The 72089-nt window shown below is 40.6% G+C and overlaps 1 protein-coding gene across 1 annotated transcript; it reads right to left on the bottom strand.

Moving 5' to 3' along the window:
* Nucleotides 1–27686: 27686 nt before the first annotated feature.
* Nucleotides 27687–55360, bottom strand: slc2a15a (solute carrier family 2 member 15a). Its single transcript, XM_069658880.1, has 12 exons — nt 55316–55360; nt 47614–47712; nt 44958–45118; nt 43728–43852; nt 41463–41608; nt 41246–41378; nt 40692–40879; nt 32850–32960; nt 32204–32305; nt 31646–31721; nt 29494–29621; nt 27687–27926 (listed from the first exon to the last, which is right to left on the bottom strand). The coding sequence occupies exons 1-12, from the start codon at nt 55358–55360 to the stop codon at nt 27687–27689; spliced, it is 1554 nt and encodes a 517-aa protein (XP_069514981.1).
* Between the last annotated feature and the right edge of the window lie 16729 nt (nt 55361–72089).

Raw genomic sequence — 72089 nt, 5'->3', positions numbered from 1 at the left:
CATCTCTTTACCTGAGGAGCGGTCCACACTGGGTAGGGGGAGAAAGGGGGCGAGGAGGAGCCTGGGCTGCCCGCGCTGCCACCAAAAGTCTGTGAAGAAAAACACTAAAATACAAAGTCACCGCGTCTGATAATGATGATACACACATCTGAGTGCTTGTTATTTGTTGATGAAACCTGATGACACCCCCCCCCCCCCCGACCCTCCTGCTCATCCCTCCTCTCCTCTCATGTCCATTTATTCTCCGTTCTTCCAGTTTTGGGGACGCACTGAGTGAAGCAGGAGCTCAGCTTTGTGTATTGACAGAGCAAAGTGTGAGACATATTAAAAGGATTACAGGCGATTAGCGTTTTTAAAACACCCCCTCCCTTCATTTGATAAAGACGGTGTCTTCTCGTCTTAAAGGGTGAACTCATCTGCAGCGACAAACAGGCTTTCACAGACTTCTTCATTCATTTCTATGAACTTCTGCAAAGCAGAGCTGCTGCAGAGGACAGACTGAAACATGAAGTCATTAAGAAGAACACGGCGCGTTCACACCTCACAGCCCGGCGAAGGACATTAATTAGTCCCATGCATATTTTGATATAAGTGATGCTTCACATTAATTATCTGCAAACCGCACCCTGTTATTATTACATCTCACTCGATCGACCATTATCAGTTAGACTTTATTGATTGATCTGGCCATTAATTAGACAGCTCAGTATCGGCCACGACAGGCACACAGAAACTCAGCGCAGTCTGATGAGTAAACATAACTCAAAGTGTCATTACATTAGCTGGAATGGCTTGAAATGGCCCATTGAGATGTCTGTTTGTAGTGTAAAAGTCGGTCATTCTGCAGACCGCTCAAGGACCGGGAGGGTGCACGTGAGAAGATCCAGAGCAAAACAAAACGTTGAGTTTTTATTCGAGTTTTATGAAGACTTTAGGGCTGAGAAATTATGAGTATATGATTTAAAACATATTGAAACCATATCCCCTCTGTTAAACTGACACCTCAAACAGCCCACTGCCTCCCTGCACACAGGGGATGGTTTCACTGTCATACAGAGTTTAACCACCAGTGGGCGCTCCAGAGGAAGTGTTCAGGTTTAACCTGAGTCAGTTGCCCCCAGTGTCCTTGATGGTGTAATAATGTGAGAGTATTAAAGTGTGGATCTGTGTGTATCTCAGAGTGGAGGCTCTTCATCTGTTATCTGCTCCACTGACAGGCTCCATGTTGTCACATGGTTTGTTTTTTCATTCCCTCCCTCCCATTAGCATCTACTGCATGTGTGTGATGATACAAGGTTAACTATAAGCCCACAAATGATAAGAGTGGTGTTTGATTAAACACTGTAATGAAAGCTGTGTGTGTGTGTGTGTGTGTGTGTGTGTGTGTGTGTGTGTGTGATGAGCGGCAGGTAGCTGCCACTTTGTACCCTGGCTCAGGGCCTGGCTGCCCTCCCCTTAACCCCAGGAGCTCTGCATCCATCAGCAGCCCTGCGGGGGGCAAACACCCTTCCCCCTCTGCCCCTGCTCTCCCTCTGTCTTCTCTGTACCTCCACTCATGACCAGAGCTCCACTGGTGTGGGGTACAAAGAAAATCATATCTAACATTAATGCTTAAAAACAGCATTTGTTAAGTTTCTCCAGAATTCTCTTCTTGACTGGCACCACGACGTCAGTAAGAACAACGTAGAGCATCAATGCACTCTAAAACTTTCTGCCTCCGCCACAATAATAATGGACGTGAGTGGATTTTAGTTTGTATTGCTCATATTTGTAAAGTGACATTTATAAAAGCAGCAGCATTATCTCTTTCAAGAATCCCCGTCTGTAACCCCCGGGAACTATTTCCACTGGGACAATTTTTTTAACTCAAATTCAATTAAGTAGTTCATGTTGAAGATTCATGTTGCGTTCTATTAAATATCATCCTCCTATCTCCCTATTACTTCCCCTCCTTCAGTTCACTTCCTCTCTCTCGCTCCATTCTTCCTGCTCTGCATTCCAATGTGCAGCCATCTGCCACCTCCTGCCCTCCCTCTGCTCTACCTTCTCCCTCCATCGTTTCCCTCTCACCTCCCTTCAGCTCTTTAAACTGATTTGGAATTGAATTAAAATGATCTAGTCTGTATGATGTGTCATTCCATCATGTCTTTAATCAAACACTTTCTACCTGTTGGCCAAATGGCCTCACATGAGAAGCTCCTTCTGGCTGCATCACATTGCCCACGACATATCTCCCCAACAGCTCTGTATCTCTGCAGCCTCAATGCATATATATATATATATATATAGAGCACACACTCTCAGGCGGTCTTTCCTTGGAAGCATTTAATCCTTCTGAAGGTCAAAAGAACATAGTTTTGCACACCTTGCACTAAAATTGACTCTAGTTGTCAAGAAACAAGTGATGTATAATGCGACAAAATCTGACTCAAGGACCGTGTTGCAGACAATGAGTGATTAAAGGACAAACTGGGCAATATGTCAGTGATGTGTACATTTCTGTAGGTGACTTTGTGTCATTAATAATAATAAGTTGCTGTCTGCTCACTCTGTGGTCCTCCAGTCACTTTCTCAGTCTCTCAGACATGAGGTGTGTGTGCCTTCAACTGTTTATCCATCTGGATAGAGAGAGAGAGAGCGAGAGAGAGAGAGAGAGAGAGAGAGAGAGAGAGAGAGAGCATCAATGAACTTACAGACATTTCCAGTCTCAAATCCATACTAGTGTCTTTGATTGCCCTTCTGGGTTTGACCAGATATACCCTCCTTCACGGAACACGTGCTTGTAATACCCATTCCATATGAGCACTTAACCCAGTGCAGGTTCCTCAGCAGCCCATTCTCCTCGGCTCTGATAGCTGGATCTGTTCCACGCTGACACTGTCAGAGTCGTGTTTGGGGGTGATGCTTTTTCAGAGCTTTCCTATCGTGTGTTCAGCTCTCAGCCTTTTCCCTTCATCTGTAGTAAGTAATAGTCGTGATAAGGTTGCAGGATGTGATGTGTTTAATCAGTGTGATCCGTGTCATGAATCATTCATTCATCCACTCTCCCTGGTTTTGTCCGTATGCTAGCTCTCTTGTCTTGTCAGACCCATCCGACCTGCCCTCCCGTGTCCCTTTCCAATCATTGTCTCCACTAGAGCTGCTACACCCACTTACTCACCTGCTTCTCCTTCAGTCTGACATCAAAGACTCAACCAACAGGGAGAAGTTTTTCCTACTCCCCCTAAAACTGAGACTTTTGTATTCAGCTGACCTGTTTTTCAGGTTTATAACTTTATATTTACACATACTTTACATATTTACTACATGTACTTAAATATAGACCTATCTATACACACAAAAAGTATGTGATATATGTGCAATGTCAGTGTACTTAAAATTACTTACTGTTGTAGGCGGAGCAGGTATAACAGCAGATGCCTGTTTTAGGTGATGTATGGAGGTTTGACACACAGAACAGTCCAGTGCAATTAAGAACCTACAATAAGATTGTTTGAAATTCAGATTCTTTATTGGGCCATTTTTGCCTTTATTGATAGGAAAGCTGGAGATGGACAGGAAATATCGGGAGAAGAGAGTGGAGGACGACATGCAGCCAGGGGCTAAGGACGGGAGTTGAACCTGCGCCTGCTACGTTGGAGACTGTAGCCTCTACACATGGGCTGCCTCTTTACCTACTGAGCTAACCAACATGCCAAAAACCAGGTTCTAAAAAAGGCTGAGGACACTTCTTGAATTGGGATTGTGCCATTTGAGTTCATTACTCTCAAGAAAGTTTGCAGTCATGTCATTAACAGATTTCTATCTGATAAGAAAATCAACTGATAGCCACGCTTTTCACACTGACAGCACTGAGCAGCTCCTTCAGTCATTCAGTGTGATGGAGAGAAACTGCAGGCCCCTCCTTATTGTCGCTGTCAGACTTTACAATCAACACCGCTCCCAGTGGACCACACACACAAGCTGACAATACACCAGAGCATTATCAATCTATACTGTCACCTTAGCTCCGGTTACTGTGACAATAAGGTCATTTCTTATTTTTTGTTTAAATGATTCATTTTGCTCTTTATTGCCAAAGATGAGGACAGCCAGGCGTATGGGTAAAAACATTCAACATTTAGCAACACTTAAACTTTCATTGACTTTTGTCACGTGTTCCAGGTGTGTACATTTCTTTACTATAGTGCTCTCTGGCCTCAAACTGTTGCTGAAGTGTCTGTGATGCTCTTCCCTTATGTGGGTGTCATCTAGTTTCAGGCTGGAGGGTCGAGGACCACCACAGTGACACAAACACACACACACTCGTCTAATTACACACCCAGACCTGCACATTGGCCTCAAATGGAAGCTGCCCTTTAACACACGCACACACACACATGTACACACACACACTCTGACTCTGACCTGGTGGCATGGGGTCATGTTAATGCAGAGGTCAGCTAAGATTTTCTACAGAGAGCCTTGTGTGTTTCATGACTTGAGATGTTATAGTGAGCAGGGGCATGTCCAGGCTTTTTTGACCAGGGTGGCACAACTGGGGCTCTGACTCACGCAGGGGGGGCATGAAGTATGTGTGCATATTAAAGTATCAAGCGTTATCATATTCCTTTGTATAGGTTTTAATTAAAAACAAAACAGCGTGGAAACATACAGTATAAACTCAAAAAGAAGATGAAGAGGTGGCCAATCAGAGGGGCATGCCAGCCCAGCCCCTGGACACGCCCCTGATCTTGAGAGTCAGAGCTTTAAGGAAGCTCCGGCGTTATGCCGCCTTTATACTAAACAGCGCTGCCATATTGCTCTTCCAGTTTGTGATTTGAAACAGCGTTTCGGTGTTCAGCAACCAAAAGAGGTGAGACTTCAAACAAACCGTGTGAGCTTCAAGCACACGCGGTGCTGTTCCGTCCAGCCCGCTCCGCCTTTTACACAGACACTCTTTCGTCTCTGTTGATAACTCCACTGCTGGCTTAGCGGCGAAACGACTTCCCCTGATCATTCTGCCTGTGTACTTTCTATACAGCCAGCAAGGCATAACAAAAACACACAATCCTATAGATAGAGAGATAGATAGATAGATAGATAGTCTGCAGTTAAAGATGTTTAATTTAGTTGTAGACCAGCATTGTGCTGTTTTCATGTGAATATAACACAAAGAACACACTACAAACCTCACAAAGATCTGATTTTTGTAAAGTTTTAACTCAGACATGCAACACAAATGTAATTGATACTGTGTCCCACAATTGAACCTAATACCAGTTACGTCTCTGAATGTACTACAGGGCATTGCCATGTTCTCTGCATTCACTTTAGCCCTCTGGACGTGGCTCGGCTGCTTTTCACATCCTACACTGACACACACACACACACACACACACACACACACACATGCACAGAGGTGAGGCAGTAAAAAATAGCTGGCAACCTGCCGCTGTTGAGAATTAGCCGGGCTAAGTGAACGTCTGAGAACACAGCGATCAGACTGTGGGCACACACACCTACACTCACACACGCATACACCGTCACACACTTACATACATGAGTGTCACATACACAAGTACATGGGAACAAATGAAAAACCCACACGTGTTAACTACTTTGTAATGTGCACTGTACTTTAACTGAACATCTGATCTCCGATTCTCACACAGTGACATGAAGAGAGAAATAATCAACCGTTGCGTCTAAGCACGTTTATCCATATTAAATGTATATACATATTGAACACACACATACTTGAATGTAGAACTACAAAACATGAACCCGCCCCCACAGACACTTGCAGGCGTGGGCAGGGAGGCGAGGTAGACGAGTCTAAACCAGCGTGGGAAACTGTTCCCACAGTTGGCGAGTAGAGCAGCGTGGGTTTAAGGCGGAAGGTGCTCGGTTCACGCTGATGGAGTCATGGTGTGAGGAGTGTGTGTGTGTGTGTGTGTGTAGGGTCTACCCAATTGATTTGAATCCCAACTGCTCCTAAATTTCCCATAGTTCTAAACGCACGTGTGTGTAGATCAGTAGAGAAAGAAAGGGGTGCAGATGTGTTGTTTCCGATCCACGCACTCCTCTGTGAGCCGACTGGAGTCTTGCAGGACACCAATAATTGTGTTAATGACTAATTTTGTCAGCTGCAGCTCAACATCTCGCTGTCTGTCCTCCGTGTATGACATCAGCTCATGGTGCGTTCAGGAGAGAGTATACTCATATAGCGTCTGGGGTCACAAAGCATCGAGATGTCAAACACGCACAGGTGTTAACTTGCAGACGCATGGCCGGTTTGATGGTGGATGGGAGCATAAGACAATATCTTCATTTCAGTAGTAAGGAGCACAACATGTTATCAGTGACAGAGAGGACAGAGAGGGGAGTCCAGTGGTTACCCAGAATCTTCTATCTGCGATGTGACATGGGCACGCTCAAGACATCTACAGATAACCTGGTGTCAAGAAAAGTTGGTGAAATTCTCCTTATGAAAGCGGTGGATGTTTTACACAATACAAACATGGCAGCCCGTCCATTCTAATGACAGCTGTTCACACAGTGCCTAAGTTAAAAACTTAAAAAAAAACTGTGTCCTTGTTACTCTGGATAATCCACAGATGTCACTATGATCAGATGTAGAGTTTGTGTCGATGGAAGAGCAAAATGATGAGTGACAATTAAATGATGTCTTCATTTATAAAAATGTAAAAAATGTCCTTAATTGTTATTCATTGACGTGTCTTTCTGAAGCCGAACAGCAGTGTGACATGACAATGACATTAGTTAGCACACAGGGCAACATCAGGAGGCTGCAGTCTTCACATTCCTGAGAGGACAACCACCAAATGGGCCTGATGTAGAGTGGAGCAGCATGTGTAACATCTCTGACAGACGCGCCACACACACATACCACACACACACAAATACACACACACACACACACACACACACACACACACACACACACACACACACACACACACACACACACACACACACACACACAGTGGTCCAAAGATAAATCTGAGTGCTCCCAAGGTGAATACTTCAAAGGTAACGCTTGAAATACTCGCTGTGCTTACTGCTCTGCTTGTGGTGTCACAAACATTAAATGTTTGGCTTCTTGCAAAAAGATCATTGCTTGATATATCTTTTTGTTTTGCATTGACTATCAGGCACTCGTTAGAGTTGCTGTTCAAGAACAACAGTAGCAACAAGAGAAACCAGAGAGATGTAAAGTTGTTCGTTGTGTTGTCGTGCAGTGCAGCACAGACCCTCACAGCCCAAATGGGAGGCGACAGAGTGCAGCCTTTTGCTGTTTACTCTGATCAGAAAGCTGATCTGTTTGGCCTGTATGGGAAACTCTCAGGGTCAGTGATAATGTTGAAAAATGCTGAGACACAACGTGAGAGCAGAATCAAGAGGCAGGTTAGGGTTAAGTGTAATGAGGGAACAAGAGGGAGGGAGAGATCAGGCAGAAAGCAACACGGGAAATAAATTGAAAAAGCAGAGAGTAATACGGGGTCTTGCAGGAATTTCTTCGAAGGGGAAAGAAAAAAACGGACTGGTGGAAAAGGGAGACATGGCATAGTGTTCAGAGCTGTTGTGTTTCTTTCGGTCCCCCTCTTCAAAGGGACTCTGGCCCTGATGGCTTTACCATACGCAGCTCTGGGGGTTAGAGCTGGAGCACCGCGCTGCACAGTACCTGCAGGGCTGGAGCTGCAGCGACCGGGACTCGTGACGGCCCGGACGAGGCTGAGCAGGCAGGTGAACCTGCATGTGTGATTAAAAAAAGTCAAATATGGAAATCTGCAGCCCCTTCCCTCATCACAGTTTACAGTGTTTTAGAGGGAAAATGAATAATAAACATAATATGAGTTCACTTCTTTATTTAACAGACTCTATGAGGTCTTCTAAGTTAACTAATCACAATCTAATCCCCATTTTCAAGTAGCTTTGGTGTCTGAACCAAACCAAAGTATTTTTACGTTTAGCGACCAAAGCTGCCGTTAGTTTTGGAAAAGTTCATGGTTTGGGCGAAAATAATACTCCAACTATGAGCTCTGGTTTTACACAAGACTCGACCAATGGTTAATGAAAGAGTTTCCAGCAGAAAGTCCTGAAGATTGCTGGAAAACGTTGCAGTCACATGATGCAGTCGAGTCTATCACCAAAAGGCTTTGGTGTTTCATAAAATACACTTTCAACTGGAATACATCAGTTTAAAATCCACGCTGATTGACAAGAATAGGGGTACATTTGTGGCAATATACACAAATGTATATAATATATATTATAATTCTGAGCTGCACGGTGGTGCAGTGGCTAGCGCTGCTGCCTCACAGCCAAAAGGTTCCAAGTTTGAACCCCGATTCAGATGAAGTGGGTCTGTGGAGTTTGCATGTTCTCCCCATGCATGCTTGGTTTCCCTCCGGGTCCTCAGTCCAAAGACCGGCTCTTTAGGTTAATTGGTGACTCTAAAAATTGCCCGTAGGTGTGAATTTGAGCATGAAAGGTTCTATGTCGATATGTATCAGCCCTGTGATTGACTGCCGATCAGTCCAGGGTTTACCCCACCTCTCGCCCCAACGACTGCTGTGATAGGCTCCAGCTCCCCCGCGACCCTGACCAGGATAGCGGTATAGATAATGTGTTGCTGGATGGATGGATATTATAATTCTGACTATTTCATGAACTGAAAAACTGGGGCGGCTGGCTGTGCCTCAGTGGTAGAGTCGGTCGTCTCTCAATCGGAAGGTTGGTGGTTCGACATTTCTAAGTGTCCTTGGGCAAGACACTGAACCCCAGATTGCTCCCAGTGGCATTGACATCGGGTATGAATGCATAGATCCTGATTGGAAATTGACACTTAGGCCTTTGCCATCAGTATGTGAATGTTTGCGTGAATGTGACATATAGTGTCAAAGCAGCTGTGAGTGGTCGCAAGACTAGAAAACCACTATATAAGTAGTCCATATATCATTTTTACCATAACTGCTATGAGACTGGCCTGCATATGCACATGCAGCTTATGTCTAGTGCTTTTAAATTAGTCCAATGTCACATATACTTTAAACATTGGTGTAAGACGCCATTTCACTTCAGATGATTCCAAAGGAGAGGGCCTGATAATTGAAGGCTCTACCTCCCATATTACTTTAGGTATCACAAGCAGGCCTGCACTCTGGGAGCAGTGTTCAGAGACTTCTGAGAGCAGTCTGAATGGGGAATTGCAAAATTCAACCTAGAAGTAACAAAAGCATGGACTAGTTTGTCAGTTTGTCTGCATCATTTTGAGACTGGATGTGTCTGATTTTTGTAATGTTGCGTTGTTGAAAAAGGCTGTCCTTGACATGTATTTTGAACTCCCAGATTCATACAGCTGTGCTGGATTCCAGGATGATGCCTTCCATGGCAGCTATATGATTAGACAACATGTCACTTCAGTGTTTCAAGCTGGTTTTTGCTGTTCATCCAGGTCTTTATGTCCTTAAGGCTTGCTTTGAGTTTAGTTAACTGATTGGTTTCATCTGACTTCATTGATAAGTATAATTGAGTATCATCTACATAACAGTGAAACTCAGTTTTTCCTAATCTTCCAAGAGCACTCAAGATGTTTTTAAATCTGCTTTTAATGAAGAGCACCCAATCATCCCTCTGTCTTTGAATGAGTCAATGGGTTGTGTGTTATATTTAAGGACATTGTGCATGGTGGGCGTAGCTAATGAAGGTGGGGTTGTAGGGCCAAATGTGATATCTTTTGGAGATGACAAAAATGCAATGCAGCACCCCTAAATGTTATTGATCATTACATATCCCCTGCAAACTGATGCTAAATCAAACAGGAGGACCTGTCCGCCCCATTTATAATACATTCATATTTTTAATGATTTCCTTTTTTCCTACGATGCCCTACTTGGTCAGAAGTCCGTATTTAGGCAGCCACAGTGAGCCACAGTGGAATGCTCTGTGCGGGACTCGGATGCCTGAAGGGTGTGAAAGGTTTGTTACAGTTTAGTGGGGGAAGACAAGGCAGTCAATCGGATGCATTATCTCTGCTCCGCCTTGTTGGCGGGCCTGTCACCCCTGGGTGGCGACAGAGGAGGTCGCTCATATCTGAGAAAGGCTGATAACCCAGAAGACCCCCAGAGCAGAGCTCCACACTGTCCAAGCTGATGGACTGACAGAACATTACAGCTATATATGTGTCCCAGACCACCTCTATATGTGGCCTCAGATATCAATGCGTTATGTCTTTGGTGTGTTTACACCTGTACTTAAGGCTGTCCACCTGTGACTGGCTCACTCAGTATGCATGTTAATAAAAGGAGTAAACAGCCTCATAATCTCCTTCAAGAAAGAGGTGCAATTCTAATGCCAGTCTGCATAGCCGTCGAGAGGATATTCTGTATTATCAAAGATGGATGTGTTTCTCTCACCCAGAGCATTCTGACAGAATGTAAACTAAGGTTTGTTCCAATTAACACCTGTAGTCCTAAATCCATCATGTGCATGAGAACACATAGTTAAGAGCAAGTATATCTTCTGCCTTACTGTCAGTTACTGTCCACATATTTGGACAAATCATATTTTGATGCTTTGGCGACACCGTTTTTGGAACTTTATTGCCGATAAAGGGCCTTTAAATTGAAGAGAAATTATGGAGGTGACGATGATGATCACCTCTTCATGTGTCTTTTTCCAGATATCTTTGTTGATAATTAACTTCAAATAATTGACGTAAAACTAAAAACCCATCCCTGATAATTAAGTCCAACCTAATAGAGATGCAAGTATGACTGCAGATTCTTAGTCTTGTTGTAATAAACCAAGCTAACACACCCTGGTCCTATCTGTGGTCCTGTCTGTGTGACCACAGAGGTGAAACTGATAATGATCATTAAAGTTACGTAGTGGACGAATAAGGATTTGGAATGTCAGTCAAAATGATGATATTTGAGTTGAGTCTGTCTTCAGCCAGTCTATTCGTGAACTCTCCTCACCTTCCCAGAACAAGCTGTCGGACCCTCTGCATGTGTTTGTGCTTATCAGCAGACTGAAATAGCTACCAGGGTTAACAAGGAGCTTAGTCTGACACCTGGCCTGTCTGACCTCGACAGACGGGTGTGCTTGATGTTTTGGGGAAATTGATTTGTCACCCCTGATATTGATATCGGTTTCACCAACATCTGACATGAATGAGTTAACCCCCTGTATTAAATCCACTGGAAAACATAAACAGTGTTTTATTTGCTCTACATTTAATCACAAATCAATTGTTCGCTGACATTTTTAATTCCCTTTAAAATAGCTATCAAACAGGTGTTAGTCAATAGTCTGATCTAATGGATAGCTTTGGTGGCATAATGGTATTAACACAAAATAGAAACAACTTAAATATAAGAAATAGAATATAAACACTACTTTATGAATTTATTTTAAAAAAGAAACATTCATTTCTCATTGTGTGTAAGTGTAAGATACAGTGAATATTCCTCAATCTGTTAAACTCAGTTCGACCACATAAGATTTCTCAGTGTAATCCTCCTTTCCAAAAACGTGGGACTGACTGAAACAGGAGTAAATGGGTTGTTAGGGGCTGGTAAGATAAATGTTTTGGCTTTCCTCTCACTGTGTGTGTGTCTATGTGTGTGTGTGTGTGTGCGTGTGTGTGTGTGTTGGGGGTGGGAGCGGGCTGTACCACTTGATAAATCTGATGTGAGACGAGCTGGCTCTCTGACAGGAGCTGTCACTGAAATAGCAGGGGGGTCCTTATCAATCAACCCCCCCAGCCGCCAATCAAATCCCCTCACCATGGCAACCAGAGCCCTGTTATCTACACAGCTGTCAGCTCTCTCTCTCTCTCCCTCCTTCTCTCTCTCTCTTCTCGAGTTTGGACCGAAGGGGCTGAAACAACCAACAGCGAGAATGATGTAATGTTATGATGCAGAGTTTGTAAAACGAGACAAGATGATGATGAACTTGATGGGACAGGCTCCTGAGATACAAAGTGTTATGAATGACATAATTAATCATCACAGCTGATTGGTCCATGGTCCCCCTGAGTGCAGTAGTCTGCTAATTTAGAATCTCAACAATAATCTCAGTTTTCTACCTAATTAGGTCATGGATAAACGACAGCATATCAAAAGCAAGAGACGTACTATAACTGAGCTGACACCAACATTAGTATATTTAAATGCTGCCTCTGGTGCAGCTTCAAACTTAGCATTGTGGGTAAAGTTGAAAGTGACAAAAAGAACACACTTTGTACTCAAAGGACAAAATAGTCCAAACATAAATTATCGCCTGCAGTTGATCAGTGGTCTCACAGGACGTGTGAGTGTCTTTAAGATATATTTCCAGTTCCTGTCCTGTTTGAAGCTGTGCATGTTCACTCTGATGAGTCAGTACAAGACTGATGGCACTGATGTAGGTACATATTATTCAAACACATTTTAAATCCTGAAAAAGTAGAAATATAACACAATTGCTTATATGTTTAGCTGAAGTGGAAATCTCAGTGTATCATGAAAAGCAAAATGCAAGAGCATGTATTGAAAAGCAGAATCAATAACATGATGACGTACATGAAGCATGTGACCTTAAACTGAAGAGTCCACTACACTGGAGAGAAGCAGACGAAACTTCACATCTGTGTGAGGAGGCTGAAACATTGTTCAATGTTCATTCTCTGCTTCATATGAAGAAGTGTATAGCCTGCCTATAAGTCTCATCATCCCATCACACAGCCAAGAATACATGTGGCTGAAATAGTACAGAATTTGTATTGAAGGATATTAAATTAAAAAAAATCTAATCTTAAATCATCGGCAACACAAACCCATCATCACCAGCGTCAAACCCTTGTACTGTATCTGCTTAACCAACAAATGAGTGATGGAGGGAAGCACCTAAAGGTTGAGCAATATGGGATCCTCTGTCTCTGTCCTCTTTTTTTCTCATTCCTTTACTGTCATCGACACACACACATGAACACACTGACACGCTGCACTACAGTCACAGAGGGAGAAAGGCAACCTGTGGCCTTTGTTTAACAGTAGCACAATGAATATGTAAAGAAGAGCTCATAAATAGAGAGCTGAAAGACACCCAGCTGAGGCTGCTCTGGGCTGGCCTGCAGTCACACACACACACACACACGCACACACACACACACACACACACACACACACACACACACACACACACACACACACACACACACACACAGACACGGTCTTTTCAGGCAAAGAGAAGCAGCACTCAATCAAAGGTCTGTAAGGGAAATAGTAGTTAACAGATCAATCACCTGTAGGATGAGACCAACAGAGGAACCATCCATCTATCTCTGAGCTGTGTATTGATGAGGAGTCACTGCAGCTCTGCTAACACACACTTCAGCTGCTGCTGCTCACATGCTCCTGTGAGAAAAAACAGGCGGGAGTTTTGGAATAATCAACACTGGAAAACCGTCACTAAGCTAATTAATCAAGCATCATGAGTGTACCTACCTTTCTTTACTCTATCTAGTTTAGTCCAGCATCATCCTTTCTTGCATCCATCAGTGTAAGATAAGATAAGATAAGATAAGCTCTATTGATCCATCATTGGAGGAAACTCACTTGTTAACAGCAGTCAGAAAAAGGAAGACAGGTAATCAGCCCGAGGAACTTTTGGAGTCTAAACAATAAAACTGAAATTGTATCAGTTTTTTCTCTTGAACTTTAAACAAGCAAAACGATAAAGGTCATGTAACCCACTCTGACTGCTGCAATGCCATTTGACATATACCCTTCACTTGTATTAAATGTCAAGGCTGTGTGTATGTGTTGGATGCCACAAAAGAGGACGAATTAGAAATCCAAAGAGTTTTGACAAAAGTAAGAACAGAAGTGAAGAGCATGAAACGTATCTTGATTGTAAGAGTGCCTCTGCTCTACCCTGGCCCCAAATATGCTCGCAGTCAAAATGCTAATCTATCACAAAAACTTTTGGACTAACAATCAATCAATCACTTGTAATATAATTAAAAACAACCTAATTTAATCCACCGATGAGCCAGCGCTTAGCAACAGAGGCAAAGATAGGCAGGAACCTTGAGCAGAACCGGACTCATTGCTGAACAGCCCTCTGCAACGAGGCCTGCGACCAGCTGGGTCCAGAAGGGTAGCAACCAAGCTGGGGTTACCTGTCCTCCTCCTCCTACAAGTCACAGTAGTAATTCAAAGAGCCACTGTTCAGGTGAGTGCTGCACCAGTCTTACAAACAGGGACAGGGTCTTCACAATGAAAAAAACATTGTGTGAAACAAGTGGGGACTTAACTCCTCTCTGTGGGTGTCTGCTGGCTCTGCACACCAAACCTATCTCTGAGAGAGATATTTATCTCCACAGTGCTGTCTAGTGATGATAAGAAATATGAAGTTGAATAAAACTTGAAGCAGGATGTGCTTTAAGTTGAGTGCTGGATGATAGTTGTTCCAGTTCTACTCCTCAAGAAGAAACAAACAATTTCTGACAGGTTTGTACATTTTAGAGAGCTCGGTGAATGCCACATGAACAAGTGTACAACAAACTCTGAGAGATTTAGAATGAGAGTGTGAAAATGTTTTAATATGTGCTGTCAACCTGCCTCTGCATCTTGCATAGAAAACAAAGAGTACACCCATTCCATTCATTCACAAGATGACATCTGAACCAGCTCTATGGCCACTGAACAAACTCCATCAGCTGAGGACGGCTGTGAGATGTGACTGAAAGCTCCATAAGAAACCTGATGAGTGGGCCTTTATAGTTAAATGGACTGTACTTATACAGCACTTTTCTTGTCTTGCGACCACTCAAAGTGTCGTTACACTGCATGTCACATTCACCCTTTTTCACCACTAGGATCTATACCCATTAATGCACCGAAGGCTATACCTTAGTGAGCAATCTGGGGCTCAGTGTCTTGCCCAAGGACACTTCGACATGCGGCTGTAGCAGTCAGGGATCAAACCCCCAACCCTCTGATTAAGAGATGACCCACTCTAACGCTGAGCCACAAGAATGAATACATTATATACAAATTACAAAGTTACATTTGTACTTTGTGCAAGAATCAACCAGTTATGTCATAATGTATTCAGTTTGAAACAACAAGGTGCTGTTCCTTTCATAATTCAAGTGAGTATACTTTGTGCAGCATGTCTCCTGTGTGTGTGTCAGCACAGTGGAATTGTGAATGGAAGCTAGAGTGTCTGTGAGAGCGTCTGCCAAAGAGAGAGACAGAGAGAGAGAGAGAGAGAGAGAGGAAGAACTAGCAGAGAGCGAGTATGTGAATGAGAGTGAGAGGGAGGAGACACACAGAGCATAGCATGCATAGCTGAAATAGCTGATGTTGACTTGTTTGTGTAGTTGGAAATGCTGCTAGGATGTGTGTGTGTGTGTGTGGCCATGTGTTTGTGTTGAGGTACAGCCACTGTGTGCTGTTTGTCTCCTGTCTGTGGAGCTCCAACAGCCTCTGTGGATTTGTCTTATCCTTCCACGCTTCCTCTGTCTTCTGTCACTCAAACAGCCTCATCTTCTTCTCCATGTCTCTTTTTCACATGTAAATATGTTTTATTCATTCTGCTTGCATGTGTTTTACGAACACTTAATAGGCCTAAACCAATGACCCCCCCCCTCGGACATGCACTGCTCTGTATAGTCTTATTTGACTACGTTGTCACTGAATGCTGCAGTTTACTGTTCATCATTCATAATAATAGAACAATTGCATGTGCATACAGCTTGTGGGATTGGACTACATTGCTTCTCAAGAGATAAATACAATAAATAAAAATGTATAAATAGAATACAACTGATAACATAAGCAGCACCTCTTAATTTCTACATGCAGCATCTCAAACACACGCAGTACACATTTACATCAGTTGGTTTCACGCAGTGATGTGTATGTTAATTTGGGGGTAAAAATAACCACGACAGTTTATGTAGGATTTGGAAAGTATTATAATAGCAGAAAAATAAAGAAATACAGCAAGCATTTCGCACATTATGTCTGTCTCTCCTTTCTCTGCCCATTCATACTCTCTCTGTCTCCCATTCTCTTCCTGCCCGTCCCTCCAGCTCCCACCACTTATTATTGTGGCCTGCTAGCCACTGCCGGCGCTGTAATCATCATAGCTGTGGTTGGCCGCTCATTACACGAGGGCTGTGCTGTGATTTGGACAAATTGCGATGAGATGTCTTCACTTCTCCAAGGGTGAAAAACACTAGTTGGGACACATGGAGCTGGATCAAGAAAAAAGAACGTGGACTAGAAAGGGAAGGAAAATATTCTCTTTGTCAGTGAAAGATGGATAATGTGATGTCTTTTTAAACTTTAGTTCCTGTGGTTGTTGTAGTGAAGACATAACTCGTGCTAACGTGGTGAACCGTACGGTCCTCACCGAGTACTGAACACTGCAGTTTATTTTTAAATTTGATTGGAGCCTCTGAAACATGTTTTAAAATCTACGTCAGCGTGAACTGTCACCTCAGCTGAAGATAAGACAAACATTTCTTGGAGCTAAAGGCCAGAACCTAAAACTAAACTGAGTAAGCTTGCTTGATGTAGGCCTATAATTATGGTGCTTGTGGGCTAGCAAATTAGCTTACCTGGACAACTATTGACATGACGCTTGATTCTAAGGATCAGCTAGGCTAACAGGCTAGCTCCATATTTTACCCAACTGTATAATACGTCCCACAGACCATAGTAAGAAGTAAGCAATATTTCCCATCAGCTTCCTAGTTCCAATCTTGTGTCAGAAATGTCAGGCAGCTACAATATCTCCAATAAATAGGATGAAAAAGGTAGTAAAATGGCTGCAAAGCAATTAATGCTAGCTAGTTGCAGCTAAATATAATCCAATATACAATATATATTTGATTGGAGTAACTAAGGTGTTACTTTATTTGTATCTTGCCATAAATGTATCGTATTAAGAAGAAAAACTTGAATGTTCCCAAGGGGTTTTCCAGTACTTCCCATTCTGCGGCCTTAGCTTGAATGCTACATTAGCATGGAAAGCTTTTCTTTTTGATAGTTAACACTTTGATACAAGCATTAGTCTCTATTATATATACTCGCTCATTTCACCATATTTTATTCGTTATTTTCACTGTGGTGCAGCTGAATTTAGACAGAGAACTTGTCCATTATTGGTGATTAGGTAGACCTCCCAAGAAGCATTAGAGAAACATGTAATATCGAGTATCTTACAAGCAAAGGTGCTAAGATTGATTTTAAGGAGCAAAGTTTCTGTCTGCATTAGCATGATCACGTAAGTGTAATGAAATATCTGCATGTCTGCTCTCAACACCTCTACAGTTTTGTTTATTGCCGACAAGACTTGCAAGTCCTCGACAGAGACTTCATATCAGTTGTGAATACACAAGACGTCTGCAGGTGCATACAGACTCAACCAGTCTGCTTCAGGATCCCCCTGAAGACACGTCACTGTTCATGCATTGGATTTGGTAAATCAATCAGTTTGGAAAGAGACACTACTGTTGTATTTTACATAAGTCTGCTTCATTTATTTGTTCATTTTGCCATTGAGAAGTTTGCTGTGCAGCTGTCATGTACTTAAAAAACTGTTTAGCCAACAATGATGCTAGAAAAAATCTCTACTATGTTGTTTGAAGAATATTATATTATACCAAGACAAGGGTTCTTAAAGCAAAAGCCGGTTCTGATGTTCTAAGCACTGTATGCAACAGGTTTGTGTTCTGAAGGCTCGGCTTGACATTTGCTTTGACGTCTGGTGTTACAAATTTCAGAGGCTACATAGTTGGCTGGGGCCTGATGCAAAATGCAACACAAGTGTTCACTAAAAGGTTTCAGACAGACTCCAGGGCTCAAAGTTGACCGAGGTCAACCTCACAGATCAGAGCCGTGTCTTCCGGTCCAGGTCCAGAATGTGGCTGCTGCAGAAATCACAGGTTACAGATGGTCAGTCTGTGCTGGCCTCTACGTGGACAGAGCTCCACCCAGCAAGGTTGGACACACCTCTGACCACAGCCCTCCGGGCCAAGCACAAGCCAAACCCGGCGTTATCACCTTGGCTGCACTTCCTTACAGACCAAACGTTACAGAGACATGAAACCTCAGTTAATGCACAAGCTCTAAGTGTGCATCTGAGTCCTGTAAACCTCAAATCATCTTTTGAAACTTGTCTTACTAATGTTTTTATTAAATTGAGGAGATATTTCAATGATTGTTAGTTTGCTTGAGGAGTTAAACTGACATGAAGGTGGAAGTTGTCTTGGTGCGACCACTTCCCCGCAGCTTGATTGGACTACATCTGCTTCAGTTAGTGGTTTCAGTTTGACCTGCATCCTGTGCAAAAACGCAACACGTCTTTGTGGCTGTTATACATCCTCGTTTACCGAGTAAACTGACGGTGAAGAAAATTGATACCTCTTTTGTAGGGTTTCTCTCTGCCTGGAGACTTGAGAGGTGGATTCCTGACATCACTTCTGGTCTAGTTGCTATCTTTCTAACTTGTGTAGCTGAGCTCAATCCCTGACTGAGGGTTTCTTTGACTTGAATTGGGTGGGATTTTAACGGCAAAATATCTGTTGGTATGCAAAAACAAAATGCTGCTACTTTACAGTTTTACCAGCGTGGTGATGCATGTATATTATGACAAGGTAACATGGTTTGACATGGTTTCCTTATCCATGATTTTGATTGATTGATCAAACAATGAGTGAACCTTAAGACGAGTGAGCCTAAAGATATATTGTTGAGTATGGTAACATCCCAACGCCAGATTTTTTTGGGGTCATTTGTTATATGTTTAATGTGTTAAAATGTAATAGGGATTTTGAATGCGTTTCTTTGGTTTAATTTTTTTATCTCACTATAGAAAAAGCTTTTTTTAATTGAGCGAGCTGGCTGTCAAACTAAGTTGCAGCTGCCCTGTAAAATTCACCACCAGACACCAAAGTGGTCCTGGAACTTTAAACCAAGTGAGAGGTTGCTAACTTTAAAGCTGTTTTGAGGAGTGGGGCATAAAACAAACATCAGAGCTACTGAGAAAAGCCATCGAATCAACAAAGCTCAGTTAAAACTTAGTCCATTCTGAACTATTAGCTCAAACATTCACTTGGAGTAACCTAACCACTATAAGCACCCAATCAAACTGCTATTCAGCTCTTCAAAACCCGAAGAGCTGTGTGCATTTTTACACCCAGGCTCAAGTCACAGCTCAGACAATCATAGTAGCATCTGGAGAAGCTGCTATTGTTGTGTTTCGTGTATTAGTGACCATAAAGAGCCTTCATAGGGCCCAATAACCCACTGTGGGATCCCAGGGTGAAACACAGGCTCCCACAACTGGGAAACAGTTGTATTGTTATTCATAGAGGCAGACACTCTCCCTTTGGAGTGCTGTTGGGGGATCCACCATTACAGGTAGTTGCGAACTGTCGCTACTTGTTGAGATGAGAGCCCAGTACACAATGAAGCGCTGCAGAGTACAATGACTTCAAATAGGTTTCAAGGTAAACTGCCTCTGCACAACAGAAGGGCCCAGGCCCGTCAAGTCACAGACACTGAAGGCCGTCTTGCGTATTGAGCCGTGTATTGGCGATTTGTTGCTTTCAGGGTTTGGAGAGCCGTAAATGAACAGAGTCATAACATGTCTGTGACAGGTTTTTCAGTGAAAGGAGAGTGAATGGAGGAGGGCAGGGGCGATGTTGTGGTGACCCTACAAAGACATAACGTTGTGATCAAACAGAGGGAAGCCGCCCGAGGGTCTGGACAGCCTCACAGGCAGAGTAAACTTTTAAGATGAGCTGTTGCCACATATGTTCTACTTACACCTGCTGTTTAGTTCCAGGCCTGTAACTTGGGCCAACAAGCAGGTTAAATGCATCACTAGTGACCTCTACTGGCAGTTTCTGTACAGTGCCGTGCAGGTCATCTTGAATACCCTCAGTGACACACAGAATACCATGTACTATATGTGTATCTATACAGTATATAGCAGAGTAGTTTGTAAGTACATGTGAGTGAGCATATCTTTAACACTTAAAAACCTTGAAGATCAGGGAGCAGTCAACCTTGCGCCACAAGCACCTGATAGTGTCGTTCTTCTCCTCCTGTTTTGCAACATTACCACAATTAAACCAACATATATGTTATATAACACATGACATGCTACATTCACTGTTATGACATTTCCTACAGGGTCCAGTAAAATGACAAAAATATCCTTGAACACAACCGTTTAGTTAGGAAACTGTTAAATGCTTAATCATTAACCTTTGACCCTGACAATAGCTTCACATTTCCACTTACATTACACACACACACTGCTCATCCACATCAAAGCCGATAGGTGGAAATACGCCCTAACACACATTGAGAAATGAAAGGCTGCAATCAACATGTGACTGCCTTTAATGATGTGGGAGAATAAACATGTGAGTAGTGGAGCGGTCAGCAAAAACCAGCTCAGCTCTGGAAACAGCTCAGATGCTTATTGGCTCTCCACGTTAGCATGCAAGCATCTGTGGCCATGTCTGTGGCCCCAGGGCAAGGCATGGTGATTAACATTTAAAACAGGCCCAGGACCCCCACGCCCCCACCCCACCCTTCCAGCTCTGTAAAACTAACATATACTGAAATACCAGCCAGGTCGGTTCAGCTCTGATATGATGATTTGATTGTTGTGGGAAGTCTTTAAACCAATTCATGATATATTTACTTTATAACATAATATCTTATTCCATGATTGCTCAGTCATGTGTGAATTATGTCCTTTTTTGAATTAATTCTGCTTTATACATTTCATCATCAATACAACTCATGTCATTCAGTCAGACTCTGCCCACACCACAGTGTAAATCCATAACTATAACTGCTGCTTTTACCCATGTATGTCACTTTATCTCATACCATGTCACTTTAGATTGTCACTTATGTCACTTATATATACCAGTTTAATACACCTCTTATTTTATTTTAATTCTTTCCTATTCTATTTGTACTTGCCTTCTTGCTACTTGTCTTTGTGCTGTTGCAACAACTGAATTTCCCCTCTGCGGATCAATAAAGTACGACCTTATCTCACTATCTTATCTTAAATTTCCAAAGATACAGGTATATAACTCCTTCTGGTGTTAAATGAGGAAGCATAATTAAACAGGAGAGTTCAGTCTTTATTCATCGGTGATAAAAGCGAGAGAACACTCCAACAAAAACAATGTAACCTTTCTCCCCCTTAATTGCAATACATCTTAAAAATGTTGTGTTGGCCAATAAAATACCAGCAACTGCAAATTCCTTGTGGATTACTTTTAGTAGTAGAGTCACACTCAGCCACACATTTACTTTCTGTGTTAAAGGATAATTTTCCAAATCATATCACCTACCCATCGCCTTTTGGCAAAAAGAAAGATGATTTCCTTTTACATTAAGTGTTCAGATCCATCAGGTCATATGGGCTTGGTTAACTCAGTGTGACCAAGGATCAAACCAAGCAAAGTGAAGCAGCCTTTAGTTCCTATGGAACTAGATTCCTAAATATCTGCTTACGTTCTCAGCTCATTAACATCAGGGGACACACAAAAAACAAGACATAAGGTTTGAATAAATCACATACATCATTTTCTTTCAATCTGTATTTCTAGCTTACTTTTTGCTTGTTATTATTATTGTCTGAAATGTAATTTCTCCTCGTGGGTGAGTTTTCATTGTTTTAAATTGAATGTCAATGTTCTCTTTAAAGCTTCTTCTGATTTGACATCAACATGAATGCTTTATTTCTACTATGCAAACACTGAAACATTGAATGACCATTGTTTGAACATCCAATCAAAGCATCCTGTTACATTTCACAAATAGTGCTGATATGAAGGTTCTGTGGACGTCCGGGACACTACCTGTCCATCAGCTGGCCGTCCTTCCTGAAGGTTGTAGCAAAGTTAAAATATACTATAGCCAAGTAAAGGCCTTCTGAGCTACTCTAAGACGTTGCAGTGATACGAAGATCCACTTGGAGGGCCCAAAATAAGTAAATTAATTCCCTTGTCAGACCTGGACGCATTTATAAAGCTCTAACAATGTATATTCTTGACCCAGAGCTACTGCACATCAACCATTTCAAAGGTAATCCATGTTTCAGTGTTTCAGATCCCGATGGTCTGTGGTGGTATTGCAGGATTTATGTGGAACCCTTTTGAAATATTCAGAATAATCAAAAATTCATATCATATCATTAAAAAACACAATCTACGATATATTCCCAAAGACACAGGCTGACAGGCCTGGTGCCGAGCACATGTAACACCTGGTTTAACATGTTGAACAGCGGACAGAGATCTCACCTGCTGCACTGCTTTTTGCATGGAGAAATGATGCTGTGGCACAGTTTAAGCCATTAGAATTAATGTTTAGTCTGTTAGAAAGTTAGAGGTGACTGAATGTTGTCCTTTTTACTTTATATTGTTACATAGTGGCAGCTGAATTAGAAGAAATGATATATGAAATGAAAAGAATATGTTAGACATTAATAACATTGTTGGACATAAAATGATCAAGTAGAAGTTGACATGTGGAAGCTGACTGCAGCTGCACTGAAATGAGATGAGGTCCCTCTTGAAGGATTCCCAGTCTGCACGTTGGTGTATTTATGTGAGCGGGAAAACGTATGCGGCCACAGATCTGTCTGTGTGGCAGCACAATGCTTAACACTCCGTCACAAAACACTTACAGCCTGTAGCAAAGAAGTGCCACATTCATCAGCTATCTGCCAGAACATTTACACACCCGCCATCAACAGCTCCGAGAGACGGAGGACAGAGGGGAGGAGAGGGATGGAGAGACATGAGAGAAAAGGTGTAAATCTTATACATCTCTTTGTTTCAATGATGCAAAACAGTATGTGCTTAAGTAGAGGAAGCCATGCTAGCTGCATGCTCATATATTACATTAACTTTTACATACACACAGCATGTAAAACATTTAAATATAAAATAGGTTGCCTTAAATAACTTTCACGTCTATCACATATATCAGGCGGGGACAGAAGCCCCTCTTATTCAGCTTGTGTTGTTTTGAAATGAACATGTAGCTTTTTCAATATTAACTTCAGAGTAAAGTGAAAATAAAACGGTTAAATGGTAAACGGACTGCACTTATATAGTGCCTCCATGTCTTCTGACCAGTTGGGGGGTGACCCTCTCTACCACTGAGCCAGTCTCTCACACTGTAGTGGAGAGGTGAGACTGATTGCGTGAGATTATAGGCATTATGTGTGTTTCTGCTCAGTAGAAGTGAACATTCGGTCACTTCTAACGGTCACTTCAGTGTGGGTATAAAACAAGGGTTTAAGTTAGTCATATCTATAATTGAATGGTTTGTTATTTGAAATGTTTCAGAGCTCCTCACCTGGATCTATAGCATATATGACACTATGATGCTTTGCAGGATGGACCGTACCTCCTCACAGATAGAGGTAGAAGACAACCTGACAGTCTGCAGCGGTCACACAGGTGGTGAAGCAGGTAAACTAAGCAATGTCTAATGCATAGGAGAACACAAGTGCATCATTTACACTTTATCCATCTCTTGTGATAATATTTCCCAACCTTTTCAGACATGCATTTTTGTTTAAACACTTCTATAGTCCAAATGTGTGAGTTGTGATATTTTGTAGCTGACTTCATTCTGTTTCTGTGCTTTCCTGTTTCCCCTCTGCTGTAGCCCCGCCTTCACCTCCTCCATTCTCCCTCTTTGGTTTAATTACAGCAGCTGTGAGCGGCTGTGTTGAAGCTGTTGCTGCATCATCCATCTAGTTTTATTACTCAGTGACGTTGTCACAGCTCTATCTGTCACCGGCCTTGTTCCGTGATAACAGACATTTGTCACTGTCCTGAGCCTCCCTGCTGTAATGCCATCAGCACCAGTGACAGCTACTTGGCAAGGGACACTCACTCTCACTCACACACACACACACACACACACACACACACAGGCCTGTATCACCAGAGGGGAACACACAGCAATAAAGATCACCAGAATGCTCATTAGGGAGACGGGCTCTGCCATTAATTACAATGCTGGGATGCGTGGCAGAGTGTGTGCGTGTGTGCGTGTGTCTATGTGTTTGTGTGCGTGTGTGACAGAGAGGAGGCGACATGGTGGCAAAGATGGATGAAATGTATTGTTCTAAATTAAACTGAGATTATAACATTAAAACATTAGGGCAACTTTATCATAAAAGGCTGCTCTCACACAGTAGCGGGTCGATACCCCATCATTCATCGTGCTCTGCTGTACAACATCCATCCACTTACTGTTTTTAATTCACATACAAGCTCATTTAGTTCCTCCAATAGTTACCCTAATAACCATTAGGAAGATGAAGTTTACGAAATGCATGATTCAACCAGAATAGTGTTCTTCACATCCAGCCGCAGTTGATCAGACCTCCATAATGTTGTTGCTTAAAATCTATTGTTTCAGATGAGCTGAGACTGATAGGAATAATATCATCTGTTCTCGTCAGCATAAATGTTTAATATAATGTTGTTTGATCAATCATTTTGAGAAATGCGTTCCTTTGCTCAAAAATACATTTAGCATGTAGTAGCATTATCGAGCTGATAATGCTACTACATGCTAAATGTTGCATTTGCATCATCAGCTCTGTGTTATATCATAAAAGATTCTGTAATGTAAGCCTACCTGCTTCTTGTGTCCTGTTGTATTGCCTGTTTTCTATTCACCATGGGCCTTATATATCATTCAATATATAATTTGCACTACATCAGCTCTGTCACTGCAGTCTTTATTTGGGTCCACTTTCTTGTGTATTTGTTTTTCTGTTGGCACCATATGTGACCCTTTTACTAATAGTAACTTCAAAACTGTGTGACTGATCCAAACTTTTTGTTTTCTTTGGAAAAACAAAAAGTTTAAATCAGAAACAAAAACAAAGCGTCTGAACTCAAGCGGTGTGTGAGTAAGTGCAAAGATGTCCCCATCAACTTAAAAACTGAAGTATATAAGGTTTGGTGTGGGTCTATAAAATGCATGCCGGCTCACAGTCGCACTGTCACGACTTGCAGGCAAACTTAGAGCAGAGCCATCTTTTATATTATTATTATTATTATTATTTATCATGCGTGAATAAATAAACCAACAGATTATTCAGATTATCAAAACCACTTTATTTGAAGGGCAAACTGAAAGTGAGAGCGCCTTGAATACTGATAATAATCTCTAGGTGAAGAGGAAAACTGTGTGCTAAAGTACAGCAGGTCAAAGGTCAAGCAGGAAGTCAGTAAACTGATTTCTCTTCAGCTGTTATTTGAAGAGAAATCCATTAACAGTCTGTTCATACAACCAGTCTAATGGACGGACTTCTTTGAGTTATGTGGGTTCTCAAACGTGAACTATTAGCTTGGTGAATAGAGTGTTATTAGTACTGACAGGATGAACGACAGAACCTGTGAAAATAAGACCCACGTTTAAATTCACTGGAATTTTACTGAACTGGCTCAAACAGACTTATACACTAAAGTGGCAATCACCAGAGCGGTATTCAACAGTGTTTAGAACCTGAGTGAAAATCCCAGCGTTAATGAGTCCAGGGGCCAGATGTATAAAACGTACGTACAAACAGATATAACATGCGTACGTCGTTCCCCTCCTTTTAAGTGGTATTTATGAAGTGAAGAACACGTCCGACACATAAACTTCAGACCGTGGGTATGCACAGTTCTTTTTGAGTTCTCCTTTGAGTAACATGTTAGATGTTTGCCAATTTCACTGATTTTATTGTTATTTTGAAGCCTAATTTTCCTTAAAATGTCACGCGTTGGCCACATAAAGTATCAACGAGTGATTAATGAATTTTAACATTCTTTTTATATACATTTAAGCCACTATTTCCCAGTGTTAATAAGCTTTTTATTTAATCCTGAATTGTTTAGCACTGACAAATAACTGACAAGAGTGTTCTGTCTTCATACACACAAGCCTAGAATCTATACAGAGGGGTGAATTCACAAAGACTGGTTTGGGGCCACTGATAGAACAATGAGTTGCTACTGCGATCTAGTCACAAACAATACTAATGATATTCCACTGCAAACATGCTCATGCTTGTGATGCATGTGATTGCGGATCCGAGCGCTCAGCACCTTCACTCTCTTCACACACCTTCACAGTTGTGAGAGCTGTGCTCTCAGGCTGAATTCCAAAAGGCCACACATAGATGATGGACTGGGATGGGGACACAGTACGGTGGCTCTGAATGTCAAAACACAACCTTTCAGATAAACAACAGGATTTCACAAAACACAGACAATTGACATTACAGACAAGGTAGGACCACACAACTTGTTTTTGATTGGACAGAACCCAAATCCTTACCTAGCCACCCAGTGATGGATGATGGCAGAAGGGCACTGAGTAAGATTCTTTGGGTCATATTTTTGGTCTGAATGACTAAAAGGTAGAAAAAGTTTTGGAATTGCTTCAGTAAACCGCTTCAAATGGCAGACAGGAGACAGGAGACAGGCTGTAACGGCTGCACATCAAATGCCACTACAAATGCCCCCCAGTATCTCCACGTGAAAGTGCTTGTATGCCACTGATATTTCCCCCAGAAGATTACATTGCAGCCATTACAGCCCATTTTACTGACAGCAGAAGTAATCTACTGGAGCATTCCAAAACCTCTTGTACCTAATGGTCATTTAGACCTAAACATATTAAAAATATAACCAAAAATGTATAAATTCTCTTTAAAACTATGTATGAACTTTGACAGAAAGTATTTGGGTGGAAAAAACCGTAACAACTTTCTGGTTGGACTAATCCTTTAAAACTATAATTCTAAGATCTTTTGGAAGAAAAAAGTACTTTGATGGAATAAACCTCAGATATGTGTTATGTGCTTGGGCACTAAGTATTAGTTGGGTGCTTTTATAGTCATCCAATCACTAGGTGGCACTGTCGCAGACAATAGGGTCCTAGAAATGCAGTTCTGATAATACAACCTCTCCTACAGCAGGAACATACTAATGAGGGACTTTGGTTCTGTCCAATCACAAACAAGAAATGTGGTCCTACTTTTCCCCGTTGTGTTTTACTAAATATTGTTGGGTTTTGTGAAATGTGGTTTGTAAGATGTAAAGTTTTGTTAAATGTTATTATGTTAAAATGTTGGTGTTTCCTTAAATGTTGTTTTGTTTTGACCTTCAAGGCCACCGTAGGACAGCTCTTTTCTAAAGTTTAATGTGAAGCCCAACAGTTTCAGTTTGTTTAACACAACAAGTCAACAGGAGCAGGTCATCCACATAAATAAACACTGTGATCCCGTCCTGTCTAAAGACTCCAGGACGTCTCTGCTGTCTGGTTCTCAGACCCCATTTGTATAAAAGGGGCCATAGTTGTCCAAATAAGCTTAATGACTGATTGAAATACTTGCAAACAGCAATAGAGCACCGAGGCGCTACATGCTCTTATAGGTGTTCTAGTTGTGCAGCTATAGCTGCAGCAAAGCTGCTCAATCCTTTTGTGAATCTGACCAGAGTTTTATGCATCTGGCCCCAGGTGAGGTGGTTTTTGGTTTATGTGAACATGATGAAACGTAGTGTGGAGAAGAGGAAGGATTGAAAGGTTATGAAGTCTCAGTGAAAACATGACGCTCAGTTAAGGTACAGAAGAGGAGCTGTCAAACTCCACGCCACCGTAGCCGTTCATCTTCTTCAGCTTCAGCTGGTCCACGTGCATTAGGCCCTGGGACTCTAGAACTGCTTCCTTCTTTGAGAACATCCGGCTGATTTCCATGAAGGTCTTGTTTTTTGTCTCTGGGATCCCAAAGTAGACATAGATGGCCACAGTGAAACAAATGGAGGAAAACACCAAGTAGCAGTAAGACCCCACTGTCATCTGTTGGTTGGATGTGGCAGGTGGATGGAGGTTCATGGAGGGATTGAGAGAAGAGGATAGAAACATTAGACTGACAGTGAGCGGGTGGGAGTTGATAGTCATGATACCACTGTCAATCCAAAGAGTAAAAGGTTTAATTTTTTCCCCCATAAAAGCAGAGGGGACTTAAAACAGAGACCAAAGCTGAAGGGCAAGATCAGGAATACATGTGTATAAAGGAGAGCGGACATGATGCTGCACCAGGTTACAAACAATCAACAAGTTGTAATCATTATTGGGAAACTGAGACTTCACAAGAGTCACAATATTGAACAAATAATAATAGATACAGTATGTGCTATGTTGTTATTTGACTGTATTTATAACCCTCATTTGACAAACTCTATAACCCCCTTGTGTCTTCTTCTGTAAATGCTTGCAGATCATGAACATGGAAATCTTTTTCATCTTAACCCTCCATCTAACATGATGTGAAAGCAGCATTATCACATCGTCAGTGAATGCTCCACTTGATCTGTGACTGACCCCAATAAGGGCTGTAACAATTCCTAGAGGAAGTTAAATAACTAGAATACAAAGCATCGTCACTGCAATTTGTTTCCATTCAAGCTTAATGCTTAATCCAAATGAGTGTACAGTGCTTTGTTTCAGACGGAGGATTATGACTGTTGCACAATGAGCTTATGTTTGGACTTGTGATATAAGTAGGTGTGTGACCAGCATATATTGTGTGTGTATAGTGTATAGTGAGATTATAATAACATTTAAGCTTCCCATCTTGAGTGTGATGTCAGAGGAAAATGGCTTTCATGTGAATATAATGAATACTAAAAAAGTAAGCATCTGGCGGCATATTGTTTAAGAGATATACCAAATAACTGTCAGGTCCCTGATAATCATGCCAGGGACCTGTGTTACATGTCACATTCTCCTCTCTTACCGCAGGAAGAGGTAAAACTCACAGCTAGTGAGACGCTGGCTTTCATCTCACACAATTTTGACGCATTTATTTATTTAAAATTCAAGGATCTTAATACTAAGTGAGTGTCAAAGGCCTCTGATCGTAGACTAGAAGAAAATGGAGTAAAAGCAGCTAATAGAACCTTATATGTCTCTAAATGTAGTCTGTCTACTCTCTAAGTAACTCTGACTCTTGCAGCACTATATCTTGTGCAGTTTTGTGACTGAAAATCTGAGGTCTGTTACCTCAGTGGGACTCTATATGCAACAATTGTGAGACTGTTATGGAAGCAGGCTTGATTCAGTACTGGACTCAAAAAATGTGACTCATGAAAGAGATTATAAACCATCATTTGATCTTTCAAGCTGCTTTGCAAGCATTCACAAATCACTGAAGGAGGGATTTGTTAGTAACTTTATGGGAACATTACAGGTCCCAAAATGTAACAGTCACCAATTGAATGAGAAATAATGAGGATTAGAACAAAACCAAGTGGGAGGTCAGTCATCAGATCGGCTAGCTGTAATCACAATTAATTTGTGATTACTGAGAAAAGCTTGCAGCGAGTCGCACAGCGTGTAGCATTCTCTAGCGTTTAACTTTCACCTGTAAGAAGGGGAAGACGAAGCCCACAGTGAAGTTGGACAGCCAGTTTAGTGATCCTCCTACGATGTAGGCCGCTGGGCGGTGGGACTGTTTAAACAGCTCTGCTGTGATCAAGAAGGGAACCCCAGCTGGAACAGGAGAGAAGCAAAAGATATAAAAACAATACAAATCACAAACTTCTGTTTAAGGTTGTTGGCCCGACTTCATTGAGAGAAGTAGCTCTGCAATTCAGTGTTGCACTTCTAATAGGTTAGGTTGCTGTAGAGAAAAAAAACACGTCAAAATCTTTTCAGCAAAGGCTGAGAAACCCTGACTATTAGTCCCATGTATAACAGAAGCTCCAAAACGTTTCCACAATGCAACTTGATAGAGTCTTATCTTACATCCACATCTTCATACCTTTCAAACCCAAAGTGTGTGTGTGTAGGTGTGATGTAATAAAAAGACAAATGGACATCTTTATATGGAAAAAGCAGTTTGCTCAAATTATTTCAACCTCAACCTTGGCTGCCACAAAAGTGTAATGAATGAGATATCAGCTGTATGTGACACCCTGCTCGGACTTTGCCTCTGCAAGTGTGTGTTGCACTATGTTCGGGTTGTACCTTACTTAAAGGCATAGTTAGGTTCAATGATTTTTTGAGGTGGGGTTGTATAAAGAAACAGGGGTCATACTGATAGTCATCTACTGTAAGTAGACCACTCACTATTGATAAGTACCTCATACAACCCCACTTCAAAAAACTCAAACTATTCCTTTATGTTAGGAGAAAAATTCTAATCATATGCAGGCAGCTTAAAGGGGTGAAGAGAAGGATTTTCTGAAATACAATGTATAGGCTCATACAAAAATGAACCCTTATAATAATCACTTAATACCCACTAGAAGTGTGTGGTGGACTCAGTATCTGACAGCCTCAGCCCTGATTAAACTACTGTGGCACCATCATCATTTAAAACATCAAGGTTGTTTTCTTTCAGACGCTCTATAGAGACACTAAAGAGATGCCTGTTTCCTATGATCGATCAATTGATCTTAATGTGTGAAAAGTAACACCAGTACTTATCAAACACAGTTATTAATGTAAGATTGGACATAATTTGAGTCGTGGAGATAGAGGAAGAATTTTCATTCTTTAGAGTTAAAGCCAGCATTTCTTTTTCATACGAATTAAAGTACAGATGAGTCTCCACACAAATACTTGTGGACCAGCATGCAACATACAGAGTTATGTGTGGCAACTATAATTTATGTTCATCGTTTTAATATTCATGTTCATTGATAATAAAGCACACCAAAAAAGCCTGGAAACGACTAATTAGAGCTAGAAAGAATCAGCCAATCAGGAGAGCGCAGGTCTGCATGTGCATGGGAGAGTCATATATCAAGGAATGCATAGTGCTAATAATTTATTATAATATATATAATTTAAACCACACTATTTGTCTCTCTTATAGGGGGATTTCTGCAACATACACAATTGCATATAAAAAGAAAAAGGCATATTTATCAGTCATTGTGAGATTATTTGGAGAACACGGTTTGCAGTAGATAATAACTAGCTATTATCAATTGTATCATCAATCATATATTATTAACACATTTGACAGATGCTTTAGGAGGTGTAATACATTTCGAATCTTTCTTTCTATCAAATAAAAGGCCCCTTTAGAATTTTTACGGTGTGACCTCTAGAGGGAGCCATTTAATAACACAAATCAACCTACCAGAGCAGAGTAACTGTACTGTTTAAAACCTGGACATTTGATGATTTCAACAGGAAGAGATAAAGCAACCTTGTTTTTTTGGTAATTACCACAAATTTCATCAATCTAATCAGATAAAATTTGAAAACATACATATGTCCTCATTTCCCTCTAGTGCATTTGTCACCAACCAGCCTTCTGGAGAGCCACTGCCCTGCAGGTTTTAGGTATCTCCATACTCCGACACAATAGCAAATGGTAAATGGCAAATGGACTGTACTTATATAGCGCTTTTCTAGTCTTTGCGACCACTCAAAGCTGCTTTTAGTAGTAGTAGTAGTAGTAGTACATAACAATAAACGCAGTTTTACTAAAAGGTGTGTTGGAGTCTGAGTGAGAAAATATGTCATTTTTGTATACAGTATGTATACAGTACTGAACTTACCTGGACCAATACAGAAGCCAGCGATGATGCCGACCACACAGCCCACACTGACGTAGTGCATAAATGGTAAGTGACCCTGCAGGGAGGAGAAACAGCACAACATGAGGAGGTTAGTTTTATTACATGGATTTTTTTCTGATGGGAAAACTTGACTCCATCCATTTCCAAAACTTTTTCACTCCTCAGCCCGCTGCTACACAATGCCTTCTTTGTAATTTACTGTACACAGGGCAAAACAGGAGCTGCATCCTGCCAACTGAAAGATCAGCTGCTTATCCCCACCTTGTTTCAAATCTTGGATATGTTCTTTGTCTGTCCTCATACTTGTTTCCTCTCGCTCCTAACATCCACTTGTCTCCTAACAGGAAGTAAATTCCGGAAAGTCAGGAAGGAAAAGGAGGAAACTGATTGACTGAAGAAAACACATACGTATATCCTCTGTAGAGATTCTCTCCAATCTGCCTCATCTTTTTCCTGCAGTACATCTGATAAAATCAGAGCAATTTTGAAAAAAAACATTTTGCCATTCATCCACATACACACACAACACACACCCACCTGTAAAATCAGGGTTAATGTAATTCCAGCGCTGCAGATGCCCATCATGGTAAAACCAAAGATCATGAGAGGCCTCCTGCCCAACCTCTCTATAGTGAAACACTAAAGGAGGAGACACAGAGCTTATGAGCAAATTCAGGCACAATAACATGTATCCCCGTAAACTATAATGTATCCAAAGGCAAACATACCTATTTGCTTTCTTTATAGATAAGAAAAAGGATATCACTCAAATGTCTGTGTGTTAAGCATAGAGCTGGAGTCAGGAAGTCGATAGCCTAGCTTAGCATAAAGACTGTAAGCAGTGGGAAACAGCTAGCCTGCTCTCTCCATTGAGTTGTATGCAGGGCCCTTTTATCAATAAATTGAGTTGTTCCAGTATTTCTCTTACAATGTCATACATACATTTTTGTCTGTAAATGCAGTAAAAACGTGTGATAAAATGTGTCCATTGGTCAGCTTAAGCCAGAGTAGCTGTTTCCAATTGGTTCTAGTCTCTATGACTTGGTAACATAGACATGAGATTTCTATCAGTCCTCTTATTTTATAGCTAATCTAAACTGGATCAATTCAAAAGGACCTTTTTGAAATATCAAGAATAAAGAGTAACCAGTGTTCAGTGTCATTGTCTTTTTCAAATGTTTACCCCAATGAGTCCAGCGATGATCTCTATGATTCCAGTTCCTGCTGTTGTATACTGGATTTCTGCTTCTGGGATACCTGCATCCTCAAAGATGTCATTTGTATAGAACCAGATCTGTGAAAGAAAAAGGGATGACCTTGATGATCTGTGAGTTTAAATTGATTTCCTCAGTCTAGCTAATCAGACCTGAGACTATAGGTAGGCATGTTCCACTTGTTCCTGCTAATGATTCATACATGTTGTTTCTTGAGAGCCGCTTAAATGCTAAAATGTAGCCCACAAAATCACATCATTACAGCCACATAATAACTGTACTGCAGATAAAATTGCTCTTTGTGGTGCTTTGGCTAGACTACCCTCATTCAGAAGTGATGTATAACTGTTTTCAACGCATCTAAAACTAACCTGTTGATTTGCAGCAGAAACTGTTTAAAAAAACACATCACACCTGACCTGTTTAGTTTGCACATAAGCACAGAGGTTTCTAGAGATATTTTACAGCAGGCTTGGGCTGGTTGCACTATGCCACGGATTAAACAGCTTGTAAGAATCACTTGCTACTTTTTAATCTGTCTGGTTGGCACTGATGCTGAAATTGTGACAAAACTTTTTTTGTGGGATAAAGTGCAGCTGGAATTTTAATTAGAAGTGGAAAATGTAATACTGAATGAATATGTGTAATCTCCGGTTTATTCTGGTCTATAAAGTAGTTTTTGTTACAAAACAGGAACACAGAATAAAAGGCAGCTCAGGAACAGGCCAGTGCGGTCATTCATGGCATGACTGGTGTGCCAGTCCTCCCACTGTAGCAAAGTAGCTCTCTATCTTATTGTAAGACCTCTGTCTGGTTTAAATAGGTCATGTGGAAAAATTATGTTGTAGGATATGCCGTATTAATAACATGTAAGAAACATTTCACCTGGATTTGGCATGCAGTAATGTGTGCGACACCATGTTAGTGCTAATACAAACGTGAGACATGCTCAAATCCTAACAATCGCAGTTTATAGATTTCTAGATGCTTGGGTTAATATATATATATTTATTTTTCACATTATACAATTGATATATAAATATGTAAAATATGTTAATCATCATATCATGATATATGTTTCCTCCCTCAGGAAATCTATATTAGGGATGGATATATATTAATTTCTGCATGACCTGCACCAACTTGTGTTGAAAATGTCCTTGTTTATAAAATAACTGGTACCTACTGCAGAGAGCTCAAATTGTAGCACTGTTCGCAACTGCCATTATTCAACAGGTCATTTTGTGGCTTAGTAGTTATGTATAACCATCATTATATATAACCTCACATCTGATGAGAAAGACATCTTACTGCATCACTCACTTCACTCTCCCTGCCTCCTGAGGGAATTGTAAGTTACCAAACAAATAACAATAGTTGGTGACCGTTGCTTCATAAGTGCGTGTGATCAGACTGAACTGAATACATTAATTTTAAGTTGTATTCTAACTCGCAAACCTTTCATAACGGCCCAAACATGTTTTCTAATCTGAGGTTATACAACTCAGTGCATTAAGAATTGCTTTAACAATATTTAAAGTACTGTAGATTTAGACTAAATCATTGTTGGTTAAATGGACTGTACTTATATAGCGCTTTTCTAATCTTCTAACCATTCAAAGCTGATTTTACACTACATGCCACATTAACCCATTGCTACCTAAAGTGCTCAATTATCAATCAGTTATCACATTAATTTGGGGTTCAGTATCTTGCCCAAGGACTTGAAAGACGACTGACTCTACCACTGAGCCACAGCCACCACAGCTATAATTTAGTAGTTTCAGGATAATGGTAGGGAGATGTCCCTACTGTTGCTACTCAATTCTACGTCCTGAGTTAATGCTAAACTTGATTTTAGGTTAGTGTTCACAAGGTTTCTTCTATAAACCAAATTATCCTCAGGTCTCCTCCCCTCCAAAACAGAAAGACACAGTAAAATTAGTTTATATCAACTTACAGCTGACTAAAACCCTTAAACCAGTTAAATTATTAATCAGAATTAAAGGCTGATGTGACTTGAAACAGTAAGAAAACAGTCGACCGTATTCAATGTCTGGCCAGTGGCCTGTACTTATGAGAAACTCATGTCTGGCTGATATAGGAGGTCGATGTGATGTGATGAAAAACACAACACATAGTTAGCCTATACAATAATCTGATTCAACTAAAACATTTTTAGTGTTAATGATGTGTTTAATTCTTGATCTTCTAATGCTAAAAGCAAGAAAAGGAGACAAAATGTATATAATTGAGACACACTAGATGCTACATCGCTATAGTTACACACAGTTGCTAGCTGTTTACATCTGTGAGCATTTGGGCTGACAAACACAAGTAAAACACTTCTCCCCATAATGTGACATACTATATGCCCCCAGAAGAAGAAAAATATAGTACAAAAATCTAAATGAGGCAGGCAGTCATTTAAGACTGGGGGATGCACAGGTGGTACAGCAGAGCCGCAGGGAGACGGCAGACATTTGCTCACATTTGATTCAATTTAATTTGAGGCTTTAGGGGGAGCAGGACAGCACAGGAGGTGTATTATCTGGAGACAGCATACGGTGACGGTTAGTGGACCAGGTAGTACAAGTACACAGACACACATGGCTGGAATCAACTGTTACACACACATACACAGCCTTGTGGTGTGCCAGGAACTGTGCCAGGGCTAACCAACTGTCACAAGCACTTAGGACTGAATATGACCTCAGGCACTGAATATCACCTAAAGCATCTGCTACATCCCTCACCATTACTGCGGTCATCATTACATCAGTCTACTGAACTATTTCATCACCAAAAATGACAATATGGTGTTGTCGTAATCACCTTCATCGTTATTAATTCTTTCAGTCTCATCCTCACCATAATCATTATCCTTACAAACATCATGCCCATCATCATGTTGATCCATCCACAGCATCATGACTGTCATCATCAGTGTTCTAATTATCGTAATTATCATAGTTGTTATTCTCATGTATTAAAATCATATTAGTCATCATCATTACATTCTGCATCTCTCTTGTGACTGTCTTTTTCATTATTATGGTCATTAACATCACCACCCTTATCACTGTCAGCTGAATCATAGATTATATTCATTGTCTATCTTAAAAAATTGATATATTTTAATATATTATAGTAACCTTGTTATTCTAGAACCATTGTTTTCATCACTATCACCACCACCAGCAATATCCTAATCCTCCTAAAGCTCACCTCTGCTCTCAGTGTGCATGTTTCAGCACTGCAGAACTAATTAGCAGCTCAAAATACAGCCTGGAGATGGGCGTGCTAATGAGTTCAGCACAAGTGCTTACAGTGTGCACTTTCTGGCCCGGGTGCCCAGGTAATCATTTGAATAATTAATGAATCTCTGAGGCATAATTCAGAGGGGGAATTTGGCTAATCATATTGTCAGAAAAATGATTACATCAGCTTTTGGCATTATTCACAGGATCACACGAGGCTAATAAAACAATGAGGCATCGTTTGGGCCTATTTCCATCTCAGTGTCTGTCTAATAAGCTAGATCAATCAGATGAGGGAGCTGTAAAAACAGGGCTGAGTGGTCAAGGTGGACAAAGGAAGCAAAAATGCAAACGGAGAACCATTGGAAATGAAGTGAGAGACATAAAATGCAAATGAAGAAAAGACAGAGCTAACTAAACTGATCAGATCTCCATGTAGTTTGGCTGGATCCAATCTCGGATCCCATCGGCTATAGTCTGAGACAATATAGCCTCTGGGGACACCGCTGAACGTGCCTGGCGGTAAGCGATAATCGACTTCCTGTGACGACTTCCTTTTCTGCATGTTGCATTGTTACAGAAAGAGAAACCGTTTTCTTGTGATTTACTTGTTATTAACGGGTCTTACCTTTGCCGAAAGTTCAACATCATGATGCAGATTTGTAAGAAGTAAAAATTCAAGCTTTGTCAGGTAAGTGCTCAAGAGGAGAAGAACATTTAAAACACTTGTTTGTTGAACGGAGCACAGATCGATCTGATGCATTCGAGATAGTTGGGAAATTTGAAAGCTGAATGGCTTTCGTGACACAGCGTCAAGTTCAGTTTTAGATCTAGGACAGATTGTTAGCTGAACTTACATGCAGATGTCTGTTTAGAGATTAATAAGAAGCTAAATCGTCGTCAGATGGCGCTGATGGGAGCTGGGATGTCATTACGGATTCCTCCTGCTTTTGCTCTCCTCACGGACAGTTTTTCCTGCATATGCCACAGCCTGCTGATATGTGACTGGTCAATATTACTCGGACTACAGTGTGGTTCAAACAGAACACTTGCCTCCCTGGAGATCTACGTCCCTGCCTACAGATTCTACATTTCTATGTAGAATCTGTAAATAGATATTAGGCTGGATCTGACAAATGCCTACAGATCTGTTTTACAACACCTCATAACCTTTGCCCTCAACTTCTTCCACATTCCAACCAGCATCTAAAACTTGGAATCTACCTACATCAGAAACTTCTGTCTGCTACACCAGGGGTTTAGCAGTTTTTGGGGCCAGGGACCCCTTACAGGGGAGAACATTTTCCAAGGACCCCCTCATAATTGCAACACTGATTAAGCATATGCTAACTACCATTTGCACTCTTAGATGCCATTGGAAGTATTTGTATTGTAAATTTTGAGTCTGTCGTCACACATTTCAACTGCCGCTGGAAGTACGAGCTCAATTGTGTGTGGCCTCTTAGCTTTAACAATCCGTTGAACCACCAAATAAGAAGCCTTCTGTGATTTAGTGAGTTGTGGCAAGGTTCACCATCTGTGTTTTCTGGCAGGTGTATTCCTCACTCTTTCGTCGGAAAAAATCGCTAACACCTAAAGACACATGAGTATTTGGTCTCCTGTCACTGTTCTCAATAAAACCAAACTATATACCTATATATTTTCTCAATTTAGCTAGTTTTGGTTTAGCATCACTTGATGATGTGAACTGATACAAATATTTCTCCATGCTTGCCAGCTAGCTAGCTGGCTAATAAGCCAAGCTAAGAGGCCACAGGAACAGTTTGTTGTTACCTGAGTGATTGACAGATTGACATGCTGTGTTACAATCATGTCAGTTTCTATTGGTCAAAGCTAACATGGGTGGAAGTAATGGACACAATGTGCTTGTTTCATTGCTACAAATGGTCCTCATCTGTAGACTTTGCAGTTTTTAATGATACAGCACAATTTTATCTTTTGTTATAGATTTATTATAATTTTTTCGCAGACCACCAGACTATGGTTCGTGGACCGCTAGGGGGCCTGGGACCCCACTTTGAGAACCACTGTGCTACACAACTCAAGGACAAATGATTGGTAAGCAGCAGCTCGACTTAGGCCCAGCCATGGGTTGTTTGACCTCACCTATCGTATTTACAGCAGCCTTTGAGATAACCTTGATAAGTGGAAGACAAGTGGTCTGAGGAGTGAGATCTCAGTCAGTGGTTACAAGCAATAAAAAGCTACAAGGATGACATCACCAAAGCCCTGCAGAATGTCGCTTGCACAAACAGGCTGTTGAAAAAGAAGAAAAGTTTATCATCTGGGCTAGGATGGAAATCAAACCAGCCAAATCCTTAGAGCCTATTAATACAAAGAGAAGCCAGTCATGACTGCATCTCCTTCCCTGTCAACGAGGAGGAGATCCCACAGCTGGAGGGGCAGCCAGTGCAAAGTCTTCTGAGGGTTTACACTGCTGGTTTCTCAGACAAACAAATGGCCTCCACTGTACTGACGCAGCTCCCTGAATGCCTGAAGAAAATAGACCAAAGCCACCTCCTCGGTTCAAGTCCTGGTGCTACCATTTGACCTTGTATCAGCGCATGATGTGGCTGCTTAAACTGTTTAAGATTGCTGCAACATCCCTACTAAGGATGGACTCGAACGTCAAATTTACACCTGCAAATGGTCAGGTCTTTCTCTGTGCCTTTCCAATAACACCCTGAAAACATACACTCCAGCAACCACTGAAATAGATCAACCTGGGCTACCAGCAGGAGAAAATGAGGCTAGTGTTTGAGATGAAAGACTCAGCTGACCCACACGCAAGTAGTAAGCTGAACAAGCTGTCAACCAGGCTATCATCAGCTGAAGCACCAGGAGATAGTTGGTTGGTTGCAGAAAGCTGGGTCCTAAGATGTAGGCTAAAGCCTCAAAACAGGAGAGGAAAGGGTTGATGGTCTCGGAGGAAACCAGAATGGTCAACAAGACATACAAGATCTCAGCCTTAAGCCAACTGCAACAGGGGAGCTGGACAAACATGGGCTGACATGTGGAAAATCTCACCAGCAGCAAGGCTGAGCTTCGTCTAATCACGTCCACATACGACATCCTCCCAAGTCCCAAACACTTATATCTCTGGTTTGGCTCAGAAACAAACTGCCAGCTCTGTGATGCCCAGAACCCCAACCTGCAGTATATTCTAAGGCCAGTAAAGGCCTAATTTTTCTGACAACAAATGTTTCATGGTCAATTTATCAGGCATTGGCTGCATTTTTGTTGTGCGAGCAAGAGACACCATCCCCTGTACACTAATGTCTGCACAAGCACTGGCCTATCACCTTTTAATTGAGGTACTCTGATGACATTGCCATACTTGCACTTCTTAATGGCAATAACTTTGTGATGACTAATCAAGGGGTGTAACAAGCCATATCAGCTAAATGTAAATGAGACAAATGAACGGGTATTTAGCAAACTCATCCCACACTGCATGTCTCTGAACCTTTCATCATCGGCAACACAGTTGGCAAGGTTGAAAGTCTCACTTTCATTTTTCACCCACACACCAGAAGCTTCCACAACCTTTAATAAAGTAGGCTTGTCCCATTGAGATCAAATAACTTTTTTTTTTACAAAGGAGACCTTGTAAGTTAGATCTCTGATCTTCAAGCAAAGACTATCCGCTATTCTCAAAGTCAAAGCACTCTTTCTTGCAACCACCTTCTGTTACTGCTTTACGAATGCATCATTCAATCCATTCTATTTCACTGCTTCCTCTTTATGTCACCAAACTGTCATTCATTACACCCACTGCTTCAAAAATCTTTGGTATCCCACCTTTCAACTTCTCAGATCTCTTTAATAAAGCCATACATTGCATGGCACTCAGAACATGACACCCACTCAACCCATCCCATAGCTCTCCAACTACACACTAAGGGGTGAAGCTTGTCTCTCTGCTTCTGGGTCACTGATGCCAGATGTAAACTGAGGTACTCAGATGTGTCAACTTGTGAAAAAATACAGTACCTGGACCTTAACTTGACATTGTTCAGCCAAATATTTTTTACGGATCATCTGTGACATGAATGGGGTCGCTCGTAGTGACAAACCAACCAAACCAAGAGAAAATTCCAACCCTGCAGCTCCTCTTCGCTTTAAGAGTCTTTTTTAGCCCCTTTCAGCACAATGTATTTTTAACTCCTGCAAACTGCATGTGCAAACAAGCAGCTCTTCTCAAGAAACCTGAGCTACCTGCACAGCACCAACACCAGACAGAAACACAGAGGTGAGGAACATTGTGGCATATTTAGAAGCTAAAAAGCCAAATATTTTCTTCTACAGTTTGATAAAGAGAGTTAGGGGACAAAACCAGGGCTAAAACAAGGTGTACACTTGAAGCATATTCATCCGGTGAACACAATGTGCCACATATCATTAGCATCTTATACTATTTTAGACAGCATGCATTTGTCTCAGTGTGAAAATATTTCAGCCACAATGACCTTAAACCCGAAACATTGCATGAAGCATGAACACATAATCAAGTTTTCAAAGAGTCCTTACCGCATCAATGCCAGACAGCTGCATGCCGATGTTGATGACCACCACACAGAGCACCTGCCTCCGGACTCGGTCATCCATCAACAGCCCCCATACTGACAGCGTCTCCACTGACGAGAGGGAGCGCTGCTCCTCCTGCATCTCCTCGATTTCAGCCTGGATGTTACATTTGGCTCTGTAGTACTTCAGTGCTGAGAGACAGGAAACAGGAAGCGGTGTGGTTACAATACATCAAAGAAAGATACTAAAACAAAGGTGGTTACATCCCAAGTCAGTCAGACAGTCTGCCCACCGGTCATCAGAACCTTTAATTTGTGGTGTGCCAAAAGATTTAATTCTTGGTCCAATCCTGAGTACATGCACAGAGATGTATTGCTTATTTAGTTACAATACTTCCTATGAAGGTAGAAACAATCTAAAAGTTCCATAGCACAAAAATGAAGGGATCCCAAAGACATAATTTTTCTGTGTGTCTTGTTATTACTTTAATGTCATTGACCTTCTTGCCCAAAATGTAAAACCCAGTGTGCCCTTCTTCCTTGATGATGAACACTGACCTGTGATGGTGGCGTGGACGTTGTGCTTCTCAATCAGCAGGTACCTGGGGCTCTCTGGGAACCATGGCAACGCCATCAACTGGATGAAGGTGGGTATCACCACCACTGAAAGAAAGAAGGGCCAGTGCTCCTCCTGCAACAGTTAAGACGCAGTTATACTTACAGGTTGCAAAACTTAAGAGGTGTATTATTGACTTTTGGAAGCAGTGTTCACTACCTTTCCCAGAAGCTCATGCAGACCGAGGATTTGGGCGAGGAAGACTCCGGTGCCAATAAAGATACTTGGCACAAGACCCAGGAAGCCTCGTAGGTTCTTAGGTGCTATCTCTCCCAGGTACATTGGTACTACACTTAGAGAGATGCCTGCAGTAAAGAAGAGCAAGATCTTCAGTACTGTGCAAACATTTTAGGCAGGTGTGAAAAAATGCTGTAAACTAAGAATGCTTTCAAAAATGGAAGTGTGAATAGTTTATTTTCATCAATTAACAAAATGCAGTGAATGAACAGAAGTGAAATCTAAATCAAATAAATATTTGGTGTGACCACCCTTTGCCTTCAAAACAGCATCAATTCTTCTTCTTCTTCTTCTTCTTCTTCTTCTTCTTCTTCTTCTTCTTCTTCTTTGTGCTTCTTCAAAAGAGCTTGAACAGCACATCTTGAAACCCCAGTCTGCTTTGAAATCTTTGTCTGGGAGAGACCTTGCTGATGCAGTATAACTACCTTGTGTCTTGTTGCTGCGCTCAGTCTCGCCGTGGTGTATGACCTGTGACGTGAACCAGTCTTCCACAGCCTCACCTTGGTAGCAGAGTTTGGCTGTTCCTCACCCAGTTTTAAGCCTCCTACACAGCTGTTTCTGTGTCAGTTATTATTTATATTTTTTAAAGCATTCTTAGTTTACAACATTTTTTCACACCTGCCTAAATCTTTTGCACAGTACTGTATGTAACAATGCACTTATTTACTTTGATAAGATGCCCAATAAAGATTTTATAAAAGAATTATCCCACGGTATCAGTAATATTTTAGAGGATCTGAGCAAACAGATACATGACACAGACACAACAAAGACAAAGTATGTGGACCCTGAACAAAACCTGCAAAGCGATATGTTATTGTTGGATGCAGCCCTGCAAAACCAAGTAGAATGAGAGATGTAATTCTGAGATTAAACCTGGGGCGAGGCACGCAGGGCAGAGTATTCTCACAATTTTAACATGTGAATACTTGTATGCTCTGAAAGGAATCGGGGAGGAGGATGTTTTTGAATTGAAGTTTTTAATTTAAAGCTGCTCATGGAACCCTATAAAAAGTGAAACTACCTAACCGTTGCACAAGTTGCACCAGCTAATCCAACCTACCGAGCAGAAAGATACGTAGATTTATTCATTCTCTTCAACTCCATTACCTTTTTGATGCTCAAATGATTCACCTAGTTAGTTAATTAGTTGACTATCAGAAGATTAATTTCTGATGGCTAAATAATCAATTAATAAGATAAGATAAGATAAGATAAGATAGACTTTATTGATCCCCCATTGGGGTAAATTAACTTGTTACAAAAGCTCAAAGTAATGGACAGGGTAAAACAAGCGTTGGTTAAAAAAAGGATAATACAATAATAATAAATATATGCACTATGCACACCTTTCATTTATTGTGGATGGTTACATTTTTGTACATAAAAAAACAAGTCAAAAACACACACACACACACACTGTGTGTATGTAATAGGTGAATAGTTTTAATATTTAATAAATCATTAAGTTACAAATAACAAAAATGCCAAATATTTGCTCATTTCACCTCCATAAATGTGAGGATTTGCTGCTGCAAACGCTATATCTGTGAGACATGGCATTCACTTTAGGAAAGGGCATTGTTCACTGTAATCTGACATCGTTTAGACTATGTAATTTATTCACAGTATAATCTACAGATTATTTGAAAATAAAAATGATGGTTAGTTTCAATCTTCTGTTAGCCTGCACTAAACTTCCAAGTGATTGTTGTCACTGTCACTGTCAACTTCTTTTCTTATCTTTCCTGACACTTTTTCTTCCTTGACTTCTCTGTTTCTCTTAGCTGCAGTGTTCCATGGCTGGCAGTAAACATTTTTCTGTATCCAAAACACCCTACAAAGTGTTAGACCATTTTTCTCGGGTCAGGCTTTCCAGCAGATGTTGAAGGACATTGCACTCTTGCTTACAGACGATGTCCCAGTTTCTCTCAAAGGTGTTATATGGAGTTGAGGTCATGGATCTGTAAAGGCCAGTCTAGTCCTTTCAGAGCATACTGGGAACAGGATGTATTAATGGAGCCGTCTTTGTGTTATACCAGCAACATAGTGAAACAGAAAGCAACTTCACCAGCAGTGTCCGCACACATTTGGTTATATAACGTATATGTACATTGGACACAGCAGTAAAGAGGTGTAGCGGATGTAGAGCTGTGTGCTAATGTGTGTGTGTGGCTTTAGGCCTACCTGAGTGAATTCCTGTGATGAAGCGGCCAACGATAACCATCTCAGGTGAACCGCAAATCCTGCTGAAGCCCATGAGTAAACCACCAATGAACACCAGCACTGTTGTTTTTACCACTGTGCCTTTCCTGAAAGTATACACATGCAGAGGGACAACATTAAGAAATTAAATAAGAAATAAAATAATCTTTATTGTTTCCTTCTCTTGAACAGTGCATATTGAAAAAAATCCAGTTCTTCCTCGTCCTCGTCCAGTTACACAGGGAGGTGTTCAGGCCCAGGCGGCCGACTTGTAGACCAGCTCCTGAGAAATGATTGTGTTGAATACTGAATTGAAATCAATAAACAGCATTCTCATGTGGGTGCTCTTGTTATGAATAGACATAAAAGCATATGACCCAAAGGTTAATGAAACAGTAAGGACAACAGCAGTATATGGGCCTGATATACACACACAGTCCTAACGATAGACATGTGTGCCTGTAAGTCCTGATAAGCCATAAAATGCCAACACAGCTCACAAGGCTGGTCATGAGCTATGATTAGCCATAAAACACCACTGTGTGAAATCTAATCAGCCTGTATAAAGGATTATAAATTGCACACTTGTCATTTGCATTTAATCGCCACTAAAGTTCCATGAAATGTCAGAGTTTAAGAGCTATCAGCTGATTTTCACGGATGTAAAAGAACTTTCCTCTAGTATACTTTTAAAGGCCAACAAGGACAAAAAGATGAGGGTGCCCTTTGAAGGACAACAGGGTACCAAAGGATTGGGTGGGGGTTGGGGAAAGGCATGATTGATAGAATGCCCTGATCTAGTGGCTTTTGTGCCAGTGTAAGAGTGTGTGGTATGATGTTTGTCTCTTATCTTCCAGTCTTGTGCTACCTAATGTTATTCACTTTTTTATATGAAACACAACATGAACTGAACCTTGTTTTTCATGTAATGTACGTTCCTTGGTGTGGTCATGTGGTAGGGGTATGTGTTAAGGTAGTAATGTTGGTGGCAGCACCAGATGCTGCTGAGTATCTCTCAGGTTAGCACTGCCAACTGGCCACCATCCACTCTTCTGGTTGGTCGGTCCAGAGGGGTTATTAAAGTTTCAGGACAAAGCAGAGCCAACTTTCAAATACAGCTCTGAGAGCTGTAGGACATACTTGATTACTTGTTTCACCAAAAGCAGCATAATATATATATTTTATAACAAGCCGTAAAAATGCGTTTCTTACCTGCCAAAGCGGGTGACAAGCATTCCCACGATGAGGGAGCCCAGCAAACCTCCAATGGCAAAGACAGACACGGTAAGAGAGTACATGACCGTAAGGGTCTCGTCAGTGAGTCCTGTTCCATTTCGCCTCAGCACTGTTTGGTTGTAGAAGTCTTTTATGTACTGAAAGGTGAAGCACAGTAAAGAAGATTGTAGAGATTACAGGATGTTATAAGAGGTGGTAGAACAATTACACAACCAGGATGTAAGAATGATAATTCAGTCCAAATGTCATGTTTATGTCATTTCCTAATTGTTGTAACTTTCTGAAATGGTTATGGCTTAAGGAGCTCTGCTCTTCTGTAGTAAGTTGATTTGTGAAAAACTCCCAAACTCACATTTTTCACTGGACCAGGGACAGCTTGTTTTGACTGGACTAAGGGAACAACAGTTGCCATATGTAAATGGTAAATTCACTGCACTTATATAGCATGGAGGTGCATAACAGATGCATCACAGGTGCATAAGAGATGCATAACAGATGCTTTGAAATAAAAAAAGATGAAATAGAAACAAGTTAACACATAAATTGATGTAATGACACATGAAATGATAAAATAAAAATAAAAACGGTTTAAGGAATAAAGTAAAAATACATCTTGAGATGCATCTTAAAAGTATCAACAGAGTCAGCCTGTCTAATGGCCTCACACAGGCTACTCCAGAGCCGTGGAGCCGCTGCAGAAAGGGACTTGTTCCCAGCCTGTTAAACACAAATGAGCCAAGGTGGGAGGATCTGAGGGGTCTGGTGTTACAGTAAGGGGTGAAAACCTCTGAGATATATGTGGGGGCAAACCATGAGAAGATTTATAGACCATTAGAAGGATTTTGAAGTTCATTCTAAAATGCACTAGGAGGCAGTGTAAAGATGTAGTGACAGAGGTGATGTGGTCTTGTTTTTAAGTGGCAGCAGCAATTTGAATGAGTTTAAACAAGAAATGGTAGCCGGAAAGATACCTTGAGGTAGTTACTGTACTCTAGCCTGGATGATATTAGTGCATGAATTGCTTCTTCTAGAACAGATTGAGATATGAAATGCAAAATGTTTGAGATGGTACATTGAAAGGTTTCTGGCATTAGATCTGATGAAGGCTGAAAGGTGACAAAGGTTCTGAGCAGCAACCGGCTTTCAGGAGACCAGAAAGAAGGATCTATGTCCTGTCCTCATTTTACAGAAGGAAACTATGCAAAACAAGTTTAAAATGTATTGGATATGGTTTTGTAATCAAGTAACATAGTCCTGATTTTGGTCATTTTGGGAAGAAGATATCAGTATCATCTGTATAAAACTAAGAATAGACGTTATCAGGTTGTATGATTCTTTCAAATGGAAACATGATAAGTAAAAGTGAAGTGGACTTGAAATTGAGCCCTGCGGAACCCCACATAAATTAATAATTATTTAATAATAATAGGTGTGAAGGATGAGCTGCAAAAGGAGAAAGTAATACGTCTATTTCAACGTTATAATAGAACCAATCAAGGGCCAATCGATTGATACTGTTACATCAGCTTACTTTTTATAGATGTCAGCGTGCCTCATGTTAAAATAATGATTTATTCCATAAATCTTGGACAGTTGTAAGACAATAATACTGACAGACATGTGTTTTATAAATGGTAGTGCAACAGGTCAGCAGCAGGGTTTCAAATATGATATCTTTTAATAACACTGAATCATTAATATATCGCGATGCCTATAAAAATACTTACAAAGGTACATCTATGTGTTTGACTGTGATTTTCATAAAGCCTGCATTGGAATTCTAACATGTGCATCCATGATAGACAATGTAGAGGTCATGTGCTTTATCAGCTAAACACTATTGCCTTGAAAGACTTTTTGATAATATTATAATCATCCCACTCCTCCTCCTCCTCCTCCTCCTCCTCCTCCTCCTAAAGTAAAGTTGTAAAGTTGGAACTGTGCGTATTGGTCCATGGTCTAATTCGTGCCAATATAGTGGTCCTTCATGTGAAAAAGATCAACAGGCACTAGAGAACATGTCTCCCTGATAAGAGAGGAAACCTTGTTTTTTTGTGTCATGTGGCCAAGGTATACTGGTTTCACGAGACCAATGCCCGCACACTCCCTTTATCTCGCTCTCTTTCTTCCCTCTGACATTTTCAGCTTCCTGTCTAATCTAATCCCCATGTCTTTTTTTCTTTTTTACCTCAGCCTCCTAATCAGTTTACCATGTGATGGCACGAGTTGTTGGACCATGATCAAATCCCCTAACCGCAGTAGCAAGACTAGCAGACAAATGCAGACGACAAAGATGTCAGAAAGGCCAACAGTCAAACTACAGTCAAATATCATAAGGCATACCTTAGTCGCAAGAAAACCCAATAAATGAATAAACTCTTTCAACATTGATGTTGGATGATTATGGTGATGACAGGGAAACAGCTTGACAGTGGCCACTGGACCCAGCTACTGTGTGGATAACTTAATAATAACAGATAAACTGAATGGACCAAAAATCACTATGGAATGTTGGGAATCTTGGGCCTTTAGGGGCCCTTTGGGGTATAGTGCCCCTTTGCAGTTGATAATCCAACCCTGGTTCACAGTGTATGTGTGCCCATGTGCGTGTGTGAGTGTCTGTGTGTCTTACTGCAGAGGGAGAGTTGACCACAGCCAGATTGTAGCCATAAAGCATGGAGCTCCCGAAGGACGAAAGGAACGCTACCGCCAACAAAGAGCCGGTCAGTTGCTGCAGACAGAGGGAGAGAGAGATGAGTTAGGAAGAGCAGAATGCTGAATACAGGAGTCACACAGAGGATGGTCGGGAAAGTGACTCTTTGTCAGAACTACAACAGACACAATGGGGAAGACCTATTTTCTCGCACAGGTTGCATTGTTAGTGTTAATCTTTCACAAAAATAAGCAACATTTTTCATTTTTAATCATTATGTTAACCTTGCTGACGTGTTTTGCAATGTATTTCTTCACCATGGATTGTAAACATGCCAGAAATAGAGCCCCCCCTCTCTTTGTGCTATGAGAAAGTAAATCTGGGACAATAAAACCTTAAATATCTATATATGGATAGAAATTGTGCTCTCCCACAAATAAACCCTCCAATAAACTGTGGTGCTCATAGCCACGCAGTGACGCAGACAATAAAGCTTTGAAACTGTTATAATTTATCCAAACCATCTGTAAGTTATATTCATTTGATTTCTTGTATGCAGCTATTTAATAATGCCCTAATAGTGCTCCTTAGTCATACATGTCTCATCACACTGTGTGAAGTTCTGTAATACAAATGTAGCAACGTCAGACTTTAGTTTCTCATCATTACTTCATTGTCATTCTTTATAATTATTCTTCACAATTATCATTCTTTCTACAAATCCTTTGTTTTTTGCAAAATATGTTTATTAGACAATAATTCAATGACATAAAAATGAGCATACATATTTACATTTGAGACTTTTTTTACATAGCAAAATAACCATTAGAAACCCTCAAAGAACACACATAAGGACATGTCAGATCATATTGATTTAGATTTATGGACCCTGTGTAGACAGTTAGACTGAGTGAGTGCAAGATAAGTTAAGGGTGTGCCAATAGACTGATCAAAATGTCTAGAGGGAAAGAGGGAAATTAGAATTATATTTAGACAACAATTTTATGAATGTTTATATCAAAACACCCAAAGTAAACGATATAATAATGTTGTCCTTCCAGTTGGATTAAAAAAAGATATAAAATTTAGAGACGTAGATATAACAATAACAGCTACTCCTTCTGAACCCTATAGAAGATTACAATCTCAGGCAAATCATCTGGAAGTGTTTGAATTGATTTGAGGTAAAAGACACCAGGTTTCAAAAGGTGCCATCAAACTATTTTCATCAGGTTTGGATTTGATTTTTGAAACTAAGAATTCCTGGACCATGAATGGAACCATGGCAACTAGACCAAGAGGAAAAGTCCCACAACCTTCACCATGTGCTGTGATGGGCACAACTTGAAAACGACATATTGCTTTAGTCATGTAAATATAACGGAATAATAATCTGCACAACTAAAAGGTTTAACATGATAGAAAATATACACAATTAAGAGGCTTCATAGTAGTTGTGCCAAACTATACTTTAACTCAAAGGAAAATCCAATCCAGCTTGTAAGAGAGGAAATAAGTTACACGAAGAGAAAATATATCTTACTGAAACCGGAATAAATACAAAATCACGTTTAAATAAACGAACCAATCTAAAGAACAATTTAAATGTAAACTAAAGGTATTAAAGCGTGACATTATTGCAACGTTTATGCAGAAACATCACCCAAGGTTTATCTTCTTCATGGAGGCCTTGGCATCCTCTGCAGCGTTCAAGTCCATGACACATTTGTAACTGATCCAGAATCTGCACCACGCAGCTGTTTTCGGGCCTCGTTGAAGGCAGCCCTGGAGCGCGCCAACTTCTTCATATCCCATATCCATATCTATCTGTCGAACCTCATACACTCTGCAAAACGTTGCACAATCACTGTCGTCTGTCGTGGTGCAACCAGGCGAAAAACGAGTTTTAGTCGAAAATCCAATCTCGGATTCGGCTGGGTGGTTCTGCGCGCTCGGTGTCTTTTCCCTGCAAAAAAAACCGTCCATAAGTGGGTAAGCGACAAATCTGGCATCTGTCGTCTCCTCGGGAACTTCATTGCTCATGTTGTTGCGATCTGGATTCTAGGTCCTCATGCTTTTCCAAACAAGAAAAGTCCACAACGTAACGGACTTCCAGCTGGACAGGGTCGCCCATGCAGGCAGACAAGCGATTCCCCCAAAGTTGTTTTGAATTCGGTCTTAAAAAGCTCTGCAATGTCTTGTCTCAAAGAAGACCAATAATTCTACCTTCAAGGCCTCCAGCGTCAAGAGCCTGTGGTGCTGCCTGCAGCGAGGTAGCGCAACGGTCGGAGTGGGTTACCTGAAGCAGTGGTATTTACCTCAGGACTTGGCCTCTCTGGTTGTTCTGCAGCACGCGTGGTGATGTCATTATTAGCCATGATAACTTGTCCAATGGCTACAGTAGCCAGGAAGGGATTCACGTAAATGTCTTCCCTCTAAAATATAGCCGAACACGAAGAACCCGATGAATTATAATTGTAATCGGAATCTGTGGGAGACTCACGTCCTACTCGGTCCTACACCATGTGTTACTCAGTAACTCCATATGTTACTCAGTAACACATGGAGAAACATAAACTTTTATTTACTCAGCTATATGTGCACAAAATGTATAGGATCCAGTCAGGCAGGACGTAGTTGCTGTTCCTTTTCCAAGAGACCCGTCCACCGATTTTGTAGAAATTGTTAACATATGCCCCTTAATGCATGTGCAGTGTGCAGGGGCGGAGCCAGACGCTATAAATATTCGGGGCTCAGCCCAAACCCAGGGGGGGTCTGGGGGCATGCTACCCCGGGAATATTTTTGTCCTTTTATTGTATTTATATGCACACATTTTCCAAACAGTTTCAACAAATATAATTATAGGATGTGTTGTGTAATATGGGAAAAGCATGATAGTTGTAACTGGGAAAAAAAACATTCTTTAGATCCTCCATCCTTTTTAAAATTTAATTGTTCTCCGACTGTCATCATCATAATGAAACCATAATATAAAAACTAATTTTCACTCCATCCACCTAGAATGAGGCTAGAAATAGTTGATGGGTTTTTTGTTATAACCCAACATATGCAGGGTAGAAATTAGCTTATTATTGATTTGTTTGTTGATTTCCAAATACTGATGACTAATCAAAATTTAAGAGATACATTCTGCTCATAATGTTATCACACATTTTTTAACTGTGAGTGACAAACATAGAGCATAGTGCTAATTTAAGCAGAGTGTTGAAGTAATATTGGCACATTGGCACCAGTTGTTGGCATTAAGCTTTACAAGGATTTGCTGGGGTTTGCTTGAAACTAGCTAGTTACCAAGTTTGACTAAGTCTCAAGGCTAAAAAAAAAGCATAGAAGGGGGTTTGAAAAACACATACATTCCCCATATTTTCTATAATGTTGCAACATGTGGAGCACACGTGGACAGTTCAAATTTAAACAGCACTGAAACGCAAACACATGAGGCCCCCCCGCAGCTAATCCTGAGTGGGTACATGTGACCATGTGTTTCTGCACATATGAATTCATGTTGTTTTGCAGTTCACTCTATCAGGTTTTCTCACTCAGGCGTTCACATGAGAAGTAACAAGTGTAAAAATGGGAACAAGGAAAGATTAAGAGAGAAGTTCATAGGTCATATTCAAAATTATTTGGTGTGCTTGCCGGATTTTCTGTTTCAGAAAATGGTGAAGATTTTTACACAGGCCTTCAGGATTTCAACATCCAAGGGTGGCTTTCAGATGCTACAAACACTTTTTTGCTGCATGTTGAGCCCTCAGATTTCTATTATCAAATCTCTGATGGGATATCTCAGTGCTAATATTAAGTTGCCTGTTTCTTTCAACCTTTTACTCACCATTTATAACATAATATTACTTGCTTTAAACATAGAGGTCTTTTTTTAGGAAATAGAGATTTAAATGTGAATGTCTGAAATGTCTTGTTGGCATTTTTCACATTCCTCACCACAGCCAAACCAAAGGTCGTGGCTGGCTGCCAATTCAGCAGGAGCTGAACAGCTCAGACAGCAAACTGTTCCCCATCGTGTATCTAGTATCTGCTAAAGAAAGAAACTCTTCATTTGTCATGGTATAAACTGCCTGCATTGAAACATTTGCTAATAATGGCTAGAAAGATAATACAGAGCACTGGAAGACTGGCTAAAAAAAATTAAGCATTGACAAGAAGTCAAGGTTATTAAAGTTAATTATTAAGTTTATAGCTGGAGGGTATTCTCGCTGATTATGGGAAGTTATGACAACATAGATATTACAGTGAACCCTGGCCCTGCACTGGCTGCCAGTGGCTGCTTGAATTAGAACGAAGACACTGATACTTGCCTACTGTGCTGGGAATAGCTCAGGCCTATCTTACATCCAGGGCATGGTCAGACCATACAGCCGAGGCCATTCACTATACACTGCTACTGCTAGTTAGCTTCCCTCTCACTCACGGCTAGCGGGCCCAGCTAAATCACAAGTGTTAGCTGTCCTTGTGCCACAATGGTGGAGCTTGATCCCCAATGATAAGAGGACAGATCTTTCATTGCAGACTGAAAACTCGTCCGTCCCATAAAAATAGGCAAACCTATGTTCCAGAATAAAGCACTTGATGTCGTTCATCATACAGGATGAAAAACGTGTATGCCTACTTCTGTGATTCTCACAATTTTTAGCTTTAAAACTCATGGTTCAATGCACTTACTGTCAGTCACTTTGGATAAATCATCAGCTAAATATATGTTAAGTAATGTTCACACTTGTATGCATTAAATAATTGAAGTATTCAGGTACATTTTTAGTTGATTTGTTGATTGTTGCTGATTTAAAATGAGCTTATTTTATTAGGTATAAAAATGTCTATATTCTAAACTGTCATGTAAGATTACTTATATATCAGTTCAGAGCTTTTACACGTTTCATTTTAATTAATGTCTGTTTGCAGCATGTTCTACTTTCACACCAACATGCCAGAAATTTGACATTTTTCTAAAAACTATTTGACATATTAAAGAATACAAAATTATGTCTTATACCTAAAAGACGACATCATTTTAAGCAAATTACAGTCAAACTTGACAGTTTTGCACCTCATTATTTACATGCAATACCAATGCTCAGCACAAATGGAGGAAGCAGTTTAGACTTCATGTAACAGTGCTGAAAGAGTAAAGTCAGGGCAAATGTGGGTGCCAAGTCTGTCCGACTGTTCTGCAGGAGACAGGTGTGAGACTCTGCACTGATGTTTTCTGTTTTATATGAAGCCCTAACCACGTACAATCATCTGTCTGCAGTTACATCGCTCTGTTATCCAAAGCTATTCACAGTAGCTCTCAGTGAGATACCTTGCAAAGTGATTGCCTGACAAAATAGAGCAATTTGGGGTTCTTTGTGTTGGTCAACCGCACTAAGGCATGAAGACAGGGGGAGTTAAGACGGTTCATCAGCCTGTAATATTGGTTGCCTAAGCTTAACGTTAAAATTATCATCAGTTTGTCCAAAATACATATGCTAACGCTGTGGTTAGGTATAGGCGCAAATCCTAATTGGTTAGAGTACAACTAGAGATGACAGTTAAAGAAGGTTAAAATAAACCAGTGACTGTTAACACTAATAATCGAGAGACATAGCGGCTTTAGAACAGTGCTCTTAGCTAGAGGGTCATGGTGCCATGCTAACATGTTCTCTATGAATATGCTAAAATGGGGATGTTTTTCTGGGATATGTTTAACAATTAAGTGTGTTAGCGTTCTAGCATTTGGATAGTAAGTACAGGTATTTGATAAACTAAAGTATTGGATCAACAAAAATTTTGACCAGAGATGGTGTCGACCAAAGGCCAGAGGATACACGCTCAACCAAAAACAAAATGTCAACCTCATGATGGTGCAAGAGGAAAGGTCAGGAATCACCAAAGTCAGTTGGATACATCATCTGCAAACCATGAGGGCCTGAACAACGTGTCCTGGCAATCCATTTGAAGGTTATCAAGATATTTCGTTCCGGAACAAAGTGGTGAACCGACCAACACACCGACGTTACCATTCGTAATGGCATGCCACCAGCATGGCTAAATAAAGAACTGAATGTGATCTCTGTTGTAAAACTCACATGATTTTTTTTTTTACTATTTCTTCCACCCTGATCTCCTCCCGCAGAGGCTCTGCTGTCTCGCTACATCCGCTTGCTCTTTACAGATAGCAGTTGAGATTCACTCACCAAAAGGTCTTTGTCAGTTCAAAGGAAAGATATGTTGTAACAGATGCTGTCATTTTTTAGAGTGGGGAGACTTTGCAATGGGAATGTGGGGTCTGAGTTAGAAATCTGGGCAAAATGTAATCAAATATGTTGGTCAAAAGGTCCATCAGTCATGCTGCCATTCATTTACACTAATAACACTGCATGCTGCTAAGTCCTGAAGTCTTTACTCATCTGATAGCATCACTGCTTAAAGGTTGTAACCATGGAGATGTTCACCATGCTGTTTAACATTACACATTAACTACCACTCTATCACTACACAATGTTCTGTAAGCGTTCCCATGCATCAGTGGACAGTCTAGCAGTCTAGTATCACATAAGGCAAGAAAGACATTTACCTAAAGAAGAAAAATAAAATAGACTATATATATATTTCATCTAACTCAAAAAGCAGACTTATGGAGTGGAGGTTACATTTCACACAGGTTAGAGCCAAGTTTGCTCACTCAAACACTGATGTAAAGATTCATTCACTTCTTTCATTGTAACGCCATAGATATAATTACATGTACATGTTGCATTGCACTTCATTTTGCCCGTGATGTATGAGCTAACATCACGAGCCCACAGATATGTACATTTCAAAGTACTCTATGTTGTCTTTCTGCAGCCTTATAGCATTGTTCAAATGAGGCCATTCAGCCAGAATGATGTGAAGCAGCCTGAACTTGAGACACATCAAACTAATTAACTGACCTCTGAGACCCCCAGTTTGGTTTTACAACATAAAAGAAGAGTTGAATTGTTAAATTGTTAGTTTTTAACTTTTTAATTTCTCTTTATGAAGTGCTTCAAAGTTGTAAACTATTAAAATTTGACTCTGACATTTACAGTTTTTCCCAAAACTGTGGCTCAGTTTCTCAAAACTCTTAACACAAGCTGAAAAGAGCTTTGTCAAAACTCCACAAATGTTCAGAGATTTGCAGAACTAAGATTTAGAATGATATTTGAGTGAGATGGGATTGTGCTCAGAGTTTAGCAGTTGGAGTCATGTTGTGGATACATGAGCTTCAAGAGTTCCATTTTTTGTATATAAAATGGGGGAAACTGTAATATCACTATATTTGTCTCACAGGTTCCCAAACTGAATCAGGCTTTACGTAATTTATGTTGATTCCCATATGTTATATCATCTATTTTGCATACTCAAAATTTCAGTAATCTTACCTGACTTTTAAAAATATTCCTTTTTTAGAATCAAATCAAATTAGTAGTTTTATGCCATACATTTTGAGTTTCACCTACTTTACATATCTCATAACATCCTGTCCAGCACAGCCGCTGATTTGTTCCAAGTTCAGGGCAACAACTTTAAAAGTTGGTAAATGCTATTAAGCTCTTGGAAGCCATGTCTCTAACAGTAGGGGATCAGTCATCTGAGGCTCTGGATCTAACGAGGTTCACACAGTCAGTCTGAACTTACCGATGAGCTTCTCCTGGTCGATGGAATTAAAACCTCCTCAGCCATTTAAGAAATCTGTCAACGGGTCAAAAACAGTAAAAAGCAGAAGGGTGTCTCTCTAAACGGCACAGGATGGCATGGCTGTAGTAGCAGGCGTAGTCGCACAGGATCCAGGGAACTGCAGGTTGCAGTAGACGGGTCAGCTCATGTGCAGCGTGTCAGGCCTCTTGTCCAGCAAGCAGTCCACAAGCTCCTGATAACAAGCCCACACTGTGTCATCACATGACAGAGAGCAGCGTGAGGGAGTGAGAGAAAAGCCTGCTGGAAGCAATTAACTCTAAGTGAATTTCCAAAGAAAAAGATGGAGGAGGGAGGAAACCAGAGGAGAGGAGGAGACCAGAGGGGAGGAGAGGAGAAAACGTAAAGAGAGGAGAAGGGGACAAAAGATGCAGAGAGAATTTGAGAGAAAGGAACGAGAAGGATGGGAGGACACAGAATTAGAGGAGAGGCAAGATAAGGCAAGTTTAGGATTAGGGGTGAAAAGAAATGTAAGTTGAAGAAAGATAGAGGAGGACAGGTAGAGAGACGGAAAGAAAACAAAATAATGAAAATAAATTCGGTAAGAGGTGAGAAGTTAAAACAAACCCAAAAAGTTGAGGAGAGGAGGACAAGAAAGGAGAAGAGAGGCAAAGATGCAGAGGTAGAGAAATGGGGGAATGAGAGGGGGAACGGGGGAATTAGACAGAAAGAAGATAAGAACAGTTGAGATCAGGGGTGAGTGAGACAATCGTGTAAAACACAGATGAATGGAAACAAAAGGTTGCTTTGAAAAAATATAAATCTATAAATCTAAAACACACCAGAACGGTTAAAAACTAGTTAACTGTGATATAAATATTATATGTAATTAATGATCTTTGAAATATTTGACCGAAGTCTTTTCCTTTTTTTTCTGGAGTAAAAGATCACAAAGCGTCTTCTAACAGTGCACACAGAGATCTCAGTCGAGCTCACAGACGCTCAGAAATGTAATCATGATCATGTGCTCAGAATTTTTTCAGTTGACAGAAGCAGAGCAGTGTTTACTGTTCCTGAACTTTTGGGAACAATCACTCAGCATTACACACTTCTTAATCCTTTGACTTTACCTCTGCTGCTGCTGGATGAAAGGCTGCCTTTGTTCTGAAAATCCTGCCCTTTGGCTCATACTTTCTCTTTATTAGCCTTCAATTAATCAATTCAGGCTTTCACTAAAAAACGAAACATTTGTGAATTCCACCAGCTGGCTTGAGAACTTCAATACTGTAAGTCACGAGTGGGCACGAGTGGTGAACAAAAGCCCATGTGACCAACAGGAACACCAAAACATTTCCTGCTAATTTCTAATCTTTTACGTCGTAGTAGTATAAGCAGTAAGAAGCAGGACTTTGACACTCGCGTTCATGTTCAGAGTCATGCATGTGCTTAGTCCGTAAAAGCACTGAGTGAAAGATGGAGGATTAAGCTTGTTTGCATAAACCAACAACATTTCCCAACAATTCCTAATCTTTTTCGTCGTAGAGGTAAGCAGTTAAGTTAAAGAAGATGGTTCTGGGAGGTGCTGTGCGTTAATGGGAATTAGAGAACAAAATAAGTGTTTGTCCAAACCTGCCAGAGTTTTGGGATGAGAAGCAGGGCCAAGAGGCCACGAGACTGTTGAACTCGTTAGCGCTTAAGCTAGCACTCTGACACTCTAATCACAATTTAATGTCACAGACACCACGCTCTGCAGAGTTGCAGCCATTTTTCATTCACTGTGAAGACAAGTATTGAGATCTATATATTCATTGCAACTGTCCACAACTGTTTAAATCCACTATGAGTTAATGTAACATGGTGATATCTATTAACAGCCAGAAAAACACAACACACATCTAACTTTAAAATCTTCAGAGAAGCAAGGTCTGATTGCAGTCTGATCCTGCTGCAGCGCTTTCGGAGAAAAGAGCATTCTCTAATCACTAAGTATATTAATCCAAGCGGAAGTGTGGACTTTCATACAGTAAATCTTCCTGTGAGTGAAGTATTTTGGTCAACACTCTCCATGAAACTTGGCTGTCCCAATTTAGTCGTGTTAGTTTTGGGTTGACCAAACAATCAGGTTTAAAGAGATTGAACACTGGGATACATTCTTATCAAAGTACACACTCAGTAACCTATCACTAAAGAAAGAAGACAAAAGTAAAGAGAACATGTTCTCTCTGTTTGAAAACATATATATCACTTTTTTAGTCTTCTGACCACTCAGGGCACTTTTTTCACTACATAACACATTCACCCTTTCACACACAAATTCACCCATTAGTGTAGTGCCAAGGTCACTCATCAGCTAATCATTCACACACTGTTGGCTATACCACTGGGAGCAATTCAGGTTTCTGTATCTTGCCTAAGGATACTTCAGCTATAGACTGGAGGTGTTGGGGATTGAACCACCAACCCTCCGATTGGTGGGCGACTCGCTCTACCTCTGAGCCACAACCACCCACAGCCCCTAATACTTCTGCCTTTATTGGGCAGTTGCCAGTATAGTTCCAGACAGCAAGTATGGTGAGAAAAAAGAAGGGCCCGACATGCAGCAAAGGTTCTCATCTGCAACCAGGCGTGTTATTTTGGTCTGCTTTTTAACCAGTGGATTGTGAATCATACCCGTTTATTTGTTTCTCATCCGAAAGATATCAGTTCTTACAGTCTGTCTGAAAGTGTGTGATTGCCAGTGTGGAAAAGTAATGGTACTAATTTTAAACATAGCTGATGTCGGACATCTCTTCCAGTCCACAGAATCCTCAGATCACATGTGAGTGGAGCGACCTTACTTGTCCTCTATTCATTCAACATTCCCGTGAGTCTAACCAGGTTAACCATTGGTAGGCGGACAGATTCAATTGAAATCAGTGTGCCTCTCATTAAGTCTACATGAGTAAACTGTATCCATCTCACCAACATCATTCAGTCCAACTTGTTCTTAATCAGTTAGATGTATATATTAGTTCTTGTCACGAGGAAGTGATAAAACTCAGACCAGAACTCATGGAAATAGATCACATTTCTTTTCAAACCAATTAATGTTTTTTACTGCTGTGCACTGTAGGCAGACAGTAACACTTTGACGGACATACCACCTCTGTGATGTCTCTGATGTACAGAATACAATACATTAAGCAAAAACATTTACAGGAGCTGTACGGCCTCCAAATATTTTCCAAATATGCATGGTTTCGACAAGAATCATTCTCAACTCTTGTCGAACCTGACCTGAGTCTAACATAATGTTTATACAGAATATCTGCCTTGATTTGTCATATGGTATAACTACAGGGATCTAAAGCCACATGAAGTTGCACATTTGATCCTCATGTGTGAGGATTTGCATAGCTTAAGCCTGAGAAGTAGTATCCAATAAGGTAAAATGGTTCTTTCCATTTGGTTCATGAAGGAGAATTTATGTAACCCATAAGGCATCTTTCTGTTTAACAAAACAATTTCACACCAGTTACATCATTTTCAGGTGTGCTTCTTGTCTGAGCTCTTTAGAAGCATTCCCCAAACTCTCTTGATCTTTCGACAGTATCTTCCCTTGCTGACTGCTGTCTTTTATGATTAAAGTTTGTCCCCCTGTTGCAATAAACCAGCAACATGAAGAAAAAACACCAAACATTGAGTCCTCCTGTTCTTTTGCTTACTGTCGCGTCAAATACAATGGGTGTGTATATTTTCATTAGCTAATAACCCTGGCCACATTTAGGAGTAGCCTGTAGCTGTACAGGTTAGGTACAGGTTTCAAGGGTACTATACCAAAAGTGTTGCCGCATTGCACTATAGAGCAATGAGCATATAGGGCTGGGTGACACCATTAAATATTTAAGCCTGGTTTTAATTGGAATTTTGAGAGTAGACATTTTTTTCTTAATTTCATTGAAAAGATTGTGTAGCTTCTTTTGTCTGCCATGTTGAAACTCACTGATGCTGTTATGGTTTGGTCAAAGGTATATCTCATACCATGACTTTAGTTTTTCTTCAGATCTACTGTCATGGCCCAGTTCTAACAGAACTCTGGACAGTTATGTCCAGCTGTAACTGTGGTCCTTGTTCAGCAAGAGACTGTATAACCAGGTCTTCACCATTAAACAGAGTTTCACATCTCCATCTAGAGGTAGAGGCCAGGAGCAGCACATTCATCCAACTGAATGCTACTCATTTATGTTGGGGTTGTGTTTTGGGGGGAAGCTAATTTGTTTTACTCAGGATGTAGCGTCCATCAAGGAAATCTCATATTCTCTCATGTGGTGCGGTTGTTCTGCAAAATAATTAGCGTGCAACTAGTGACACAAATGCCAAAGTTACAAACGAGTGAGTAGTCCACATTTTGATGAAATGAGAAATGAGCCATTTACACCAGATGTCAGCCAAACATCCTGACTGTAATACAATACTGAACAACTTTAACACACATCTATGTCTTGTCAAAGTACAAAATTGTTTAACCTTACACAGTATATAAGCCTCCTAATTTAAAGGCCTCAAGTGCCTTTCTATTATTTTATGCAAAACCACGGTTGGCTTGGTTATATGGCGCAATGTAGCATGGGCTGCTAACGCTATAAGCTGTAAATGTAGGGGAATTTTCTGCATACATTTTTTGAAACTGTTGTTGGATGAGATCAATGAGAATGCTGAAAAGTAAATCAAGTGTCTTGCGTCAAAATGTTGACTTATTATCACAGGAACATTCTTAAGTTAGAGTATAATAGTTTTACCAATCATTTGGAATTCTCTATTTTGATGACTCCTTATTTTCAACAAACACACACACACACACACACACACGCACACACACACACACACACAGTATGACAACTGTCAACTTTGCTAGATTGAATCGAGGAGGCCCTCTTGTGGTCATGTTATAGGCTGTGTCCTCTGTGAAATAAAAGAGCTTGATAAAGACAACTGACCTGGCTGAACACTGATGGGCCTGTGGAGAATATCCACACATCCATCACACTGTAGAATAAGACCTGTGCTATAGAAAGGGTCTAAGCAACAGCAGCAGCAGCAGTGATGTGCGGTGTACCAGCAGTCAAAACTTGTTTATAGAAAACATAAAAGTAGAATTAAATTAAAGCACAAAATATTAATAGTAGTTGTTAAATAGAATTATGGAAATTTGCAACAAAACCAACAGTAGGTGCATCATTGGTCATAGTTTTAGTAGTAGAATTTGTTGTCAAAGCAGTAGTAATAATAGCACCAAGTATCTGACACACAATACTTACATTACTATAAAAGTATCTGTAGCAGTGGTGGATTTAATGATCTGGACCCAGCATATTTTAATGCATTGTCATGGTGTAAACCAGATCTATCTTTTCTGCTGTGTAAATAAGTTGTACAAAAACTTGACTTGACGTAAGGCTGATACCAAATATTACAGGACTCTTATCAGGTTCATGGCTAAAAAACGTGTGGTTGATAGCATGAGTAAAAATAGTGGAAATTTATGCAGAAGTGGTCATGGTGGTAGAAGCATCAGCAGAAGGAAGATGAATAACGTTACTGGCAGAAGTAGAAGTTGTAGTATTAGTATTAGTGATAATGCTATAAAGAGCTAATGTCATTACTATGTTTGAGTATTGTTTTTCATTTATTCCATGCCATCCTCCCCCCACTCTCAGCCTCAGTGCTACTGTTCCATTGGATGATGCTCTCCCAGCGGGTCGCCAGCCGGTCATTACGGGGAGGGGCCCTAAGATGGATTACCCGGCGCCATGTTGGCCATCAGGACCAATCAGCTGCCAGAAAGGAAATGGATGGCTCTCATTTGTTCTCATTATTATCGTAACAGCCATAATGCTCAGACAGACACACACGCTGCTGGCTGTCACCACCATGAAATGTTCCCATTTGTTATGCTGGGAGACAGCCTGTAAGTATGTGTGTGTGTGAGTGTGTGTGTGTGTGTGTCTGTGTGTGTGAGGGTGTGGGTGTGTTTTAATCAGGAGGCTCCCAGGCCTTGCAGTGTAGTGATATAGCATGTCATTATTCCCGCAGTACAGAGAGTTAGAAAGAAAGGGCATTCATCTATCATCTATCTAGATGCTTCAAAGTAAGACAAGCTTCCTCGCCCACACAGAACAGGAAGACCTGATGAAAGCTGACATGAGATTGGCAGGTTAACAAACATCTAAAATGACAGCTGGTTGTGTGAATTATGTGTACTCAGCTCGAATGTGGCATCAATGGAGAACGTCTTGGCAGGACTTGGAGTAGTATTTGGGGTTTGAGATTAGGTTGAACAGGAAGGGTCGAACGTTCCATGACATCCAGGGAGTGTCTACTATATTTCACTGTCAGTTTGTTTCATAGCATGGCAAGTCAGATGATGTTGAATGCAATGGAAATCACTGAACAAAACTCACAAAGCGCTACCAGCCCATACAGGTGAGCAGAGGCACGGTAAAGCAGGAAGATGATGCTCTCTTCTAGAGCTCACAGGCTAGTCAGCAGAGTGAAGTACTCCAGGACCTCTTTAACCTGCACTTGAGTCTGGAGACATCAGTCACAGGCAACACTTCTGCTGAGGAAGGAACATAATCAATCAGGACGATAGCATGTAAATTCTCTCACAGCTCATAATACATGGACGTAGGCTCAAGGCAGGACGTTCAATGTCCAGGCTATTTAACCTTGATAAAACCAGGTTTGCACTATTCATTTTTATTGTGAATAGCAAGTCGGACACTTTTCCTGTTGCCGCTCTCCCCCTAATCCCTGTGTTGTGAAGAGCAAGTCTGGATGAATGGTTTATTTCCAAAGAGAGGATTGTTTCAGTTGTAAGTCCTTATTGAAGATAAACCCTGAGCTACTAAAAACAATTGTTTGTCTGCATAAACTATAGCATCAATTGGTGTCAGCCTCAACCCTCTGCTGTACTACAGTAAATACCAAATGATGTGGATTCTTGGTCTCCATGTGTCCAGTGTGTCTGACCACACATCTATGGTATTAGTTACAGTACCTAGCGATCAACCTTACCTAAATACAATCCTTTAATGCAGTATTTTACACCTGTTGTCTCGGTCCAGTCCTGATTCAAATTTATCAATCAAATTTTATTTGTAAAGCGCCAAATCATAACCAGGGTTATCTCGAGACACTTTACAAAAAGAGCAGAGAGAAAACAAAAAGACACATACTTATGGTTACAATGCCAATAATAGTGGTAGACTAGGGTGAAGATTGGCTAAATAAATAAATAAATAAATAAATTAGCGAGAGAAGCAGAGTAATGATAAAGGCTGAGGTAATCGTAATTGTAACAGTTGAAGTCAACAGGTCTACTATTAGCATTAGCAGCAACAATAATGATCCTATGGGGAAGGCTGATGTTAGTAGTTGTTGCAGTCGAGCAGGTCCACAGCAGCAGGTGGTCTGCAATTCTGCGATTCGTGTGCCTCCTTCTCCTCCTTCTTGGGAATTTCAGGTCCCTTGCAAACACGCTTGATTGCAGCCATGACAAGAGCAGAGGAAACAGAGGAACTGTTGTTGGCTGCTGTTCATGTGGTGCCAAAATGATAATATGGTTTTAGCACATAAAGGTTTACATATAACTTACCTCTATGTCTTTAATATGTCTTAAATTAGTATGTGCAGTTGACACGAGTCTCGAGTTGGGGTCAGTCCAAATTTGTACACAAAGAGGTGTTAACTACAGTCCTAAGTGAAACATGGTCTCTGCTGCATGGCTCATTTTTAAGGGAAAAACACACAGCTGCTTAAAACACATCAGTACAAATACCTTTTCAAAATAAATTATTTAGACCTTAAGCTGTTTGTCTTTTTTCACTTTGCTGTTTGATTGACAGCTCAGAGGGGTCAGTACACTCTTTGTTTCTAGCAAGGCTATAAATGTCACACAGGCAGGAGGGCGAGCCCTGCAGGCCTTAATCAACTATAGTATTAGTTGCATGTATGGTGCGTGTGTGTGTGTGTGTGTGTGGACATTTGGCCAGCCTCCATTACTTCAAAAGGTTGTAAAGGCTAAGACTTAATTTTAATGTTCAGGTTAGAATTGTGTATTGATTATGGTTAGGGCTGGCATTAGTCATGAAGTTGTGATAGTGGGGTAAGTAAAGGTCTGAGGTAAGCATCAAGCCAACTGTTCTCACAAGTACAGGAAGATCAATGTGTGTGTGTGTGTGTGTGTGTGTGTGTGTGTTTGTGTCTAGCCTTCAGGGTCTCAGTGAAGGCTGCTCTCTGAAATACAGTAGAAACACTGATTGGATTAGAGCTCTGAGTTCAAATGTTAGTAGTTCATTCACAAACACATGCACACCTCTTCAAACCCATCAATACATAATCCATAATAATTGACCTTTAAAGCATTGAACCTGATCTCTGTCATGGTGCAATTTTATAGTATTATAGATTCAAACAAAGTCTGACCTGCTCTTTAGTGCACCACAATTAATATTTATAGGTGGTAATAAACACGCCACACAATTAACTTCTCATATTTTCATCTATCCCAAAGTTATTTGAAAAATATGTCAAACTAAGATAGGAATGGGCTCCACTTGTTACCTATAAATTTAATTTCATGCTGTCCCTAAGGGTGATACCAGACAAGCACAGATATAGCGCAAGCAAATGCTAGACTTGTGAGTGCTTATCCCCCTTATTTATATAAATAAAGAACCACTGAGATTACATTATAGTCATGGTTTCATCCCAATGTAACACAAAATTGAACAGAATTTCCAGAACATTGGCAAATGAAAATGTGACTTAGTGTGCTTCCGTCCACTACGGATTAGAAGTTGATTGAAGGACATTAATTAAAGCTCTGCTAGTTGTAAAACTAGAACACTGAGTTGAAATATGCTAACAGTCATTTAGCCCATTTTTGATCTAAAGAAAATGATTCATGCACCTGGGCATTTTTTAAAATGACATGGAATTACAGAGGTGTTTGGCCAACATGACATTACGAAACAATGAACTCCACCCCAGTCCCCCCTGTATATGGTTTGGACTTTTATTTTGAAAGCATTAATGATTTAGAGCACTTTTTATTGCTCCAGCTAGTGAAACTGTGCTCACATTACAGTATGAGGGGGGAAGTAAAAGAGTAGCCTACATAAGCAGTTCAAGTGTTTAGTTTCTCTGAGGGAAAATAAATGGTATTTTGGGTAAGCATTAACATTCTTACGCCAGCTATTTAATGTAATGGAAGCTCAGCTCAGGATTCACTCTGTTAAAAGATGATACATGAAACCTTTCGACATATTCAGAGAAAAACAAAACACATCAAATGCAATGCAAAAAGAATAAAATAATTTAGGATATTCCAAATTATTTAAGTGGCAAAAGTACAAAAAATATGAATCCTTGACTCTTGAGGCAGCTGTGGCTCAGAGGTAATGTGGGTCGCTCTCTAATCAGAAGGTTGGTGGTTCGATCTCTAGCTCCTCCAGTCTACATGCCGAAGTGTCCTTGGGCAAGACACTTATCCCTGAATTGCTGGCATGACCTCCCCCATAACCGGTGTATGTTAGTCATCTTGCATGGCACGTGATTAGTGTATGAATGTGTGTGTGAAAGGATCAATGTGACATGTTGAGTGGGCTGAAGACTAGAAAGGCACTATAGTACAGTCCCCTTTTATCCTCTTTACCATTAAAACTAATCTTAATCCATACTGGTCCCGAACACCTGTGAAAATTTTGTGCCTTTTGTGCCTTTATACAAAATTCATGCGAGACATTGAACCCGCTTAACAAAGTTTACCAGAATCTTGTTATAATCAAATATATTGCTTAACATCTGATTTTTGTTGCCTTTTGTACACAAGTAGCCGTTATAGAAGAGTTATGTATTCGGTTGTTTTTAACTTGAACAATAGCTCTTATAATTAATAGTTAATGCAAAAGTACAATGTAAAGGTCACTTGGATTATCCTGTTAATTAAATATGCATTTCGCAAACAGAATCTCTGATGAGATGGAAAGAAACTGACTTTTTTCCCGACCACTGTTAGACAAACAAAGCAACAAGCATTTTAACAGGTCTGTCCTTTTCAAAACAGTCTTACAAGACAAAGCATCTAAACCAGTGGTTCTCAACTGGTGAAGCCTCGGGACCCACCTTATTCTGAATCGTGACACAAATTTCTGAACATTTTCAGTGACTTATACTGTATTTAATTAATTAAAAAATTGTGCAGTTTGGACCTGAGACTGAGCGAAACATCAGAGTATGTCAGCTTTACATACATAATGAAAAGCGGGTGGCAGTACATAAGATTAAAATATTCAATTAGCAGCCTTTTTTTAACTGAAATAAACTTTAAAAAGTGCATAATAAATGCATCTGCTGCAGGGCTCAGCAAGTTTCAAGAATGTAAATGTAACTAGCTGGGATCAGTGGATCCATGAAGTGTGAATAAGCTACACTTCTACTGCACGCATGTCAAAGGAAACCCATGTCCTTCAAAATAAAAGCGCAGCGCAGACTTTTTGCAACATTTTTTTTTCAAGCACACATCTGCGACCTACTGAAAACTGCTCTGTGACCCACTTTTGGGTCCCGACCCACCAGTTGAGAACCACAGATCTAAACAACAAGAAGAGCTGTGTTTTATTAGCAGCAGCACATGGCTGAACACTCATGGAATAGAACGCTGTGGTTCTGGTGATTATCATGTGTGCGCTGTGGGTCTCTGCTAGCCTATTCACCTAATGCTGTAAGCAACAAACAACTCTTTCAGTGAGATGATATAAAAACATCAGAAAGAAAATGCTCCTGCCATGTGGAGATGCACTCTGTTGTGGTAACAGATGATACATGAGTGCAGACAAGGTCACGTGTGTTAAGAGGTGGTAATTGAGGTTTGTTTAAGCCTGTACCAATTAACATCAGAATGATGAATGAAGATGCTCTCTGTGCGCGCGCGCGTGTGTGTGTGTGTGTGTGTGTGTGTGTGTGTGACTCAGCTGCTCATCAGGGTTTGGGCCGGCCAAATGTTGGGTCCTCTCACCATGAATGATGAAGTCTGCACTCACACAGCGCATACACACATTGAAGCTGTCACGCTGTGATCAGTCAAAGCTGGTCCAGACAAAAGAATCACATGTTCCGGACAATAAACTGCTTCATTTGCATTGAAACACAGTGTAGAGGCGGACAGGGGACGGCTGCCTGCGACTGATCTATTAAGAGGCTGAAGTCAGTGACTCTATCACTCAGTTCATGGTCCCGGTGTTACACACAAACACACTCACTGCTCTTTCAGTGCTTTTTAGGAGATGTGCCAAATGAAAGAAAGAATAGTACATTTGGATAAATTTTAGCACAGTTAACCTACTTTAAATGTATTTACATGCCTGGGTAGTAAATGCACACTCAAAGAAGCTTTTGCAAAGTTTAATAATTCCACTTTAGTACCACTTGAATTTTACTTTTTAATGTTTGTACATCAAACCAACGATACTTAAATGGTACTAAAGGGCACAGAACTTTCCCCTTAACAATCAATTTTTGTTTATGAAATAATTAAACAGATCAAAAGCTTCAAAAAAAAAAAAAAAAGCTCATGACGCAATGTGCAATCGTATATTCAGATTGTCCAGAATTGTCCAGTATCTCCATTCTCAACTGGTGATAGATTTGAGATTCATTCAAAGATGAATAAAACTGGACTTCATCTGGACTGGTTGTTGTTTTAAGTTTTTAACTCTTTCCAATATACAGTATATTTGACGTGCATGTGTGTGTCTGTGTGTGAGTGTGTGTGTGTGTGCGTGAGTCTGTGTTTGTACATGCAGTTGGCAAGGTCTCAGTAGTGCTGCTGTAATCCAATTACAGGCACATAAGCGATTTGTTAGACACTTCTCATAATGCAGCAGTTTCCCAATAAACCATACCTGTAATAACTGCAGTGAGGTGTGCGTGTGTGTGTGTGTGTGTGTGTGTGTGTGTGAAAGGGTGAATGTGACATCTGGTGTCAAAGCGCTGTGAGTGAAGACTAGAAAAGTGCTGCATGAGTGCAGTCCATTTAAAACAATCTTCATTGCAAATTCTCAGTGCAAAAAAAGGAAACATTGCAAGAGAGGGTATACAGGGAAATATGTATAGGCCTGAGTATATGATTATATTGCAATTATTGCACTTCTTAGGTTGTGCCTGAAACACCTAAAATTGTCGGCACAGTAACATTGATTTGACTCAATGTTCTCTGTCAGAACCAGCAGTGTGCGTGTATGATAGTGAAGTACAGTTTTAATATGTTAATCTTTATTGAAATACATTCAACTGTTAATGATAAATGTTGGTATATTTAGTTTCTACTTCTGCAACGATAGAACGCAACGTAAAAACAAACACTTTGGCGGCTTTATGCCGCCGTGGCTTGCTTCAATGTAAAATGGCAAAGGCGACGTATCTGTGGAGCTTGGTTACTGTGCTGTGGCTGAATCACAAGGTAAAAAGGGCTGAAGTTTTACCATCTCATTGCTTGTTTTCCACAGAATGAGGCTCTATTTATGGTGGTAGACCAGACTTTAATTATTAATTTGACTTTAAAAGTCTTCTGCAACGTAGTGCACTCACATTCACTTACACACATTTTGGGTGGAAGAGTGGTTGGTGAACACAACTAAAAAGAAAGAATGGGTGTTCTCTTCTCTTAAGGCACTAATTGATGTACCTCATATTGAAAGTCATCTGTCCACTGCTATTAAAATGCAGGCCAAGAACAAAAAAGCCTACTTACTTGTATTACACATCCACTGCTGGTTGTTCAAATATAACTGGGTTACAATCTGAAAAACTGTTTCTTCCATAGAGTAGAGTTGTAACCTAAAATTTATAATGGCAGGTAAAAGTAAAAAAAAATTAAAATAAAGAAAATCGTCATGCTAGCAGAACAAAATATATTTTTTTACAAATATCAATTTGAGAGAAACTATTAATCATATTGAATCATATTGAATAATGTGTACGTAAATAATGTATAAATATTTTGCGTGACACTCAGATTGTAATGTTCTGTAATGACTCTAAATGATAAGTGCTTTGGTAACCGGTACTTATTCATGACCATGTTCTGCAGATATGCATGAAATAATTCAGAGTAAGACCTGATAATAACATAGGAGGGGCCTGGAGGTGCTGTAGCTACTCCTATGATTGCCATAGCCCCCTCTTGCACTACTTAGAATACAAGTGCGTACAAATGTGTACTTCGTTGTAGCTGTTCGAAGCCATGCATGGTAGCCTCGTGTGCAGCAGAAGCTGAGCTGCAGTCAGAAGGCCAGCGTGCTGCCTCAGGCCTCAGGCTGATCTAATGAACAATGAGCTGCTCCCAGCAATACCAGTAGGGGTAGGACTGTTGTCCATATGGGAGCGGCGGTCAAGGGTGGAGAACAGGATGTGGTTAATGAGGAGATGGTTGGTGCGTGGTTCAGTGATTGTGCACAGAAACCCAGCTTCAGATTGGAGCTGGTAAGAATTGTATGGGTCTGAAGGTTGATCATGGACACTTGAAGCCTCATTTGCACTGAATGGTAGAGCTCAGCTTAGTTTTGGTCCCAATACTGTTCTAAACTTTGTTTTCCAAGCAGAATTTGTGCACTCAATCTAGGGGGCAGTCTTGCTCCGTCACATAGTGTTTGACATAGTGGTGAGGTTAGGTTAGGTGAGGTTGGCTTAGGGTTAGGGAAAGAGGAAAGACTTGTTGATGGATAAACAGATTTAACATACAAGTACACCAAATGGGGTCCCTGGATACTCCCATAATAAACTACTGTTCGAAACAGCTATGAATGTAGAACTTATTTCTTCTCAAAAAACTGTTAGCTATGTAATTAAAATAATTGTAATGTCATATAGACAAAAAACTCCAACATTGTCAGGTGGAATTAATAGTTGAAGTGTAACAAAGTAATTTGGTCTGACACTTAGTCAGGATGTACTTCAGCTTCCAGCCTTCGGTGACAGCACTCACCCAAGAGGGCTCTGTTTAGTCCTGTATTTACTGGGCTGTGATTGGCTAGGGAAGCCTTTCTTGCAGAGAGCTGTTCTGAAGGAAGTCAGGGGTTGTAGTGTAAAGAGTGACAAATTCATAAGTAGGGAACAGGTTTGGGTGAATGGATGAGTCAAACAGGAAACAGAAATGCTTGTCCATGGTTTGTATTCATCTAACAGAAGAGACCTTTCTTTGTAAGAATAGATAATGTACATATTTTGGACCCACCTGATGTACATTTTTAACCTCACAGTATAAAAAAATGAACTGTTTGTATAAGAAACAAACTATTTTTTTGTTTTATCGAGATCATTAACCACTTTTTACACAGCTTCTACTCGCATATTTAACAGCATGAGGGCTTGAGATCATCTAGTAGGATCAGATGGGATCTGTCCAAAACCCACCAGAAGGTGCTTTATCAATGTATTCATCAAGCACTGTGTGTCAATGGGTTCATTACCATCAAATTAGTGCTAGAAGTCATGGTGAAGCCTCGAAATGATGTGGAAAGACATCACTGATGAGATTGATGATAAATACATTACCCAATCACTAGCATAGTGCCAGGGTGATTGATTGTGTCGGTATTAGCTCCATGTTAGCATGTTACACTGCTAGGACAATCCATGGACGACACCTATGCTGCATTGTGTTCACTACATTAGCCATTTTCATGAAGTGATCACAGTTTTTTTATAAGGCAGCCAGAGCTTTACAATATTCCTCAATATAATGTAAAAGCTTGGTGAGAGAAGAGTGAAATGCTAACAAAGACTCTGTGCCTCATGTAATGAGAGGAGCAGCCCCGGGCCTCATACATCTGCCACCTACATGGATCCAATGAAAGTAAGGAGAAGGAGGGGTGGAGCGTCAACAGTGAAAGAGCAGGCAGAGTGGGTCTATGGATGCACATGGCTGGAGATGAAGGGGACTCTTGGCTTTGGATGGAGGTTAGAAAATATTAATATATTTACCAGGGCATTAGTTAGAACCTGTTCCAAGCATTTACCACTTGAGCAAATACAGAGTTCTCCTTCATATAAACTACTTTTCAAGTTGCTCCCTGGAGTTAGGAAGTGGCTATCCTGCCATAAACACTTTGACAACAGAACAGGCACCCTCCCATATGGTCACCATTGGAATATAGTGAATAACCCACTGAATGCAGTGTTTCCTGCATCAAAAAAAAATCCTTAATTGCGACTTTTTTATGGGCTTTCTAGACTGAAATTCAAATCATATTTTTACTACTCTCTTCATTTCTTTGTGTTCGACAGCATCAACCCTACTGCTATGTCAAAAGCAAAGGTTAGCCTGCTATGTGATATCAGCTAACACGGTTAACTAATAGCTGAAAATGTTTTCCACGGTAGAAAGGCTGGTGATGTTACATAGCTAGAAGGTTTACATTTTAGATCAAGATTGTTACTGGTAGAAGGTTTACTATTTGTGCTCTGGGAAATGATGAAAAAATGTTTCTCTTTCATGATCTTGTCCAAACAATACTAAATGTGTTGATATCAGCAAAATTATTTATTAAAGGAGAAGTTCAGTATTTTTAAACCTGGGCCGTATTTGTACAAATTTGTGTTTTCTCCCTGTGATGTATTTAACGCACTAGAAACCATCGATCCCAGGAAATCAGCCGCAGCAGACAAATTGGATCCATTCTTTTGAAAGCTATCTTCCTCATTTATCTCAGAGAAATTAACACATATTTTTAATCTTTCCATCTCTTCTGGCCTATTTCCCAATATCTGGAAGACTGCTAAGGTGACTCCTTTACACAAAGGAGGAAACAACAGTGATCCCAATAACTACTGGCCAATATGCAAACTTCCCTGCCTGGCAAAAATCCTGGAATCCTTGGTAAACAACCAACTCAAAGTGTTTCTCTCATAATATTCCATCTTAAGCCCTCATCAGTTTGGTTTCAGACCTAAGCATAGTACCATCTCTCACCAATGAGGTAACAGCTTTATATGACATAGCCAGTGACACATGCAAGCAGGGGATATAGACAGTGAAGGAACACTGTGATCTGATTAATCTAGTCAGGAGAGACCCAAATGACAGCGTATGCAGAATTACCAAGCTTTAGAAAAAAATCACCAATCATATCAATCATATGTGATATGTGATGATTTTTATGTTATACATGTCGTTCAGTGTAGTAGACTATGTTAACTTTATAGTGGCCAGTTCTCCACCCTCTTCCCTCTTCTCTGCTGGATGTAGGGGTCACTTGTATGCTATCTGTTTAAGAAGCCTCTGTACTCCAGTAGTAAAAATGATAAAGGCAAGACAGATCATGTTGTCTCCTTGTCTTGGAGAGTTGTTTCAATTTGCAGTTAGGGGTGCACCCAATTAATTTTAACTTGCTGAAATCCTTTTGGTATACAGGATGTGCTTTCAAACTTTAATAATGATTATTCAATCCAACCGAGCCGTGAAGCAATGCACAACATGTCTGTTTGTAAAACTTTACAGAAGTACAGAAGTTCCAACCCTGAACAAACTCTATTACTCTGTTGATTACATTAAGAGCGGAAGGATTTCAAGGTCACAAATTTTGTTACATTAACTTTATCATAGAAAAAAAAGGCAAGTCGAAACAGGAGTTTAAGAGAAGTTTTGAAGCCAGTAAAAGATGCTTTGGTCCTAAACGTTAAAGTTTTGTGTTACTGCAAATAGTGTGCACAGTAATTATAGTTGAGGTTGTAGTGA

The sequence above is a fragment of the Semicossyphus pulcher genome, unplaced genomic scaffold (assembly GCF_022749685.1).
Source record: "Semicossyphus pulcher isolate SPU_LCO1_2020_fin unplaced genomic scaffold, fSemPul1.0.p SCAF_12, whole genome shotgun sequence".
Classification (NCBI taxonomy): Eukaryota; Metazoa; Chordata; class Actinopteri; order Labriformes; family Labridae; genus Semicossyphus; species Semicossyphus pulcher.
Note: the sequence above shows the minus strand (reverse complement) of the source record. Positions and strands in the feature narration are given on the sequence as shown.

Excerpts from the sequence above, each read along its gene's own strand:
- slc2a15a (XM_069658880.1), bottom strand. The coding sequence starts at position 55,360 with ATGGCTGAGGAGGTTTTAATTCCATCGACCAGGAGAAGCTCATCG. Across the intron at positions 41,379-41,462 it reads TGCATGAGCTTCTGGGAAAG|GAGGAGCACTGGCCCTTCTT; the intron begins GTAGTGAACACT and ends TAACTGTTGCAG. Across the intron at positions 31,722-32,203 it reads CATTAACCCTGATTTTACAG|GGTCACTTACCATTTATGCA; the intron begins GTGGGTGTGTGT and ends TCCTCCCTGCAG.